This window comes from Capricornis sumatraensis, chromosome 16 (assembly GCF_032405125.1).
Source record: "Capricornis sumatraensis isolate serow.1 chromosome 16, serow.2, whole genome shotgun sequence".
Lineage (NCBI taxonomy): Eukaryota > Metazoa > Chordata > Mammalia > Artiodactyla > Bovidae > Capricornis > Capricornis sumatraensis.
This window is the reverse complement of record NC_091084.1, coordinates 39,737,619-39,798,566: the sequence shown is the minus strand read 5'-3', so window position 1 is coordinate 39,798,566 and position 60,948 is coordinate 39,737,619. Positions and strand designations below refer to the sequence as shown.

General features: G+C 41.5%; 1 protein-coding gene and 1 pseudogene across 2 annotated transcripts; both read right to left on the bottom strand.

Annotated features, from left to right (window-relative positions):
* Positions 1–329: 329 nt before the first annotated feature.
* On the bottom strand, positions 330–28,256 carry CYP2R1 (cytochrome P450 family 2 subfamily R member 1). Of its 2 annotated transcripts, XM_068988964.1 has the most exons (5): positions 28,032–28,256; positions 19,613–19,754; positions 5,548–6,180; positions 3,661–3,990; positions 330–1,389 (listed from the first exon to the last, which is right to left on the bottom strand). In XM_068988964.1, exons 1-5 carry the CDS (start codon positions 28,254–28,256, stop codon positions 1,214–1,216), a joined length of 1,506 nt encoding a protein of 501 aa, XP_068845065.1. In that variant the 3' UTR covers positions 330–1,213. The 2 variants fall into 2 exon arrangements, with proteins under 2 accessions (XP_068845065.1, XP_068845066.1); XM_068988965.1 differs by lacking the exon at positions 5,548–6,180.
* A 6,484-nt stretch (positions 28,257–34,740) lies between these two features.
* On the bottom strand, positions 34,741–36,409 carry LOC138092101 (calcitonin receptor-stimulating peptide 2-like; annotated as a pseudogene).
* Positions 36,410–60,948: the final 24,539 nt, after the last annotated feature.

Below are 60,948 nucleotides of genomic sequence, written 5' to 3'. Positions count from 1 at the left end.
TTTTTGGCCATGTATCACGTGGGATCTTGGTTCCCTGACCAGGGATCGAACCTGTGTTCCTTGCATTGGAACCACAGAGTCTTAACCAATGGACTGACAGGGAAGTCCCAAGACATAGTTTTAATGGGTGGACACATAGCTTAGTTAGGACCTATGGGACACAAAGAACAGTTTTAAGGGAACATCTGAAAAGCTCTCTTACTCTCCCAAAAACAATCCAAGCTCAGTATCTTGAAAGGACATGGGCAAAGAACATGTACTTCCATAAGCCAGCCTTAAGATAAAGCTAGTATCATCTAGAAAGCAAACTTGAGGGATGTGAAGAAACAGGATCTTTATTATACCATGAAGCATCTAGGTCATGCTACCTGTCATTTTTAAATACATTTTTATATATCATTATCAATATCATATCATTCTTACATATCATAGGGACTCTTCATATGTAGGAAGAATGATACAACTCTTATGAATCTATAGTAGGAAGTAAGACTTGAAAGTATTAGGTTTTATATTAAATATACTGTATAAATATATATTCTGTCATCTATCACTGCATCTAATAAAATACCTCTGTAGTCCAAACTCACTTATTTGGGTTCTAATTTCTTTAGTCCGCTATGAAACCAGACTGGATTGTGTGGTAACACAATCTGTTAATGACAATACCTGATTAGGAAGGAGCTGGCACTGGCATTTGAAGCAAATAGATCAGAAAGGAGCAAGCTGGAGTCAAGAATGGATGACAGGTACCTGGTGCTCAATAAGAGGTTAAAATGTCAGGTCATTGATGGCCCTTCTTAGTACCTTAAGCAAGAGCTGCCATTTGTACCTCTGTTTTCCTCAGATAATTCCACCTTATAAGTCATAAGACATATAAGGAAATAGCTAATGCATATTATTGAGCTTCCCTTGTAGCTCAGTCGGTAATGAATTTGCCTGCAGTGCAGGAGACCCAGGTTCGATCCCTGGCTTGGTCCTTGCCTGGAAAATCTCATGGACAGAGCCAGGTGGGCTGAGGTCCATGGGGTCGCAAAGAGTTGGGCACGACTGAGCGACTAACACTAATGCATATTTTTATGGTAGTACTGTTTTTAAAGAAACATCTCTGTTCATTTGGCTTTATGATGCTGTGATTCCTGTCCAAACACAGGAATTAAATAAGGTTTGGGGGTGAGGCAAACAGCTTGTTCCACAAAACATCTGTGTACTTTCAGCGTCTTTCTGCACAGATGAGGTAGGGCTGGGGTTGCAATGTCATGCCTAACCTGGGCTTCAGATTTGGAACCAGTTCATGCGGAAAATGCAAATGAAACCTCTGAAGCAATGTTGTGAAAAACAGGAACATTTCCATCCGAGCCAGCTGTTCTCCAAGACAATGTCTTCTCCCTAAACAGAAAGCAGGCATAATAGTTTTTTTAAATTATTTACCAAAATTTATGTTTAATATATATCTTTTGGGAACTCTGGTATTTAAAGAATGTTAGAGGAAGTTAAGTGGGCCTTAGGAAGCATCACTATGAACAAAGCTAGTGGAGGCGATGGAATTCCAGTTGAGCTATTTCAAATCCTAAAAGATGATGCTGTGAAAGTGCTGCACTCAATATGTCAGCAAATTTGGAAAACTCTGCTCAAACTACCACACAATTGCACTCATCTCACACACTAGTAAAGTAATGCTCAAAATTCTCCAAGCCAGGCTTCAGCAATACATGAATCGTGAACTTCCAGACGTTCAAGCTGGTTTTAGAAAAGGCAGAGGAACCAGAGATCAAATTGCCAATATCCACTGCATCATCAAAAAAGCAAGAGAGTTCCAGAAAAACATCTATTTCTGCTTTCTTGACTATGCCAAAGCCTTTGACTGTGTGGATCACAATAAACTGTGGAAAATTCTGAAAGAGATGAGAATACCAGACCACCTGAGCTGCCTCTTGAGAAATCTGTATGCAGGTCAGGAAGCAACAGTTAGAACTGGACATGGAACAACAGACTGGTTCCAAATAGGAAAAGGAGTGCATCAAGGCTGTATACTGTCACCCTGCTTATTTAACTTATATGCAGAGTACATCATAAGAAATGCTCGGCTGGATGAAGCACAAGCTGCAATCAAGACTGCCGGGAGAAATATCAATAACCTCAGATATTCAGATGACACCACCTTTATGGCAGAAAGCAAAGAACTAAAGAGCTTTTTGATGAAAGTGAAAGAGGAGAGTAAAAAGTTGGCTTAAATCTTAACATTCAGAAAACTAAGATCATGGCATCTGGTCCCACCACTTCATGGTAAATAAATGGAGAAACAGTGGAAACAGTGCTGACTTTATTTTTTGGGGCTCCAAATTCACTGCAGATGGTGACTGCAGCCATGAAATTAAAAGACGCTTACTCCTTGGCAAGCAACTTCTGACCAGCCTAGACAGTATATTAAAAAGCAGAGACATCACTTTGCCAACAAATGTCCGTCTAGTCAAAGCTACGGTTTTTCCAATAGTCGTGCATAGATGTGAGAGTTGGACTACAAAGAACGCTGAGGGCCGAAGAATTGATAATTTTGAACTGTGGTATTGGAAAAGACTCTTGAGAGTCCCTTGGACTGCAAGGAGATCCAACCAGTCCATCCTAAAGGAGATTAGTCCTGAGTGTTCATTAGAAGAACTGATGTTGAAGCTGAAACTCCAATACTTTGGCCACCTGATGGGATGAGCTGACTCACTGAAAAAGACCCTGATGCTGGGGAAGATTGAAGGTGGGAGGAGAAAGAGATGACAGAGGATGAGATGGTTAGATGGCATCACTGACTCAATGGACATGAGTCTGGGTAAACTCCAGGAGTTGGTGATGGACAGAGAGGCCTGGTGTGCTGTGGTCCATGAGGTCGCAAAGAGTTGGACACGACTGAGAGACTGAACTGAACTGAGAGGAAGTTATGTTTATTAAAGGATTTTCTTAAGCCCCAAAGAATAGAAATGGGCCCTATCATTTCAGCTCCCAGGGCCCATTTTTTGCCTTCTTTTGTCAGGTCATGTACTTTTGTAAGCTCATTTGTTCCCTTCTCTGCTTCCTTTGCAATGGAGCCTGAGATATGCCATGAAAGATCTAAGGTGTGACACTTAGTTCTATTGACCCGGGAGAAGTTCATTTCATTTCAAATGACTGTATGTTACCCTTCCCCAATGAAAAGATTTCGCCAAGCCATCTTCCATGGGTCTTGTGATCTGTGTACTTTTTCACAGGAGACACAATATTTTTGGAGATAAGGTATAATAATTAAAAGTCAGGAGAGCTAGATTCCAGTTTCACTTTAAATTATGATGCCATTCCTGCCTCTGGGTCTCAGTTTCTCAAAGTGCCTGTTACTGACTTCCAGCTCTACAAATTTTTGATTACAAGTCAAAATTCACAAGCAAGAGAGTTTCAATAAAAGCCAGAGCTTCTCATCAGTTACTTTCTAGCTGCTAAATTATGCCTTGTTTATTTTGAGTAGAAACAGGTGTTAATGACATATAATTAAACCATTCTCTCCTGTAAGAGTCAATGCTGTTTTTGGAGTTGGGATATTAATTCTACAACAGAATGCTTCAGATTAAGATGTTACACATAATGAATCATCACTATACTTTGTTCTAAAGTTAAGCCCCTGTGAAAAAGCTCTCTTACCTAGGGAAAAGGGAATCAAAGCTTCCTTCTTGGCAAAATATCCACTGCTGTCCAGAAATCGCTCTGGATAGAATATTTCTGGGTCTCTCCAATACTTTTCATCAAAGTGTACGGAATAAAGATTTGTGATTACTGTTGTGCCTTTAGGAATGGAATAACCACGTACAACTGCATCCTCAGAGGTTGCATGGAAAATCCCTAATGGCACTATGTTACAGAATCTTAAAACCTCATGTAAAACTGCCTCGGTATAAGGCATTTTGCACTTGTCATCCCAAGAAGGCTTCCCAGTGGGTCCTATAATTAAATCAATCTCTTTCTGAACTTGTCCTGTAAGAGAAAAAGTGTTCCCATTATTATGCAATTCTTAAATTATATCTAAAGTAAACTCTCTTTAGGATAAAACAAAAGATAACCAGCCAACATGGTACAGGTACAATTCAGATTCAGATTTTTCATTATCTGGGAGTTCTACTTAAATACATGCCACATATCTTATACAACCAGTACCTAAGACTCCAAGTAACTGTGTTGTGAAACACACATGGGTAATAAAAATAAAAATTAAACAAATCTAGAATTAGAATAACATTATTCTCATCAAGGAAAAGAATGAAGCATTAGAAACTTCAATTAAAAAAAAATCAGGGCTGGTAATGTTCATTGCAGCACTATTTACAATAGCTAAGACATGGAAATAACCCAAATATCCATCAGCAGATAAACGGATAAAGTTGTGATATATATATACAATGGAATATTACTCAGTGAATAAAAGGAACATATTTGAATCTGTTCTAATGAGGTTGATGAACCTAGAGCCTATATACAGAGTGAGGTAAGTCTGAAATAGAAAAACAAATATTGTATATTAATGCATATATTTGGAATCTAGAAAGATGATACTGATGAATCTATGTGCAGGGCAGCAATGGGGACTCAGGGGCTTCCCTGGCACTCAGACAGTAAAGAATCTGCCTGCAAGGCAGGAGACCTGGGTTGATCCCTGGGTTGGGAAGATCCCCTGGAGAAGGGAATGGCTACCCACTCCAGTATTCTGGCCTGGTCAATTCCATGGACAGAGGAGCCTAGCGGGCTACATAAAGTCCATGGGGTCACAAAGAGTTGGGCACAACTGAGTGACTTTCACTTTCAATGGAGACTCAGACATGGAAAACAGACTTGTGGGCACGGGGTTGGGGGCAAGGAGAGGGTGGGACAAATGGAGAGTAGTATGGAAACATATAGACGACCACATGTAAATAGTCAGTGGGAATTCAAATCTGGGCTCTGTAACAACCTAGAGAGGTGGGCTGGGGTGGGAGGTGGAGGGAGGTTCAAGAGGCAGGGGACATATGTATACCTATGGTTGATTCATGTTGGTGTATGGCAGAAACCAACACAATATTGTAAAACAATCATCCTTCAACTAAAAATAAATAATAATTTTTAAAAAGCCAGGGTTGGGACTTTCCTGGTAGGTCAGCTATAAAGACTACATGCTTCCACTGCAGAGGGCATGGGTTCAATCCTTGGTTGGGGAACAAAGATTCTGCATGCTGCATGGTGTAACCAAAACCAAACCAAACCAAACAAACAAAAAATCCCAAAAAACTAGGGTTCAGGTTCCTGCTTAGAACTAGAAGGAAGTGGGCAAATCAATCACTTAGCCTTTTCCCTCATTTATAATACAGGTATTGTAAGACTTATATCTGAGGTTTTTATATGAATTAACAGTTTTAAAAACCTTATAGCTATTCAGTACTTCTCTTTTTGGATAGCATAGCAGGAGTTCCTAACTAAAATGCTTTGTATACAGCCAAAGACTGTAAAACATGTGTGAGCCCTAAATGTAAGCACAGATCTTAAGATCATGAGAATCCTCACCTTGAATGTTAGGATAAAGGGCCATGAAAAGAACTGCCCACCGTAGCACATTAGTTGTAGTTTCAGTTCCAGCAATGATGAGTTCACCCACAGAGAAAATCAGGTTTTCTTTGGAGAAAGTAGATGATGGGTCATTTTTACTTCTTTCCATCTCATCTAAATAAGCATCAACAAAATGCTGAGGTAACTGCGGTTTTCTGTTGATGGAAGCTTTTTCAATAAGCCTAGAGAGAAAGTCATAGACCACAGCTGCATTTCTAAACAATTGTTGATGTTTTCCAAAAGGTAAGATGCCAATCCATGGAAAGGCATTATAGAGGAAGACTGTGGCGCTGGCAGCTAGTTCCACATTTTCACTAAATAACTCAATCATGTGCTGAAAATCAGTGTCTTCATAAGTGAATCGTTCTCCAAAAATGACCAGATTGGTTATGTTTGAAACAGCATTTGTTACTAATTGTTTTAAGTCAAAAGGGCTACCATTGTATGTTTCAACAGCATCAATGAAAAATTTGGTTTCTTCTAAGATTTTAGATTCAAAAGATTTCTGGCCATATCCAAAACAGCGAAAGCTATTTACAGCTAATTTTCTGTGATCAATCCATCCTTGGCCATATCTGGAATTCAGTAAGCCTAAAAAAAAAATTAAAGGGATGGTTAGTAATTTTTCTCCCAATTATCTTTTTATAAAACTATTAAAAATTTTTATTAGTCCTACATCCCTGTATCTAACAGTTAAAAATGCTATGGTGGCAGAGTGGGGTTGGGGAAGAGATGGTTATTCATTCTTCTTCAAATTTTCTATAAAACTAAAACTAGACCCAGCAGTCAAGCCCTATTGTTTACTCCTCAGTACCCATGGAATACTATAAACAGATAAACTTATCTATACTTCCCTGAGGACAGGCACAAAAGACCTATAATCTCCATCAAAAGAAACTGAACTATGTTGTTTAATTCAACCTGGGTGAAGTAAGCACAGATCACTTTATTATTCAACTTCTACTACAAGCCTATTTTATAAAAGACAAACGACTGTGTGTTCTATCGGCAATTTTTTATTCTGGAATAAACACATACTTGAAAAATCATCCTTCTAGAATTAGAAATTTTCTGCTTTAAGAGACTGCTGCTGCTGCTGCTGTTGCTGAGTTGCTTCAGTCATGTCCGACTCCGTGCGACCCCATAGACGGCAGCCCACCAGGCTTCCCCGTCCCTGGGATTCTCCAGGCAAGAACACTGGAGTGGGTTGCCATTTCCTTCTCCAATGGATTCAAGTGAAAAGCGAAAGTGAAGTCACTTAGTCGTGTCCAACTCTTAGCAACCCCATGGACTGCAGCCCACCAGGCTCCTCCGTCCATGGGATTTTCCAGGCAAGAGTACTGGAGTGGGGTGCCATTGCCTTCTCTGCTTTAAGAGGCTAGATTTTAGAATACAAATTACTCCCATGAAAGGTATATGTAACCTGATAATATAACTGGCAGAGGGAAGGATGGCCTGAATGAGGTAGTGGAAATACTCAACCCAAAAAGAGGTGCTAAGAACTGAATGTGCTGCCAATTCCCAGTGTGATGGTATCAGGCGGTGGGGCCTTTGGGAAGTAATTAGGTCATGAGCCCTCATGAATGAGTTTGTTGTTGTTGTTTATTCGCTAAGTCATGTCAGACTCTTTTTGACCCCATGGACTATAGCCTGCCAGGCTTCACTGCCCATGGGATTTTCCCAGCAAGAATATGGGAGTGGGTAATTTCCTTCTCCAGGGGATCTTTCTGACTGAGGGATCGAACTGGTGTCTCCTGCACTGGCAGGTGGATTCTTTACCACTGTGCCTCCAGGGAAGCCCAATTAGGTCATGAGCCCTCATGAATGAGCTCAGTGCTCTTATAAGGGATGTGGGTGGAGATAATGGCCCTTGTTTTTTTGAGGATACAGGGAGAAGATAGCAGTCTACAGTCCATAGGAAGCAGGCTCTTTCTAGACACTGTTCTGCTAGCACCTTGATCTTGAACTCCCTAGCCTCCAGATCTGTGACAATAAATGTTTATTGTTTAAGCCACTCATCCTCTATATTTTTGTTATAGCAGCCCAAACTAAGAAGACAAACATGAAACTCAAACTTCTAATGTTGATATTACTTGCCTTAAAATTTCAGAGTCTCCACAGAACACTCTGCTATTCTGATATGTGTACTATGAAATATTTTCCCTTTAAAACAACTATCAAGAGAAAAAATATCCTCGGCACATATATTTATGTAACATGTAGTCCACTTGGAATTTCATTTATAATTGGTACATAGGTCTACCTATCACAAAAAATGTCATGTTCTCTAGTCTACCTGAGGTGCCTATGTAATTCACATTTCAACAACTTTTGTGCAACAGCTGTTGCACAAAATTTGGAACTTAGACAGAGGATGAGATGGCTGGATGACATCACCGACTCGATGGACATGAGTTTGAGTAAACTCCGGGAGTTGGTGATGGACAGGGAGGCCTGGTGTGCTGCAATTCATGGGGTCGCAAAGAGTAGGACACAACTGAGCGACTGAATTGAACTGAACTGATGATAAAGTTAACCATACATAAGAGGGTCTTAAAGGCTGTGCAACAATCTTATATTCCATACTCTCTTTTCTTCCCCATACTCCCAGATGACTATTCCCTCAACATGAATGTATTTCTGGAGCTAAAGTGCCAGGGATATGTCAGTAAAAAAAGAGGCAAAGATGGCTCTTTCTCATTGACCTTACATATTACTGAGGAGAGTCAAACAAATTCTTTTAGCAAGGTAAGAGACCTAAGAGTGGTCAGGAAAACACTCAGTGAGAAGGTGACATAAGTAAAGGCATAGAGGATGGAAGTGAGTCAGGCAGATATCCAAGGCAAGATCACTGCAGGTAGAGAACTAGAGTACAGGCACTGAGGGGACAGCAAAGCCAAGGGAAACGTATGCATATTAACCTGATTATAAGCCTACACTGGCCAATCTGTATGCCTAGGCATGGGCCAAACCCACCAAAAAGGGGCCACTTTTTCCTATTCACAGTGGGTTTATGGTGGCTCTGATTTCCCAGTTCCAAGTATATACAGTTCAGTGTATATGTATCTTAATATCACACATCTAGGGAATTCCCTGGTGGTTCAGTAGTTAGAACTCCACACTTTCACTGCTGTTTGTCTGTGTTCAATCCCTTCTTAGGAACTAAGATCCCACAAGCTGCACATGGTGGCCACAACAACAAAAAAATCCACATCTAATTTTCTGTCTTTTCTCTCATTATTTCCTTGAAAATCTTAAGCTGAATACTATTTCTTCATGATACAAATAGTCTAAACTATAAATTTATAGTTTCAAAAAACAGTTCAGTCCAGTTCAGTCGCTCAGTCCTGTCTGACTCTTTGCGACTCCATGGACTACCGCACGCCAGGCCTCCCTGTCCTTCACCAACTCCCAGAGCTTACTCAAACTGATGTCCATCAAGTCAGTGATGCCATCCAACCATCTCATCCTCTGTTGGCCCCTTCTCCTCCTGCCTTCAATCTTTCCCAGCATCAGGGTCTTTTCAAATGAGTCAGTTCTTCCCATCAGATGGCCAAAGTATTGGAGTTTCAGCTTCAGCATCAGTCCCTCCAATAAAGAATCTGGACTGATTTCCTTTAGGATTAACTGGTTAGATCTCCTTGCAGTCCAAGGGACTCTCAAGAGACTTCTCCAACACCACAGTTCAAAAGCATCAATTGTTCAGTGCTCAGCTTTCTTTACGGTCCAACTGTCACATCCATAAATGACTACTGGAAAAACCATAGCTTTGACTAGATGGACCTTTGTTGGCAAAGTAATGTCTCTGCTTTTGAATATGCTGTCTAGATTGGTCATAGTTTTTCTTCCAAGGAGCAAGCATCTTTTAATTTCATGGCTACAGTCACCATCTACACTGATCTTGGAGCCCAAAAGTATAAAGTCTCTCACTGTTTCCCCATCTATTTGCCATGAAGTCATGGGATTGGATGCCATGAACTTAGTTTTCTGAATGTTGAGTTCACTGTCCTCTTTCACTTTCATTAAGAGGCTCTTTAGCTCTTCGCTTTCTGCCATAAGGATCGTGTCATCCGCATATCTGATTTGATTGGGTTCAGTCGCTCAGTCGTGTCTGACTCTTTGCGATCCCATAAATTGCAGCACGGCAGGCCTCCCTGTCCATCACCAACTCCCGGAGTTCACTCAGACTCACGTCCATCGAGTCCGCAATGCCATCCAGCCATCTCATCCTCGGTCGTCCCCTTAGCCTCCTGCCCCCAATCCCTCCCAGCATCATAGTCTTTTCCAATGAGTCAACTCTTCACATGAGGTGGCCAAAGTACTGGAGCTTCAATCTAGCATCATTCCCTCCAAAGAAATCCCAGGGCTGATCTCCTTCAGAATGGACTGGTTGGATCTCCCTGCAGTCCAAGGGACTCTCAAGAGTCTTCTCTAACACCACACTTCAAAAGCATCAATTTTTCGGCGCTCAGCCTTCTTCACAGTCCAACTCTCACATCCATACATGACCACAGGAAAAATCATAGCCTTGACTAGACAGACCTTAGCAGCAAAGTAATGTCTCTGCTTTTGAATATACTATCTAGGTTGGTCATAACTTTTTTTCCAAGGAGTAAGCGTCTTTTAATTTCATGGCTGCAGTCACCATCTGCTGTGATTTTGGAGCCCAAAAACATAAAGTCTGACACTGTTTCCACTGTTTCCCCATCTATTTCCTATGAAGTGATGGGACCGGATGCCATGATCTTCGTTTTCTGAATGTTGAGCTTTAAGCCAACTTTTTCGCTCTCCTCTTTCACTTTCATCAAGAGGCTGTTTAGCTCCTCTTCACTTTCTGCCATAAGGGTGGTGTCATCTGCATATCTGAGGTGATTGATATTTCTCCCGGCAATCTTGATTCCAGCTTGTGTTTCTTCCAGTCCAGCATTTCTCATGATGTACTCTGCATAGAAGTTAAATAAGCAGGGTGACAATATACAGCCTTGATGTACTCCTTCTCCTATTTGAAACCAGTCTGTTGTTCCATGTCCAGTTCTAACTGTTGCTTCCTGACCTGCATACAGATTTCTCAAGAGGCAGCTCAGGTGGTCTGGTATTCCCATCTCTTTCAGAATTTTCCACAGTTTATTGTGATCCACACAGTCAAAGGCTTTGGCATAGTCAAGAAAGCAGAAATAGATGTTTTTCTGGAACTCTCTTGCTTTTTTGATGATGCAGTGGATATTGGCAATTTGATCTCTGGTTCCTCTGCCTTTTCTAAAACCAGCTTGAACATCACGGAGTTCACAGTTCACGTATTGCTGAAGCCTGGCTTGGAGAATTTTGAGCATTACTTTACTAGCATGTGAGATGAGTGCAATTGTGCGGTAGTTTGAGCATTCTTTGGCATTGCCTTTCTTTGGGACTGGAATGAAAACTGACCTTTTCCAGTCCTGTGGCCACTGTGAGTTTTCCAAATTTGCTGGCATATTGAGTGCAGCACTTTCACAGCATCATCTTTCAGGATTTGAAACAGCTCAACAGGAATTCTATCACCTCCACTAGCTTTCTTCGTAGTGATGCTTTCTAAGGCCCACTTGACTTCACATTCCAAGATGTCTGGCTCTAGATTAGTGATCACATCATCATGATTATCTGGGTCATGAAGATCTTTTTTGTACAGTTCTTACGTGTATTCTTGCCACCTCTTCTTAATATCTTCTGCTTCTGTTAGGTCCATACCATTTCTATCCTTTATTGAGCCCATCTTTGCATGAAATGTTCCCTTGGTATCTCTAATTTTCTTAAAGAGATCTCTAGTCTTTCCCATTCTGTTCTTTTCCTCTATTTCTTTGCATTGATCACTGAAGAAAGCTTTCTTATCTCTTGCTATTCTTTGGAACTCTGCATTCAGATGCTTATATCTTTCCTTTTCTCCTTTGCTTTTCGCCTCTCTTCTTTTCACAGTTACTTGTAAGGCCTCCCCAGACAGCCATTTTGCTTTTTGCATTTCTTTTCCATGGGGATGGTCTTGATCCCTGTCTCCTGCACAATGTCACGAACCTCATTCCATAGTTCATCAGGCACTCTATCGATCAGATCTAGGCCCTTAAATCTATTTCTCACTTTCACTGTATAATCATAAGGGATTTGATTTAGGTCATACCTGAATGGTCTAGTGGTTTGCCCTACTTTTCTCAATTTGAGTCTGAATTTGGTAATAAGGAGTTCATGATCTCAGCCACAGTCAGCTCCTGGTCTTGTTTTTGTTGACTGTATAGAGCTTCTCCATCTTTGGCTGCATAGAATATAATCAATCTGATTTCGGTGTTGACCATCTGGTGATGTCCATGTGTAGAGTCTTCTCTTGTGTTGTTGGAAGAGGGTGTTTGCTATGAGCAGTGCATTTTCTTGGCAAAACTCTATTAGTCTTTGCCCTGCTTCATTCTGCATTCCAAGGCCAAATCTGCCTGTTACACCAGGTGTTTCTTGACTTTCTACTTTTGCATTCCAGTCCCCTATAATGAAAAGGACATCTTTTTTGGGTGTTAGTTCTAAAAGGTCTTGTAGGTCTTGATAAAACCATTCAACTTCAGTTTCTTCAGTGTTACTGGTTGGGGCATAGACTTGGATAACTGTGATATTGAATGGTTTGCCTTGGAGATGAACAGAGATCATTCTGTCATTTTTGAGATTGCATCCAAGTACTGCATTTCGGACTCTTTTGTTGACCACGATGGCTACTCCATTTCTTCTGAGGGATTCCTGACCGCAGTAGTAGATATAATGGTCATCTGAGTTAAATTCACCCATTCCAGTCCATTTTAGTTCACTGATTCCTAGAATGTTGACGTTCACCCTTGCCATCTCGTTTGACCACTTCTGATTTGCCTTGATTCATGGACCTGACATTCCAGGTTCCTATGCAATATTGCTCTTTACAGCATCAGATCTTGCTTCTATCACCAGTCACATCCACAACTGGGTATTGTTTTTGCTTTGGCTCCATCCCTTCATTCTTTCTGGAGTTATTTCTCCACTGATCTCCAGTAGCATATTGGGCACCTAATGACCTGGGGAGTTCCTCTTTTGGTATCCTATCATTTTGCCTTTTCATACTGTTCATGGGGTTCTCAAGGCAAGAATACTGAAGTGGCTTGCCATCCCCCTCTCCAGCGGACCACATTCTGTCAGACCTCTCCACCATGACCCACCCATCTTGGGTTGCCCTGCAGGCATGGCTTGGTTTCATTGAGTTAGACAAGGCTGTGGTCCTCGTGTGATTAGATTGACTAGTTTTTTGTGAGTATGTTTCAGTGTGTCTGCCCTCTGATGCCCTCTTGCAACACCTACCATCTTACTTTGGTTTCTAGCCGCTGCTCCTTACTTGCACGAGGGGTATCTCCTTACCGCCGCCGTTCCTGACCTTCAACGTGGGATAGCTCCTCTAGGCCCTCCTGTGCCTGCTCAGCCACCGCTCCTCGGGTTGCTCCTCCCAGAGGCTACTGATATTTCTCCTGGCAATCTAGATTCCAGCTTGTGCTTCATCCAGCTCAGCATTACATGTGATGTAAAGGTTAAAGCGTCTGCCTGCAATGCAGGAGACCTGGGTTCAATCCCTGGGTCGGGAAGATCCCCTGGAGAAGGAAACGGCAACCCACTCCAGTATTCTTGCCTGGAGAATCCCATGGACGGAGGAGCCTGGTGGGCTTCAGTCCATGGAGTCGCAAAGAGTCGAACATGACTGGACGACTTCACACACACACACTCTGCATATAAGTTAAATAAGCAGGGTGACAATATACAGTCTGTTGTTCCATGTCCAGTTCTAACTGTTGCTTCTTGACCTGCATACAGATTACTCAGGAAGCAGGTCAGGTGGTCTGGTATTCCCATCTCTTTCAGAATTTTCCACAGTTTATTGTGATCCACACAGTCAAAGGCTTTGGCATAGTCAAGAAAGCAGAAATAGATGTTTTTCTGGAAATCTCTTGCTTTTTCGATGATCCAATGGATGTTGGCAATTTGACCCCTGGTTACTCTGCCTTTTCTAAATCCAGCTTGAACATCTGGAAGTTCATGGTTCATGTATTGCTGAAACCTGGCATGGAGAATTTTGAGCATTACTTTGCTAGCATGTCAGATGACTATAATTGTGTGGTAGTTTGAACATTCTTTGGCATTGCCTTTCTTTGGGAATGGAAATTCTTTGGGATTACACCCTTTCCAGTGGCGTAAGATAGCAGAGTAGAAGGACGTGTGTTCATCTTCTCCTGTGAGAACTCCAAAACTACAACTCACTGATGAACAACCATCAACTGGAGAATGTTGGATCCCACCAAAAAAAGATACCCTATGTCCAAGGGCAAAGGAGAAGCCCCAGCAAGAGGGTAGGAGGGGTGAAATCGTGTTTAGAATCAAACCCCTTACCCACCAGAAACACTCAGAGGGCTCAAACACACCTTGTGCACACCAGGACTCAGAGATCCCACAGAGACTGAGACTGAGCCAGAGCTGTGTATGAGTGTCTCCTGCGAAGGTATGGGCCAGCAGTGGCCTGCCACAGGGGCAGGAGCTCTGGGTGCAGTAGACCTGGGTATGGATGGCATAAGCCCTCTTGGAGGAGGTCGCCATTAATCCCACCATAGAGCCTCCAGAACTTACACAAGACTGTGGAAACAGACTCTTAGAGGGCACAAACAGAAATTTGTGTGCACGAGGACCCAGGAGAAAGGAGCAGTGGCCCCACAAGAGACTGGCCCAGACTTGGCTGGGCGTGTCCAGGAGTCTCTGGTGGAGGTGTGGGTCCACCATGGCCTGCTTCAGGTCAGGGGCACTGAATGTAGCAGTGCATGGGACCTTTTGAAGGAGGTTGCCATTATCTTCATTACCTCCACCATAGTTTGGCCTCAGGGAGGAAACACAGCTCCTCCCATCAATAGAAAATTGGATTAAAGATTTACTGAGCATGGTCTCACACATCAAAACAAGACCCAGACTCCCCCTCAGTCAGTCTCTCCCATCAGGAAGCTTCCATAAGCCTCTTATCCTTATCCATGAGAGCGCAGATAGAATGAAAACCACAATCACAGAAAATTAACCAAACTTATCACATGGACCCCAGCCTTGTCTAACTCAATGAAACTATGAGCCATGCCATGTAGGGCCACCCAAGATGGGTGGGTCATGGTGGAGAGTACTGACAAACCGAGGTCCATTGGAAAATGGAATGGCAAACCACTTCAGCATTCTTGCCTTGAGAACCCCATGAATAGCATGAAAAGGCAAAAGGATAGGACACTGAAAGACAAACTCCCCAGGTCTGCTGCTGCTGCTGCTGCTAAGTCATTTCAGTCGTGTCCGACCCTGTGCGACCTCATGGACTACAGCACACCAGGACTCCCTGTCCATCACCAACTCCCAGAGTTTATCCAAACTCATGTCCGTTGAGTCAGTGATACCATCCAACCATCTCATCCTCTGTCATCCCCTTCTCCTCCTGCCTTCAATCTTTCCCAGCATCAGGGTTTTTTCAAATGAGTCAGCTCTTCCCATTAGGTGGCCAAAGTATTGGAGTTTTAGTTTCAGCATCAGTCCTTCCAATGAACACTAAGGACTCATCTCCTTTAGGAAGGACTGGCTGGATATCCTTACAGTCTAAGGAACTCTCAAGAGTCTTCACCATCACCACAGTTCAAAAACATCAATTCTTTGGAGCTCAGCTTCCTTTATAGTCCACCTCTCACATCCATACATGACTACTGGAAAAACAACAGCCTTGACTAGATGGACCTTTGTTGGCAAAGTAATATCTCCGCTTTTTATATGCTGACTAGATTGGTCACAACTTTCCTGCCAAGAAGTAAGCGTCTTTTAATTTCATGGCTGTAATCACCATTCTGCAATGGTTTTGGAGCCCAAAACAATAAAGTCTGCTACCGTTTCCCCATCTATTTGCCTTGAAGTGATGGGACTGGATGCCATGATCTTAGTTTCTGAATGTTGAGCTTTAAGCCAACTTTTTCACTCTCCTCTTTCACTTTCATCAAGAGGCTTTTTAGTTCCTCTTCACTTTCTGCCATAAGGGTGGTGTCACCTGCATATCTGAAGTTATTGGTATTTCTCCTGGCAATCTTGATTCCATCTTGTGCTTCCTCCAGCCCAGCATTTCACATGATGTACTCTGCATATAAGTTAAATAAGCAGGGTGACGATATACAGCCTTGACATACTCGTTTTCCTATTTGGAACCAGTCTCTTGTTCCATGTCCTGTTCTGTTGCTTCCTGACCTGCATACAGATTTCTCAAGAGGCAGGTTAGGTGGTCTGGTATTTCCTTTTCTCTCAGAATTTTCCACAGTTTATTGTGATCCACACAATCAAAGGCTTTGGCATAGTCAATAAAGCAGAAATAGATGTTTTTCTGGAACTCTCTTGCTTTTTCAATCATCCAGTAGATATTGGCAATTTGATCTCTGGTTCCTCTGCCTTTTCTAAAACGAGCTTGAACATCTGGAAGCTCAGGGTTCAAGTATTGTTAAAGTCTGGCTTGGAGAATTTTGAACATTACTTTACTAGCATGTGAGATGAGTGCAATTATGCAGTAGTTTGAGCATTCTTTGGCTTTGCCTTTCTTTGGGATTGGAATGAAAACTGACCTTTTCCAGTCCTGTGGCCACTGCTGAGTTTTCCAAATTTGCTGGCATATTGAGTGCAGCACTTTCACAGCATCATCTTTTAGGATTTGAAACAGCTCAACTGGAATTCCATCACCTCCACTAGTTTGTAGTGATGCTTCCTAAGGCCCACTTGACTTCTCATTCCAGGATGTCTGGCTCTAGGTGAGTGATGACACCATTGTGGTTATCTGGGTCATGAATATCTTTTTTGTATAGTTCTTCTGTGTATTCTTGCCACCTCTTCTTAATATCTTCTGCTTCTGTTAGGGCCATACCATTTCTGTGCTTTATTGTGCCCATCTTTGCATGAAACGTTCCCTTGGTATCTCTAATTTTCTTGAAGAGATCTCTAGTCTTTCCCATTCTATTGTTTTCCTGTTTTTTCCCACCGATCACTGAAGAAGGCTTTCTTATCTCCCCTTGCTAATCTTTGAAACTCTGCATTCAAATAGGTATATCTTTCCTTTTCTCCTTTGCTTTTCACTTCTCTTCTTTGCACAGCTATTTGTATGGCCTCCTCAGACAACCATTTTGCCTTTTTGCATATCTTTTTCTTGGAGATGATCTTTATCCCTGTCTCCTGTTCTATGTCATGAACCTATGTCCAGAGTTCATCAGGCACTCTATCAGAATTAATCCCTTGAATCTATTTCTCACTTCCACTGTATAAGCATGAGGAATTTGATTTAGGTCATACTTGAATGCGCTAGTGGAGAAATAACTCCAAAAAGAATGAAGAGATGGAGCCAAAGCAAAACAACACCCATTTATGGATGTGACTGGTGATGGAAGTAAATCCAATGCTGTAAAGAGCAATATTGCACAGGAACCTGGAATGTCAGGTCCATGAATCAAGGCAAACTGAAAGTGGTCAAACAGGAGATGGAAAGAGTTAACATTGACATTTTACGAATCAGTGAACTCAAATAGACTGCAATGGGTGAATTCAACTCAGATGACCATTATATCTACTAATGTGGGCAAGAATCCCTTAGAACAATGGAGTAGCCATCATAGTCATCAAAAGAGTCCGAAATGCAGTACTTGGATGCAATCTCAAAAATGACAGAATGATTTCTGTTCATTTCCAAGGCAAACCATTCAATATCACAGGAATCCAAGTCTATGCCCCGACCAGTAATGCTGAAGAAGCTGAAGTTGAACAGTTCTATGAAGACCTACAAGACCTAGAACTAACACCCAAAAAAAAGATGTCCTTTTCATTATAGGGGACTGGAATGCAAAAGTAGGAAGTCAAGAAACACCCGGAGTAACAGGCAAATTTGGCTTTGGAGTACAAAACGAAGCAGGTCAAAGGCTAACAGAGTTTTGCCAAGAGAATGCACCGGTCGTAGCAAACACCGTTTCGACAACACAGGAAAAGACTCTACACATGGACATCAGCAGATGATCAATACCGAAATTAGACTGATAATATTCTTTGCAGCCAAAGATGGAGAAGCTCTATATAGTCAGCAAAAAACAAGACCAGGAGCTGACTATGGCTCAGATCGTGAACTCCTTACTGCCAAATTCAGACTTAAATTGAAGAAAGTAGGGAAAACCACTAGGCCATTCAGGTATGACCTAAATCAAATCCCTTATGATTATACAGTGGAATTGAGAAATAGATTTAAGGGATAAGATCTGATAGACAGATTGCCTGCAGAACTATGGACGGAGGTTTGTGATGTTGTACAGGAGGCAGGGATCAAGACCATTTCCAAGAAAAAGAAATGCAAAAAAGCAAAATGGTTGTCTGAGGAGGCCATACAAATAGCTGTGCAAAGAAGAGAAGCTAAAGACAAAACAGAAAAGGAAAGATATTCCCATTTGAATGCAGTTTCAAAGAATAGCAAGGAGAGATAAGAAAGCCTTCCTTAGTGATCAATGGAAAGAAACAGAGGAAAACAACAGAATGGGAAAGACTAGAGATCTCTTCAAGAAAATTAGAGATACCAAGGGAACGTTTCATGCAAAGATGGGCACAATAAAGCACAGAAATGGTATGGCCCTAACAGAAGCAGAAGATATTAAGAAGAGGTGGCAAGAATACACAGAAGAACTATACAAAAAAGATATTCATGACCCAGATAACCACAATGGTGTGATCACTCACCTAGAGCCAGACATCTTGGAATGCAAAGGCAAGTGGACCTTAGGAAGCATCACTACAAACTAGTGGAGGTGATGGAATTCCAGTTGAGCTGTTTCAAATCCTAAAAGATGATGTTGTGAAAGTGCTACACCCAGTATGCCAGCAAATTTGGAAAACTCAGCAGTGGCCACACAACTGGAAAAGGTCAGCTTTTATTCCAATCCAATTCCAATGGAATATTTTTCATTCCAATGAAAGGCAATGCCAGAAAACATATTTTATCCTAAATATTACTCTGATCATATCATTCATTTTCATAATTTCCTAAAAGGTCTTCTATTATACTTGTGGTATAATTTCTTCTTTGGTCTAATTATTACTTAGAAGAGTATATAAGAATCTGGAGATTTCCTTTTAATTATACTATTGCTTTCAAGCTTCATCATACCCTGGCCTGATAATTCAGCCTTTTAAATTGGTGTTTTCTTTGCACCAGTTGATTGGCTTTGCAATTTAATAAATAGTTACTTTTTATATTTTTCACTTTAAATCTATGTATATTTTAGTCTATGTAACCAAGCTATTGCATTTTTCTTGGAAATGAAGTGTGAAGCTATCATTAAATTGGAAAAATTTGAAGTTCATAAAAACTCATACTATTAAGTATGAAAACAGATGTACAGACATCAACATTCTATGTTAGTCTTCTGTTGCTTTCTTCTCATCCATTCTGTTAACTTTCAGCCTTTCTCTCTTGTTGAATATGTAATCATCTGACACTGATCAAAACTAAACCATAGAGAATACGAGTCCTTCACACATACCGTACAGTTCTTCATTTACATATCATATTAATTAGTAGTTAAGAAAGGCTGTTTCAGGGTTTATAAACTTTGAAGTAAAATGATCATAAAATGTCACCAAACACTCAAGACTAGCTTAAAACATACTTCTGATTCCAGTATGTGTGCACACATATGTATACTTGTTTCACAAAACCTGCCTGTGCTAATTCTTTAAAACATCATTTACAGTATTTATTAGAACTAGATTACAACAGAAGAATTAGCGTGTAAAATGTGAGTGTAATACAGCATGAAAGTCCTCAAATGTTAGGTTCTAAAACTTTACGTGAATGTTGTTGTTCAGTCGCTAACTTTGTTGTTGTAAGTAAGTTGTTCAGTCATTACTATGTAATAAATTTACATAAAATAAGAACTGCAATTTACAGTTTAGTAAATCACTAGATAGGTGAAAACAAACATACCTCCCATTTTTGTCATCTTCATGAATAAAGGAAGACATGGTCTGTCTGCAAAAATTTCACTTTGATGAACAAGGCATTCCTTTACTACATCATAGCCATTTAGAACCACAGCTGATATACCTCCAAGATCCAAACTGAAGATCTTTGAGAAGAAAAGAAACATTTAAATGGAAAAATATATTGAGAAATATAACCAGAGAAATCTACATGCACTAAGTCCAGCTCTCTCAGTATTTGTTATTTCTTGAAAATACTGGCATTTATTACCCAGCTGACTGTTTAGAGTGTCTTCTCTCTAGGCATACCAAGCACAATGATTTCATTATGCATTCAATGACTCAAGACATAACCTTGTAAATGGTGTAATGAAAACAGTACCAGATTCAGGAGGTTTGGGTTATACTTTAAGCTTTGCCATTAAACACTAGATAGAACCCTTAATCTTTTGGGAATTCGGGGCTGCTATAGAAAATCAAGAAATACTTGAGTTATATGCTCTTTTAAAATTCATTCCAACTCAAAACATTCAATGATATCTCAGAATCTCTGTTTATTTCCAAGAAAAATTGAGGAGGTGACTCCATCTATATATCATTTATTATTCTAGGTTTAGGTAGGGGAGGGGATTGTCAAAGGCCCAAGAGACTTGAAACTGAAGACAACTTTTGTTGGGCCCCGGGATATGTAATCCCAAAATATGCCTCAATGGCACATTAATTATTTTGAATTAAAAGTTACTGAAGAAATGGCCAACACAAAAAGGATACTCTAGGGAGTTCCCTTGTGGCCTACTGGTTAGGACTTGGAACTGTCACTGCTGTGGCCTAAGTGTGATCCCTGGCAAGGAACTGAGATCCTGCAAGCCAAAATAAAAATAAATAAAAATGAGGGACACCTCTCTCTTTTTATCTCCCTGAAAGTAGGAAATAAATCTCTCATGAGAAAGGCACACTCTTTGCATATGGAGGTTGTTGTGTTGGTGTTAGTCGCTCAGTCATGTCCCAGCTCTTTACGGCCTCACGGACTGTAGCCCACCAGGCTCCTTTGTCCATGGAATTCTCCAGGCAAGAATACTGGAGTGGGTTGCCATTTTCTTCTCCAGGGATCTTCCCAACCCAGGGACTGAACCTGGGTCTCCTGCATTGCAGGCAGATTCTTTACCACCTGAGCCACCAGGGAAGCCCTAGGACTCCTTATTGCCAATTACCAAAGACAGGGAATTTGGGGCTGAGAAGCCTTTTCTAAACAAATCTTGTAATTTCTTTGATTTACTGCCTAATCACAAGACCTGTTTAGATTCTTCACTAATTGGGCACCCAAAACCAAAGTTTCTCTTGTCCTGTCAATTCTTTGCAAATTTATTGGTTCTTTATCTAAAAAATATAAAATCTGCCTGCTTTGGTCATTTCCTCCATCCCATTTCTATGAGACCTCCATGCGCACGAATTCTAATGTGTTTCTTTCTCTCCTGTTACTCTGTCTTGTGTCAGTTCTATTATTAGTCCAGCCATAAGAACTCAAGAGGGGCAGAGGGGAAAATTTCCCCTTCCTCAGAAAACTTACTGAAACTCATTGGTTTATTTATTTAGGCCCCTGAATGCCATGAAGTTAACAGAGGGCCCTAAGGGTATCGGACCTTGGAGTATAGGCATTTGCCCCTTTGGTACAGGTGGCTGCCTCTGAGCTAAAAGATGGAATATCCATCCTGTTCCTTGTTGTAGTTTCTCACGTGCTTCACTACAGGTTCACTTAAAAGGTCATACCTCCCGTACTCTATTCTAATTAGCCCCACATAGGGGCCTAATCCAGTGAAGGAACAGTGCTACCTTATCAGTGAGATGCAATGACTGCTTAACCTCATCCTCTCAGGCACTGGCTGAGAACTTAAAAAAAAAAAAATAATTGGCTGTGCAGGGTCTTCTTCGCTGTGTACAGGGCTCTCTGCGGCAGCATCCAGGCTTTCTCCTGTTGCAGTAGTTATCCTGCAGTATCTTAGTTCCCCAACCAGGGATTAAACCCATGTTCCCTGCATTGGAAGGCGGATTCTCAATCACTGGACCACCATGGAAGTCCCTGGCTGAGGGTTTTCGAGTGCCAAAAATACCAAGTCAAGCCTCATCTCTGTGCAAACAGGCAGAATGGATTTTGGCCACGATTCACACAATTTTGGGGGGGTGGGATGGAGGAAACCAGAAGTCTTAGCAGAGAACTGAAGTTCAACAGAAGTATTTACAGAAGAAAAAGTGATAAAGACCTCCAAGTAGCAACAGAATCAACAAACTGAGCAACAAGAATTTTTGGCACAAGGATGTACCCTGCTAATGGAGTAGAAGGCACACCCAGAACTTTGGGGAAGGGTCGTGGACTGCCTGCCATAAGCAATGGTATGTCAAAAGTGGCAATGCGAGAGTTTCAGTACAAAGGAAGTGATTATCAGCTGAGCAAAGGAGGGGCTCTTTTCAGTTTCCAAAGCAGTAATGGGACGGTCTTAAAGTCTTTTCCCAGAAGCATAATTTTAAGTAAATACAAAGAAAAAACTCTTCCTTCTGTGTGTCTCCTCAACTCTCAGCACTCAATACTTATGACACCAGATGTGTGATTTTCCATATATCAAGCAATTCTGGGACACCAGGTAGATATCCTACAACTATATTCAGGTCCCAAACTGCCCATGATGTTTTTTGTTTTGGATTTTTTTTCTTTTGGCCACACTATACAGCATGCTGGATCATAGTTCCCTGATTACAGATTGAATCTGCACCCCCTGCAGAGGAAATACAGATTCTTAACCCCTGGACAGCCAGGGAAGTCCTGAGCTGGCCATGTTGACTCCATTTTTCATCCAAGCCCCACATCACTTCTCAGCTGTCATGATGTTTCAACTTAACGATACAGACAAAATATGACAGTTTCTTACCAGCTTCATCACTAATCTTTCGTTTAGTGTAATCTGCAACACTCTAATATTTCATTTCTCCCCTGTGCGATCTCGATTGCCTCTTGTCTCTTTACAGGTGACTCTCAACATGGCATATTTCTGCTTCAAGGCCTTAGTACTTGTTCCCTTGGCCTGGAATGCTCTTCCCCTAGATATTCCCATAGCCTGCTACTTCACTTCCTTGAAGTATTTGCTCAGATGCCTTTTTTTGCAGTGAGCCCTGCTCTGATCCATTAAAATTTCACCCCTAGTATTCTCCATCTTCCTTACCCTAATTTAGTTATTTTATACTTTATACTCTAACATGTTATATACTTACTGTGTTTACATTGTTCCTATCCTGATCACTGCCTCCCTTCCACCACTATAATGTAAACCACACAAGGGCAGGGATTTCCACTTGTTTTGTTCATTGCTAAATCTCCACAATTAGGATAGTACATAGCATATGCTAACAACTGATAAATATATGTTGGATTAAAGAAAAGCAGTGGAGAAACACATTTAAGCATATTTTACAACACTATAGACTAAGTGCTAATAACAGGAATGTAAAAAGTCCTTTGATAAAAACTGATAATTGCATATACTTTTCAACATTTGCTTGGGCTGTATTCTCATTTGGAAGGCCCCTCTGACTGCCATACTGTCCAAACCACCAAGTCTTTAGGGACCAACCACCATGAAGCCTTTCTTGGTGCATTCTCTTTTTCCCTTGAACCACCACAGCACATGCTTAAAAGCTCCCATGGCACTTTTTAATACTACCAAAGGTGGCGCTAATGGAAAAGAACCTGCCTACCAATGCAGGAGACACAGGTTCAATCCCTAGGTCAGGAAGATCCCCTGGAGTAGAAATGGCAACCCCCTCCAGTATTTTTCCCTGGTAAATGCCATGGACAGAGGAGTCTGGTGGGTTACAATGGGTTACAGACAAAAAGTCAGACACGACTGAAGCAACATAGCACTAGCACAAAAAACCAGAAGCATTATATGAAAGCTTATCTTCTGCTTGCTGGCTAAGTTATAAACTCTTTTGATTCAGTGATTTCATCCCTTTCATCTTTCAACACTCCATAAAATCTCATTCAATGCCTTGCATAAATCTCAATAAATGCTTACTGTATAAATAAATTATAGGTTGTCAACTCCACTTGCCTCAAAGTAATTATTTTATTATCCTTATGTGCATTACCTGAAAATAATCTGTTAAAACCCCTCATACTAGCTTTCCTAGCTAGGGAATGCTTCTGAAAATCTGGGTTAAGATTAGTCACTGCAGAAGCTTACACATTCAGGGTGGATCTCTAAGGTAATGTTAAGTCTCAGTGTGGTACACTTCTATATAAGAATGTCTTTAAAATGACTGTATAAGACTTGAGGACTGGTTGTCTCCCTTTCAAGAATTATGAAGAATTGAATTCACAGACTTCATAAAAGTAGGTGTCACTTCAAGTGATTGTCACTTCTCATAAGCAATTTTAAAGTCCATGACTTTCTCTGAGCACACATCTCCAGATCATCATGAAACACAGTAGAAAAATAAGATTCTATTTATAAGTAAGATATATAAACAACTTTCCACAACCTTCTAGAAGTATAGGAGATAACAGTTTCCTTCCGCTTCCAAGAAAAGTATAGTATGTTAAAAACTCAAACCAACTCTGAGACTTTGTCATAATTGGAAAATACCTCTAAAACAATGAGAGACCTGTAGGAGTGTTTCACAACTAAGATAAAGAGCAATTAGATTAAAGGGTTAATACTTTAAGTGGTTTTCAACTTAAGTCTAAAATAGACTTATTCAAACAATGTCTACTCTTCAATGCATACATCCTTTCAATTTCTGCATTTTCTTTTCCCTCCACTCTTGCATATAATAACACAGGTCAGTCCTATTTGATTTTACCACCTTCAATAGAAAGACCACTTTGTAAAGATCCAAAGTGAAAATGAAAGTTGCTCAGTTGTGTCCGACTCTTTGCAACCTTCAGGCCAGAATACTGCAGTGGGTAGCCTTTCCCTTCTCCAGGAGATCTTCCCAACCCAGGGATCGAACCCAGGTCTCCCACGTTGCAGGCAGATTCTTTACCTAGTGAGCCACGAGGGAAGCCCAAGAACACTGGAGTGGATCCCTATCCCTTCTCCAAGGGATCTTCCCGACCCAGGAATCGAACCAAGGACTCCTGCACTGCAGGCAGATTCTTTACCAACTAAGCTATCAGGGAAGCCTGTAAAGATCCATGGCTGCCTTAAATAGTTGTACCAGCAATAAAACTGGTAATTCATGCCACAAATCCATTAAACCAAAGCTACCCATCCCAAGATGACAATCTTCCAACACATTCATATATTCTATTGTTTATCATCAGGATAGGGGGTCCCCAAAAAGAAAGAACCAGGAATGGCTTTCTTAAGAGAAGTCGTTTTCTCCCTAAGCCATCTGGGGATCTAAGCTTGGGCACAATACTTGCCCTTGTACAGGTCTCAGTAATTAATCTTAAGGGAATAAAAGAACAAATGATTTATCACACAAAACAAGTAACAATAGCAAAGATAATGCATCAGCTGTAAAGAATCCCAGTTCTCATTAAATGGTAAACATTAGCCTGAAGCGTTCAACCACCAGATCAACTAGAACCTTAGAAATGTTGACCTTTTTTGAACTCTGGGACTTCAATCAACTGTCTTGACCTGTCAAATTCTGTCCCCATTCTATGCTGAATTTTCTTGCTCAAGCCCTTTCATGAATGTGCACACATTGCCCAAGCCTTCATGAACATGCATATACCCTAGCATAAAACATCCCCAATTTTCTTGTCTAGAGAAGCTGCCTTGGGAAAGATCTGTTGTGTTCTTTTTACTTGCAAGTAATAAATCCTTCCTTCTACTGATCTTTGGGTTGGTTGTATCTTTTGGTTCCACACCCTCAAAAAAGCAAAGGGTGATTTGCAGGTGGCTCTGATGGTGCTGGAGAAGGCTCTTGAGAGTCCCTTGGAGAGCAAGGAGATCAAACCAGTCAATCGTAAATGAAATCAACCCTGAATATTCATTGGAAGGACTGATGTTGAAGCTGAAGCTCCAAAATACTTTGGCTACCTGATGCAAACAGCTGACTTACTGGAAAAGCCCGTGATGCTGGGAAAGATGGAAGGCAGAAGGAGAAGAGGGTGACAGATGATGAGATAGCTGAATGGCATCACCAACTCAATGGGAGATGGTGAGGAACAGGGAGGCATAGTGTGCTGCAGTTCATGGTGTCGCAGAATTGGACATGACTTAGTCACTGAACAACCACCACAGTGGTACAGAATCTGCCTGCCAGTGTAGGAGACACAAAAGACGTGGGTTCAATCCCTGGGTTGGGAAGATCCTCTGGAGTAAGAAATGGCAACCTGTTCCAGGATTCTTGGCTAGCAAATTCCATGGACAAAGGAGCCTAGCAGGCTACATTCCTGGGAGATTTAGATTACCCTCTCCCCCAAACAAATGTTTATAAAAATTGAGTTCCTTTCACTTCAAGCATTTACATCCGAAAAACAACTTCCTATTCTGAATGACAGCATTTCACATAACTGGTCTAAAAACACTTTCTACTATGTAGGTATAATAAATTCTTCTGTAATTAATAATCAAGAACATTTGAGTAGCACTTAGCTGTGTTCAGTTATTATTATTGCCATGATGCATATCAGGAAAAATTAAGATTTAGACAAAAAAGGTCAAGTTTTAACTGACAAAAGAGGACTCAACCTCTCGTCTTGTGCTTTCACATCTTCTGATTTCTCTGTAATATTGACGATGTTTCATCCCAACACACCAGAAATCAAATATATTTGATGAAAACCATGCAAATACACTCACGAACTGGAGGAAAGAAAACAAAATCTAAGAATTATAAATATTTACTTTAAGTCCAGCCTTCCTATAGTGATATGGACCATTAGTGAACTGCAGAAACTTAGAGTAATTCTTGTAAAAACTGGTTTAAATATGAATGTAATCCCAAACTTGAATGCCACAACTGCCCAACAGTCCTGTTTTTTCACTACACACACAATTTGTGGTTGTTCATTAATTTTTCTCTCTCACTGGACTGTAACTACTTAAAATCAGGCTGGGACTGCTGTCAACCCCAAATTGGCACTTGCCATCTACCTCTACATCAAGTGCTGTTGCACCTGCTGACCTTCAATATGCCCTGGAGGCAGTCATGATGGACACCAGGAAGGAGGCACTCCATTCCAAAAAACTGGCAGAACAGGTCTTCAGATAGGCTGCTATTTTCAGGAGCTGATTTTATGAACCCAATTCTACCATCTCTTCATTTCTAGAAAAGCACTCAATTCATTCATGGTGACATCTGCTCCTCACAGCTACTAAAACCTGCAAAAATATGTGCCCAGATTACATGAACAACCCCTTCACCAAAGTCACATAAATACTGGCCTTATCCCGTTGCCTCTGGAACAGCTTCTCAGAGCTATCTGAGGTGCTGTCTCCCAGGCTGCAGTCTTCATTTTGCCCCCTAATAAAACTAACTCCCAACTCTCACATCAGGCATTTTTTTAAGTTGACACTGCCTTCTTCACCTCTTCATCACAGAACCTGGCAGAGTCTGGCTAGTAGTTTCCTATAAAGGAAAGGATTTAAAACAAATCAACTGAGCTGGGTCAAGGCGTTTTCTGGAAACTTCTGCCTCCTTCATGTTAGGACACTCTTCCCAAGGCAAGCTAGGACTCTGGCCTTTCTCTTGCTTTTCGCAGCTGTGTGGCAACCTACAAGTCACTCAGCGGGTCTGCGCCAAAGTTTCCTTGCCCTGGAGAGGTCACATTGCAAGGGAGGCTCGTGTTTGTTGTAGGGGCGCTCCTATCTCCAGGTAGACAGCACAGCAGTGGGACACGGCACTGATCTTCACTCATTAATTCATTCGCTCTTTCACAGTCCTTCACCAGCGCTCTCTCTCCTCCTCAGAGCAGACGCCTAGATCAGCCATTCTCAAATGCAAATACCCAACGATCTCCTATTAACCATTAACTCAACCCTAGAAATCCCCAGAAGCCGTAAGGGGACGCTAACCTACGCGCGCCGCGTGAGGTTCCACGAACCCGAGAAGCCGGGCGCGGGGAACGAACGTTGAAGGAAGCGCCTGTGACGCCCGACGGGGCGTCCGGCGCGGGTCCAGGGTCCCACTGCACATGCGCAGGAGCGGCACCTTCGCCCTCTGGGGCGGGAGAATCCCGCCCAGATTCCGCGGGCGTCGGGTGGGCGGGGCTCACGGATGGGCAGGGCTCTCCTTTCCCCCGCCCCCGGCAGTGGCGCCGCCTGAGGACTTTGTCCCTTGGCACAGGAAGCGGGCTTGCTCCCACGCTGCGGGCACACGGAGCAGGGTCCCGACAACTGGCACCCACGAGCATCCCCGGACCCCCACCCCAACCCCCTACCCCGGGGAAGAAGCCGCGGGCCCTCCGTCGGCTGTACCTCGCCGTACACCTGGCTCTGCTTTTTCATGTAGACATGGGGGAGCTCGGCCGAGGCGGCCAGTGAGTAGATGTTGCCGATAAATGGTAGCCCCGACGGTCCCGGGGGGAAGCCCGACGGCCGTCTCTGCTTCAGCAGCTGGCGGACCCCCAGGGCGAAGAGAAGCAGGAAGAAGACCCCGCCGAGGGCCGCCGCGAACGTCTCGGCGCTGTGAGGCTGCCACATGGCCTGGGGCGGGGGCTGCAAACCCGGGCCGCCCTAGGACCCGGGGAGAGCTCCAACCTCAGCGCATACTATTGGTCAATTACCCCAAGGTCCCGCCCCATTTCTATGGCTATTGGCTGGCTGAGCGTAGGGCCCTCGGGCCTGTTACTGCTGGGTTTGTTCTGGTCTCGGAGGGTGTGCGGCCCTTTTGATTTATGCGCGGCTCTAGGCGAGTCCCAGCTGGTTGGGCGCTTGGGCCTGGAAGACGAGACAGCACCGCCTCCCTCACTGGAGCAGGCGGATCCAACGTCCCTGGCAGCCAGCCCTTTCTGTGGCTATCCTTTTAAGAACCAGGTCTGCTTGTATCTGACCAGACAACTGGAGATTATCAACAGTTTTATTTAGCAGAAGCTGATACTCTTAAGAATTTCCATTAAATAATTGACCTATCAATATAAAAAGAAAATAATCTCACGATTTGGCCTTTTTTTATTTATCCTTTTGTCCTTACGTTATAAGGTGGTTTTACATGTGATTCCCTTATGAATTGTAATTACATGATATTTAGGCAACCTGAGTGAATTACATATATTTTCACAGCTTTCTGGTCATCCCCAACTGGTTACTTCTTGGCCATCACAGAAGGCTGTCTGGTCTGCTGTTGTCCAGGGATAGTGCTTACTGTTCCAACTTTTTGCTTCCAGGTAAAATTAAAATTAAGCAGCTGATTAACTACTTGGAAAATTCTGTTTGCTATTTCTGCTTCTATTCCTGTTTTGTATTGGGAGTTCCTTGCAACACAGGACCTACTGGCCATGGGACAGTTGTAACAGCTGCCCTTTGTGACTGAGCAGTAGCAGGAATGTTATGGTCCTTGTTAGCTTAAGGCTTATTCATACTGCAGATATTAAGTGTCTACTATGTAGTAGTATGCAAAGCAATGGAAATAATATGTGTAAAGAAAACCACTACCCTCCTAGAACTTACATTCTTGTGAGAGGGAAGAGTACTAAACACATTAGTAAAGTAATTGTAGATAATAATAAGCACACAACATGAAAATGTGTTATAAAAAGTGCCTGGGCATGGCAAAACCCTTTATCAGGTGAGAGACGTCAAGTAGTCTCTTTTAGAAGATGACATTTGAACTTAGATCAAATGATAAGATGTGTTAGTTTCCTACTGCTGCTGTAACAAATTACTAGAGTACCTTAAAACCACAGATTTATTGTCTTACAGGTTTTTGTCCTCAGAAGTCCAAAGTGGGTCTTAGAGGCCAAAAGCTAGGTGTTTGTATGCCTGCATTCCTTCTAGAGGCGCTATGGAAGAATTAGTTTCCTTGCCTTTTTCAAATTTTAGGGGATACGCGCATTTCTTAAGGCATGTTCCCTTTCCTTCATCTTCAAAGGCAGCACATTGGATCTCAATGACCCTTCTGCCCCCTTCTCTGCCTGCCTCTTCTACTTAGTACCTGATTAATCCAGGATAATCACCGCTTCTCAAGGGACAGATGTTTATCAACCCAGGGATGGAACCTGGGTCTCCCACACTGCAGGCAGACTCTACCTTCTAAGCCACCAGGGAAGCCCTTATCAACCTTAATTCCATTTTGTTGCTCCATGACGTGAAACCTAACATACTCAGGTTCTGGGAATTAGGATGTGGATATATTGGAGGTGAGGGGTAGGGATGGAGGGGCACTCAGAGGAAGAGATACGGGGAAAATACTCCAAAGAAGGAATGCCAAGAGCAAAGGCCTCCATCTGCTAAGCAAGCCTTGGCCTCTGAGAGTGTTTCTAGTCTCTCAGTTTCTATATCTCTGATGCAAGGACACTGAAAGGGAAGCTAGGTAGTTCGTTAGCCTTAAGTTTTCCTTTTTAACTGTTTTGAGCTCACTATCTGGTAAATGGACATCTCCAGTGTCCTGTATGTTTCACAGGATCTCCAGCCACGGAATATCTACCTACTGCCTATTACAAATGCCTAATATATTACCTTTAGGGATTCCTTAAAATTCTTATTAATCAATAACTTTCTAGTAAAATGGAAAAAGTAATATGTTAGGTGATCATTCTAAACTTAGTCCTCAGTGTCTAACCAAAGGTCTGTGGAAATGGCCCAGGGAGGATATTGGCATTGCAGGTGGAGCACAGTGATGCAGAGGCACCAGGAATGGAGTCATATCATCTACTGGATGTCTGAGGTCAGCCCTGCCTGCTTTCCCCGACATTATCCCTCTTGCGTTGTCTGGCTGGCCACAGCTGTTAGGCAGTATGGTGCTTGGTTCAAGAGTGGCTCCCTTACATCATTTATTTTCAAAAAGGATTAATTTTCACTCCCCAAATATTCTTCCATTCACGTAAAGTAAGGAGCATTTCTCGTTTGGCATTTTCCCCCTGCCTACGTTAGCAGAGGAGAGCTGAAGCCTTGACGGCAGCCTGACTCACTAACAGCACTGATGAGATGCCTCATCCCCACCCCCACTGCCCCTTGGGGACATTGTGTGGGAGGTCGTCACGACTCACTTAAAGTCTCTCAGAACACAGATCCTTCCTGTCATCATTTACTGTGTTCTCTCAGCACTCAGCGAAGAGAAAGCCCTCTCTTTGTCCCCCCTCCCTGCATTTGCTCCTAGAGTGAGAGAAAACAACCAATATTATGTTTGCCTCTGGACTTTATCAGGACAGGGATGTTTGGTAGAACAGGAAATGAAGTATTTCACTGTTTCACGGCAGAGATCCCTTCTTCAGTATGCAGGGCTGAATGGCTGCCTGAAGAATGTGAAAACCCTGCTATTTCTATGTGCAGACAGGTAATGGTTTTAAAGAGTGTCTGTGCTCCAGCGGAAGCCTCTTTCTTGAGCTTGGAAACCTCCCTTCAGGACACATTCTGAAGGTTCCCTGTCAGTTCTTGGATGGCTGCTCCCATAGTCTGAGCCCTGGGTGCCCTCCCAACAGCCCTTCCCCCAGCCTACAGTGATGCAATCAGCACAAGGAGCCTTGTTGGCACGTTTCATTATGTACACTCACAGTTGTGTTTCATCAGAATGGAAGGGAGGAAGAGTTCAAAAGCCTAGTCGTATTGCCTAGCCATATTGAAGCCTAAGGCAAAAAGAAAAAAAATCAATATTGATGTTGGCTCATTAAAAACTTGGTATCTTGTTCATCATGAATTTTTCCTGCATTTTCATTTTAAGGTGTTACATTAAAATATCACCTTGATTACTAAGCTTTTTGGTGCCCCCTTAATTTGCTCCCAAGGTGAATACCTCACATACCTCACGAGAGTCTCAGCACTAGAAGGGTACCTAAGTGATGATTTTGTTAACAAAGTGTTATGTAGGATGGGTTTGTGCACTCAGATTTCGCTGATGCTCCTAGGAGTCAGGCAGTGAGGTAAAGCTGGTAAAGTATGACGCCTCTGCATGGGATTTGAGGAAGCTTATGAAAGCCTCCTTTAAACCACTAAAAAAAGTTCCCGCTGTGCCTGAAGTTCAGTCTTTACTATTTAATTTGTATGAGTTAAACATCCCCCCCAAACAGCTTAAATTGGAAAATGCAGACCCCAATGGCAGGAGAGTAAAGTGTTAAAACAACAAAGTTCCTAAAAGTGTGCTTATATGTGAATGTGTTTATTTTAGCTTCTTTTTTTTTTTAGAGTCAGGACAGAATGGGAGATGAGAGGACACTGATCTGTTGGAGTTGTCAACATGGTCATGTTGATGGTGGTGGGTGTGAGGATTTAAGAAACTGATAAGGAAAAAAGTAGTTTTCAGTGAGAAACTTCTTTCCTTTCACAATTTTTCCAAAGGCTGTAGAGAGGTCACACTTCATTCAGGAGTCATTTATGCCACTTCCTAGGGATGCTCAGCCAACCACCCTCTGCCACTGCCTCTCCTACAGCACCCTACTGGACCATTTTCTAATCTGGACGACTTCTCTTCCTTCCTTTATATTTAAAGAGATTAGAAGTCTAAAGTGGATGGACAAACATTTAGTGACCATCTTGCTGAAGACCCTCTTCTAAACATGGTATCTGAGACTCAGTGGAAATGTAATTCTGTGTCCAAGGTCATGCAAGGCAGCACCAACCAGTGAAACCGGAAATCTGGGCTCTAGACTTCATTCATCACAGAATTATTGAACACCTCCTAGACTAAATGCTGGAGATGTAATGGTGAGCAAAACTAGCCATGGTCCTCACTTTCATGGTATTTACAGTCTATTGGGGAATGTGTACATAAATCAAATAATCACAAATAGATGTATCATTACAAATAGTTAAGTTTTCTGATGTAAAGAAATAGTATTATTAGCCTGTATAACACAGGAAATGTAATCAGTGGAGGTCAGAATTTGCTGTCTGGGGCACAGGAATAGCTCATAGCCAGGGACTTGTCTTCCCCACAGTCATGTTGACTGCAAAGTTTACTGAAATTCTTCTCAAGCAACTGGGCTTCTATGGAACTTTGAGTGCCAAGTAGGAAGAGTAAGGAAACATGTGGGGCCCTAAATGGGAAACCTTAAAAAAGATGGGTTAGCTTTGTGTCGGAAACTAAGCGGAAGAGATAGGGGCGTGGTCTATGTTACAGTTTTTGATTGGCTTTCTTGATTTCCATGCACGTGGACAGCGCGTGATCACTATAGACTCCTGTTACAATGAAGGTGCATGACGATTTGACCTTTAACGTGATTGCTGCAACTATGGCATATTATGATTTGACCTTTAACGTGATTGGTGCAACTATAGCACATGACGATTTGACCTTTAACATGATTGGTGCAACTATGGAAAGTCCCTCGCAAAACCCCCTTGCTTGCCTATATAAACCAAGAGTTGGTGGCAATAAAGCGGAACTGCTTAGACGGAACCCCTGTCGTGTCTGATTGTCTCTTGCTCGCCAAGGGGCTGGGTTGGTGGACAGCAGGCTCACCTCTCCCCGGGACCCCTTGGCTTTGCTGAGGGAAGTTCCGCTGCCTCTCTCTTTCTGCAGAGCGCCCCCCGCAGAAACAGAACACTACAAGTCCATTCTTTAAATCTGTGAACCTCGCTCAGAGTCACTTCAGTCCTAATTTGAAGCCTTTTTACTCTTGCTTGGCGAAAGGTCTTGATAAATATTCTTAGACTGTGCTTCTAAAAAGAGTTAACTTTGAAGAAGCAAAATAAACAGTAGGTTAAACTGAACGTGCTTATTAAAGAAGATTGGGCTTCCCAGGTGCCTCAGTGGTGCAGGTTCGATCCCTGGGTTGGGAGGATCCCCTGGGTTAGGAAATGGCAACCCACTGCAGTATTCTTACCTGGAGAATTCCATGGACAGAGGAGCCTGGCAGGCTACAGTCCATGGGATTGCAAGGAGTCAAACACAACTGAGCATACACACACACATTAAAGAATATTAAAGTTATCTTAAGGACATTCTAACTTTAGAGCACAGGGAAAACAGTGTATTTTGGCTGTTTGTTTTAAACTAAGAGTTTGGTTGCCGTTTAATAAACATTGTCAGATATGTTATCACTAAAAGATCTCACAATCAAAATACTTCTAAGGACAAAATATGTCTGTGAAGACTAAGTTAGTTTGAATTCATAATGGATGTAATATCTCTTGGCAAAGTTGGCTGACAGGGCCCTAATTTTCTGCCAGATAAGCCGATGAGACATGAATCATATTTACTGAACATAGAATCAAATATTAAAAAGATGCACACTAGATAATGGCAAATGAGTTTATTTTGCATTTAGCTTCAGTTTACTTCAAGGAAAAGAACATTTTCAACATCAACAAGCATGCATACATGCGGGTCTTCCATGCTATTTTTTCTGCAAGTTTTTTTCATTGCAAATTACAAGAAGTAGAGTTCAGCTGCTAACAGGTAGCTAGCATTGTTGCCTTCAAGTTAAATGGGGAAACAGGCTTATAGAGGGTTTGGCCCATGGGGACATGGTAGAGGACACAGTATTTGAACCCAAGTCTATCTCTGAATCCAGACGACATTGTAGGAAATATTCTCAAAGGGTCGGGTCTTTGCCTTTCAAACTCAAAAACTAGAATAATCACAATTATAACTGCAAGGAGCAGTTTTTGTTTGTATGCTTGCTTTTTCTGCACCATGGTGTGGCATGTTGCAGTGTGGGATCTTAAGCATGTGGGATCTTAGTTCCCCAACCAGGGCCCGAACCTTTTCCCCCGGTCGTGGAAGTGTGCAGTCTTAACTACTGGATCACCGGGGAGGTCTGGAACAGTGTTTTAAATGAATAGGATCTATGTTTCCCGGCAGATGATCTCAGTATCACCGGGAGACACTGGAAAACAAATGAACGCAAGTTAGAAGGATTTCAGATATTGATGCTTTCTGTTCTGTATCTAGACACTGGGCTCAGCAACTCTGCTGTGGATATTTTTAAGATACAGGCCAAGAGAGGGTTAGAATGTGGCATGCATGTCTGTAAAACCCAGCCACCAGCTGTGCCATTTGAAGTACTGGCTGGTCATCTTCTTCCTGGAGTTATTTCCCTAGTTGGTTCTGAAGATCCCTGTGGTGCCGGCCAAAGGCTTTGGAGCCACGTTGGTGGACATGATGTTCCTCTTAATCTTGCTCCCAGATTTGCCCAGGAAGCCTGCCATCTTATGGGTCATGCCGGTGGCGATGTCACTGGTTCTCTCCTGGGCAATGATGCTGATTTGTAGGATGGAGAAAAATGAAAAGATCTGTCAGTGAGAGGTTGAGGGCAGGTGCTGCCCCATGGGACCATCAGTGGAAAATTACTACTCTGAGAGGCACCAGTGAACCTTAAATGTTTCTGCTAAATACGATCATCACAGTAGAAAATCCCAGAGCATTAGGGAAAATACTACATCATTCCCTGTAGACATTTCCAGGGGTATCATAAAACAAAGGGGGCTTGGGTTGCTGGTCTTGGAACATAGATCTGTAACAGCCAGTCTTTTCTGTGTAAATTAAAAATCACCCAAGGCTTATGAGATGAGAGAGACACTTATGGTACTATCCCAATCTCAGTTTTGTTTTTTTTTCTAACATATGAGATCAACATGTGGCCAACTCGTGAGTTCCCCAGCCAGGGATCAAACTGGCACCCCCTGCATCAGAAGCACAGACCACCAAGGAAATCCCCCAATCTCGTGCTTAACCATATGTCTTCCTGGTATGCCAATGCAGAAGGTAAGCCATGTTCTGAGAGGGGTACACAGACTTACCCGAAGTCCTCAGTCTCATATTCCAGCTCACTAGCCTTCATCTGCACGTAATATTTCACCATTGTGGCCAGTAGGAAGTACGATTCCTCCTCAGTGAGTGTAGCTGGTTCAAAGCCATTTTTCCAGACTGACCTGGGGAGGAGAAACAAGAGCAACAGGTGCTCTAAGTCCCTGAAAATCCTCATTCTAGGATAAGCAATGAAGTTTCTTGGATTCTGGGACTTCCCCTGCAGATGTGACTAAAGCAGCTCTCAATGGACAGGGTGTAGGGCATTGTTCATCCAAAATTGCTGCTTCACCAGGATTTAGGATCTGATGTGACCTAGAGAAGTGGCTTGGTCCAAGTGGATCATATAAACTTGTGAAAGATGATGGTTAGATTTTCAGGAGTTTTATGAGCTTAGTATAAAATATAGCCATTATTAATTATTTAAATCTGAAAATGGTTTCACTTTAATGTAATTTGAATGAAGGTGAGGAATTAGATAAAATATAAATCAGATTTTATATATCAGATTTAATAACATTTATTGGCAAAGCAATTAGTAAATTAGGATGCAATTCATTGTGCAAATTATGGTTAAACTAGTAACTAGGTTTCCTAAAGATAAAAATGTCTGGTAAAAATCAACAAAAGAATGCTATGAGGTTCACAGTGTATGAAATTTGCAAGGAATATCATGTATCATATGTCTATCTATAAACTGTATGCTATACATCTTCATCTCATAAAAAATTTATGATAAACTTATCTACATGTTTACATTCATACATTACCACCCCCTCATAAGAGCACAGCACAACTGAGAACATAGAATTGTATAATTCCAGGGGCTGTGGGAAGTGACAGGGCTTCTGGTAGGGCTGTCTTACCTGAATGGTGCTGCCTGGAGCATGCCTGCCTGGTGGATGATCAGGATGCTGAGGACCAGGAAGAGGGGGAACTTCGAGAAACCCATTATACCTCTCTGCAAGGAAAGAATGTCACCACCTGTAGCAGGTCTAAATTCCATGAGCCCACAGACCTGGGCTCTGCTCCTGCCTGTGCCTCTTAACTCCCAGTTGTCCTGGTTTCAGTTTGGTCATTTCACTGCCTTTCACCATCATATGCTCAATAGCTAAGTGAACCACTAGATGATCCAGTAAGCCTGTAGAATGCTTGGTTTAGCAAAGAAAGCTGGCAGGAAATTGGGTGAAAAAATGTTGGTCTATAGGTCCCTACCAGCACCTTACACACTCAGGACAGACTGGGAGTACCTGTGACCACCAGTTTCCCGCTTGTATAACCCAGAGCTGTCCTGATGGTGTGGGACTGGAAGGAAGTTCCCAAGGACAAATTTCTGCTGTTGGAATCCCCAAGAAACTAAAGGACCAAATTCCTATGCTCAGCTGTTCACATTGATAAATATGACCAGTAAGAATCAACCTGGAAGTCTCAAATTAGGAAAAAAAATTCCCAGAACCCACAAATGAGGGCTTCTGTTTAACAGCTATCTGTCCCTGTTTCCCACCTGCCTGCACTGTCCTGGATTTGAAACCCATTTCCCTTGGTCCACGAGACATGAGATGTGACCCATGACAGCACTGGCTTCATAAAGATATTCAGGATATCATCAGGATCAGCCTTCAGTGCCCTGGGGAGCTTCAGCATCCCAGACTGACCTAAGTACATGAGCCGCGAGAGAGAGGCTGGAGCCAGCCTGGGCATGAGGAGAGTGAAGAAGGGAGTCTGCAAACTGAGACCATTCAGGGTTACCTGTGGAAGGAGCCTTGCAGAGTAACGCAGTGTGTCGAAGAGACCTGGACAGGAGTGGACAGAGGTGTTGAGACAAGAAGAGATCCGCTAAGAAAAAAGTACTGGAGAGAGAGAGGGAAGCAAGGGGAGAAAGAGAAACAGAATCCCAGCTAAGCAGGAATCTCCGGGCTTACCTGACAGCCGGTACCAGGTGGCTGGGAGCAGAGGAAGGATCAGCAGCAGTAGCTTTGGTGGCAGGCGATGGCACTCTGGCAGAAGTGGCAGAGACACTTGAATGCCTCTGAATCCTCCCAGCGCAAGCAGCTGCTTTTATTTCCGCTGCTCTGGGTCTAGGGGGGTTCCAGGAGCTCCGGGCAACCAATGAGGGGAAGGATGTGAGCCCCAGAAGAATTATGTCACCACTTGCGTCCAGAACATGGAGCATCCAGAAGTACCACCCCACTTGTATTTGCATTGAGGTCATTGATGGCGGGGGTGGGAAGGGGACACAGAGGGGGGTTGGTGAAGACAAATGAAAAACACAGGAAAAGTAAGTTGGAATTTGAGGACAATTTGACGTCACGTTAATTTTACCTGTTCGGTTTCAAGGGTTTTGAGCAGGCACGCGTCCCACTCCATTCCTAGTCCTGTAGAGTAGAATCCAGCATTACAGGGAATCCTGAATCCCCTTGATCTGACCATAGAGCCCTGTCCAAGAGCGCTTCAGGGTTATGCGCAGCAGAGTTGAAGATTCTGTGCCCAAGCAGGGAGTTGGATTCAGGCAGCAGGAAGCGCGCATGGGAGAGCAAGGCGTGTGGAGATAAAGCCGTGGAAGTCCAGGAACTTTGACAGATTTCAGCTCTGTTCCGGCTGTAACTTTGCCAGGTAGTAAGATCGCAGGCTAGAAACTAGTAAAGTCTCAACATACTTATCTCTGAAATGGGAATCATATTCCAGTCTTGAAGGGATGCTATCATTACTAACCATGTACCTGTTCTCCACCCAGTTAGGGATCTAGAAGAGCTTACCAGGGAAGTTCATAGAAGATTCCGTGGGATCACGATACGCTTTCCCAGTCAACACCCTCCGCAGCTACCTGGAGTCATGCTGGGTGGTCCTTCATTGGGTAAGGAGGGGCTGGATGCCCCGCTGAGCCTGAGCAGGGAAGTGCAAGGCTTAGACGCCTCCCAGCTTCCAAGCGGACCTCTAGCCCCACGCCGCCTCCTCCACCATTCATCACCTAATGCTTTCACTCTCCTTCCCCAACCATTTACCCAGCTTCCCGCTGCGGTTTACCAATATGTTCCAGTGACCTGTGATGGTAGCCCTGCACCCTCATCTACTGCAATTCAGTCCTCTGCTAGGAAGCCCGCCAAGCTTGATGGTGCTGAAGAGTCCTGCGGGAGTGTAATCCCGTGCTGGCTTCTGTCTACGCTTACACACTCACCAACTCAGTACTGACTCCAAACATGTGCGCGCTCCCTAACCACAGGCACTCACAAAATGACACTGGTGCACCGGGGCATCCAGGTGATGTTCAGAGTCCGGCAGCAAGCGCGCAGCACACAGGAGCAGAATTATGTCCTGCGTCCATGACTCTCTGGAATAAACATGCTCTGTAAAACCCGATTGCCCAGCACCTCGACCCTCCTACATCCTGGCCAACAGGTATCTGGATCTGTCTGTTGCAGCGACTGCTCTAAGCCTTCCAGGAAGGTCCGAGGTCCTAACTTGTCCTCAGCAGGTAGAACGCAGAGAAAGAAGCTTCTCCCTGTGCACAGGATCGCTGGGTCTGAGTGCACAGCACACAATCCACACAGCCTGTAGAGACCCTCCAGCGCGGCAAGAACTGCAGCGGCATTGCGGAGCGGGGGAGTTGGGGGTGGGGCACAGATACCAGGAGAAATGACTCTAGCTGAAACGAGACATGAGTGACCGAATGACAGGTTCACACCCAGACCTCAGTGTCAAGAAACCTTAGTGTTCCATTCGACACGCCTGCCTCGCGGCACATCTCTTCCCCTTGCAGGTTCGTGGTCTCACGGCTCAGGACATGAACCTCGAATATGCTTTTATCCCAATTTTCTGCTTAAGCCCAGGAGTGGCATCAATTCAAGGGAATAAAATCTTGGGGCGGGGAAACTGGGTATCTGATATCGGCTCTCTTCAGACTGGGCGGCAAGGGACGCGGAGATCGGAGTAACTAGTGGGAAGTGCGCAAGTGCAATGAGGTACAGAGCCGGGAAAGGCAAAATGTACAAACGAAGGGTTCGGGAGGGCGGACCGCATCCTGAAGTCTAGAAGAAGAAATCAGGGGATGAGACAATTTTGGGGTTTAGGGGCTCAAGACCAAATTGGAGACCGCGGCAATGCAGATACTATGTGGCATGTAAGTGGGCTCTGCCAGTTACAGGTAAGAGTGGATTCACTGGAAAAGATCCTGATGCTGGGAAAGATTGAAGGTGGGAGGAGAAGACGATGTAGAGGATGAGATGGTTGGATGTCATCACCAATTCAATGGACATGAGTTTGAGCAAGCTCTGGCTGATAGTGAAGGACTTGGAGGCTTGGCATGCTGCAGTCCATGGGGTCACAAAGAGTTGGACGTGACTGAGGTGACTGAAAAACAGACCAAGGATTAAACTGGGATCTTGGCAATGACAGTGTGGAATCCCAACTAGTGGACTTCTAGGGAATTCACTGCTGAAGTGTTTTTGATTACTGATTTAATCTGTGCTAATTATAGGTATTTTGGATTTTTTTCCTTTTTTTTTGCTTGTTTGTTTTTCCATGTGGTGTGGCTTGTGTGTGTGTGTGTGTGTGTGTGTGCATAGTTGCCCAGTTGTGTCTGACTCTCTGTGGTCCCATGGACTATATAGCCTGTCAAGCTACTCTGCCCATGGAAAATTTCAAGCAAGAATACTGGAGTGGGTTGTTATTCCCTGCATATAAGTTAAATAAGCAGGTGACAATATACAGCCTTGATGTACTCTTTTCCCAGTTTGGAACCAGTCTGTCATTCCATGTCCAGTTCTAACTGTTGCTTACTTAACTTATATGCAGAATATATTATGCGAAGTGCTGGGCTGGGTGAAGCACGGGCTGGATGAAGCACAAGCTGTAATTAAGATTGTCAGGAGAAATACCAATAACCTCAGATATGCAGGTAACACCAACCTTATGGCAGAAAGCGAAGGACTAAAGAGCCTCTTGATGAAAGTGAAAGAGGAGAGTGAAAAAGTTGGCTTAAAACTCAACATTCAGAAAACTAAGATCATGGCATCTGGTCCCATCACTTCATGGCAAGTTGATGGGGAAACAATGGAAACAGTGAGAGACTTTATATTTTTGGGCTCCAAAATCACTACAGATGGTAATTGCAACCATGAGATTAAAAGACCCTTGCTCCTTGGAAGAAAAGCTGTGACCAACCAAGACAGCATAGTAAACAGCGGAGACATTACTTGGCCAACAAAGGTCTGTCTAGTCAAAGCTATGGTTTTTCCAGTAGCCACGTATGGATGTGAGAGTTGGTCTATAAAGAAAGCTGAGCACCGAAGAACTGATGCTTTTGAACTGTGGTGTTGGAGAAGACTCTTGAGAGTCCATTGGATGGCAAGGAGATCAAACCAGTTAATCCTAAAGGAAATCAGTCCTGAATATTCATTGGAAGGACTGATGCTGAAGCTGAAACTCCAATATTTTGGCCATCTGATGTGAAGAACTGACTCCTTTGAAAAGACCCTGATGCTGGCAAAGATTGAAGGTGGAAGGAAAAGGGGATAACAGAGGATGAGATGGTTGGGTGGCATCACCAACTCAATGGACATGAGTTTGAGTAAGCTCTGGGAGTTGGTGATAGACAGGGAAGGCTGGTGTGCTGCAGTCCATGGGGTCACAAAGAGTCAGACATGACTGAGCGACTGAACTGAACTGTTATTTCCTACTCCAGGGGATCTTCCTGACCCAGGGATTGAAGCTGCCTCTCTTGTGTCTCCTGCATTGGCAGGCAGATTCTTTACCATGAGTGCCACCTGTGGCTCAGACATAAAGAATTGGCCTGGCATGCTGGAGACCCAGGATTGATCCCTGGGTCATGAAGATCCCCTGGAGAAAGGAATGGCAACTCATTCCAGTATTCTTGCCTGGAAAATTCCATGGACAGAGGAGCCTGGCAGGCTGTGGTGCATGTGGTCTCACAGTCAGACATGACTGAGCAACTAACACTTACACTTAACTTTTCAGCACCACCTGGGAAGCCCGTGGCATGACTTGCAGGGTCTTAATTCCCCACTCATGCCCTTCACAGCAAAAGTAGTCTTTGCTTTGTGGAGTCTGAACCACTGGACTGCTAGAGAGTTCCCTTGGGTTTTCTATTTCTTCTTGATTTAATTTTGGTAGGTTTTATGTTGCTAGGAATTTGTCCATTTCACCTAGGTTATCCAATTTTTTGGCATGTGGTTTTTCACAATACTATTATTTTTTTAAATTTGTATCGAATTGGTAGTAATGTCCCCCTATCATTTCTGATTAAGTAATATGAGTCTTCTCTTTTTTAATTAGTCTACTAGGTTAAACACTGTCAACTTTGTTAATGTTTTTGAAGAACCAGTTATGGATTCTTTGATTTTTCTCTACTGTTTTTTCTCCTTCTATTTCATTTACCCTGCTCTCTGGTGGCTCTGATAAAGAATCTGCCTGCAAAGTGGGAGACCCTGGGTTGGGAAGATTCCCTGGAGAAAGAAATGGCAACTGACTCTAGTATTCTTGCCTGGGGAATCCCATGGCCAGAGGAGCTTGGTGTTCTACAGCCCATGGAGTCACAGAGTTGGACTCAACTAAGTGAATAACCCTTGCCCTTACAATCTTTATTACTTCCTTTTTTCTGATGTCTTTGCATTAATTTATACTCTGATTTTTAGTTTCTTAGGTTGTTAAGTTAGAATGTTGATTTGAGATCTTTCTTGTTTTTTAATTAAGCATTTGAGGCTATAATTTCCTCTTTTAGTATGTTGTATTCTTCATTTTCATTCATCTATAAATATTTGCTAGCTTCTCTTATGATATCTTCTTTCATATCAAAGCATGATTTCACTTTCAAAAATTTGTGAACTTTTTTTTTTTTTTACATGATGGAATATACAAAAAGGAACAGTTTTTTGCTGGCTGCAGTCTTGATGATGTTGAAGACTTACTGTGGAACCTAATCCTCATGTTTCAAGTCATACTTTTCCACACACATGAGCTCAATATTGTCTCCAAACACATGCCTACTCCTAAACCACAGGCACTAGCAAAATTACACTGGCACACAGAGGGATCCATGTGGTATTCACTATCAGTTGCACCCTGAGCATGCGTATACCTGGATGATTATGACCCACATCAATGAAGCCTGCACTCACTCTCAAGAATAAGCATGCTGTATAATACCCAGTTATGTGGCATCTCCACCCTCCTATCTGCCCAACATGTTTCTGGATCTCTCTGTTTGAACTACTCTAAGCCCTCCTGGAAGGTCTGAGGTCCTGACTTGCTGTCTTTGGTAGGTGGAGTACAGAAAAAAGATGCCTCTCATTATCTTCAAATTAAAAAGGTTACACCTAGGGACTTCCTTAGTGGTTCCAGAGTTTAAAAATCCACCTTGTAATGCAGGGGAGGCAGGTTTGATCCCTGATCAAGGGAACTAAGATCCCATATGCTGTGCAACTATGCTATGCCTGAATGTTGCAACTAGAGAGTCAATGCACTTTAAGAAAAGATTCTGTATGATGCAACCAAGATTTAGCACAGCCAAATAAATGAATATTTAAAAAAATAAGAATAAAAAAAAGGTGACTCCTAAAGGCTTATGCCTTTTATTCTTTAAATTGAAGTACCGTTGATTTACAATACTATATTAGTTTCAGGCATACAGCATAGTGATTCAGTTTTTTTTTTTCCTGATTATATTCCATTATATGTTATTACAGGATATAATTACAGGGTATAATTTCTTGTACTATACAGAAAATCCTGTTTCTTTTCTATTTTATATAGTTTTTATCTGTTACTCCTAATTTGTCCCTCCCTAATTCCCTCTCCTTTTCAGTTACCATAAACTTGTTTTCTATGTACGTTTGCTTGTTTTGTATACAGATTCATTTGTATTATATTTTAGATTTCACATATAAGTGATATCATGTAATGTTTGTCTTTCTCTGACTCTTTTCACTATGCGTGATATTCTTTACAGTCAATTGCCAATGGCAGAATTTCATCCTCTTCTTTTGCTGAGTGATAATCCATTGTATGTATGTGCCACCTCTTCTTAAGTCAGTCATCTGATGGGCACTGGTTGTTTTCATGTCTTGGCTGCTGTAAATAGTGCTGCTCTGAACATGGGGATGCATGTGTCTTTTAAGATTTTTAGCTTGTTTCTGATGGCTTTTCTTTTTTTTTTTTTAATTGAAGTATAGTTGATTTACAAAGTTTTACTAATTTCAGGTGTACAGCAAAGTGATTTAGTTATATATACATATTCTTTCAGATTCTTTTCATTATAGATTATTATAAGATATTGAATATAGTTCTCCATGCCATACAGTAAGTCATTGTTGCTTATCTGTTTTATATATAATAGTATGTATATGTAATTCCCAATGCACAACTTACCCTTCCTCTCCTTCCCCCTTTAGTAAACATAAGTTTGTTTTCTCTGTGAATCTATCTCAGTTTTGTAAATAAGTTTATTTGTATCTTTTTTTAGATCTCACATGTAAGTGATTTCATATGATATTTGTCTTTATCTATGTCTGACTTAGTTCATTGCTGCAAGTGGTATTATTTCATTCTTTGTATAGCTAAGTAATTTTCCACTATATACACATTTTTTAAAGGAACTTATTTTACCCATGTATAGCTGATTTACAATGCTGCATTAATTTCTACTGTACAGCACAGTTCTTCAGTTATATACATATATACATTCTTTGTCATATTTTCTATTTTTTTAAATCACTGGACATTGAATATACTTTCTAGTGCTATACAGTAGAACCTTGTTGTTTATCCATTCTATATATAAGAGTATCTGCTAATCCCAAACTCCCAACCCATCCCTCCCCCTTGACAACCACACATCTATTCTCTATGTCTGTGAGTCTGTTTCTGTTTCATAGATAAGTTCATTTGTGTCATATTTTAGATTCCACATATAAGTGATATCATATGGCATTTGTCTTTTTCTTTCTGACTTCATTTATTGTGATGATTTCTAGGTCCATCCATGTTGCTGCAAATGGCATTAATTCATTCTTTTTTATGGGTCAGTAATATTCCACTGTATATATGTACCACATCTTTATCCATTCATCTGCTGAGGAATATTTAGGTTGTTTTCATGACATTATAAACAGTGCTGCTATTGAACATTGGGGTGTATGCATGTTTCTGAATTATAGTTTTCTCCAGATTATGCCCAGGAGTGCATATGGTATCTCTGGATCATTTGGTATCTCTATTTTAATTTTTTAAGAAACCTACATACTTCTCTCCACACTGGTTGCACCAGTTTATATTCTCATCAACAGTGTAGGAGGGTTCCCTGTTCTCCACACCCTTTCCACCAATTATTATTTGTTGACTTTGATAATAGCCATTCTGACTAGTGTGAAGTGATTCTTATCACATATCCTTTCTTATGCCTATTGGCCATCTGTATGTCTTCTTTAGAAAAATGTATATTCAGCTCCTTCGCCCATGTTTTGATTGGGCCATTTGCTTTTTTGATATTGAGCTGTATGTGCTATTTGTATATCTTTGATATTGACACCCTGTCAGTTACATTGTTATAAATATTTTCCCCTGCTTCCATAGGCTGTCTTTTTGTTTCGTTGATAGTCTCCTTTGCTGTGCAAGAGCTTTTGCATTTGATTAGGTCCTATTTGTTTATTTTTGCTTTCATTTCTTTTGCCTTGGGACATAGATCTAAGAAAATATTGCTACAATTCATGTCAAAGAATGTTCTCCTGAAGTTCTCCTCTAGGTTATTCCTTTCATTCTATATAATTTGTATATGATATAGAGTCACCACCAGCAACAACAGCAAAACCCCAACAATAACATCTTCAGAGTAGTAGCAACAACAACACAAATTCATTCTTTTCAGTCTGGGGGAAACTGAGAACTGTCCAATTAACCAGAGAATTTTAATTGAACATTGATTGTATAGGGTTCCACTTACAAGGAATTTAGAAATCACAATAACAAATAAAAAGTTAAATAGAATAAAAATATCAACAATTCTTCTAGGAGCCCTAAAAGAAATAAGTACTGTATGGGCAAGTTTCTGCCCTCAAGACTCAGGAGACAAACAGGTGAATACAGGGAGTAATGGCTTTCCAGAGCAGACACTCACAAGGCCAAACTCACCTGAAACCAGCCCCAGACAGAGCAGGAAAACCTGAACTGTAACTGACAAATTGCAGGAGGCTCAGTGTGGGCAATTTCTGAAACTTAAAAACTCACCTTCCTAAACTGGCACTATCTGCAGTTCAACCCCAGTAGCTCAACTAGGTTCTCACAGTAAATACTGGAGAAAAATTCCTCTGTGCTTTCAACCTGGGAAGGAGAAAAGGACCCTTTTGAAATGAACCAGAGCATTCTGTTTTTACTTAATAAGGTCTGCCCTTGTTAAGCTAATCAGAGCCTAACTTTGCTGAGGCATTATCAGAGCCTAAGTGACCTGGGGGAAGGGAAATTCCCAATTAACTTTGTTCCTAAGCTTTCAGGTGGGAGTAGGGAAACCACCAACTCCAGGATTCTCTAGCCTCCTCTCTCACCTGTGTGGGGAAGTCAAAACATCCGTGAAGCTCATAGTCTGGAGGAATAGTCTCACTAAACGGCTGAGACCTAATTATAGGGCTATGGAAATCTTTCCATGCCCCCACACCTCACTACCACATAATGGTCTATTTCTGGTATTTCCTTTGACCTGGTACATCATGTCCAGCCATCCAAAAATTAAAAAGGTGATAAAACAACATGAATAGGTATCAAGTATCAGATCAATATATTTTTCCTATACTAAGTTAATCCAACAGATAACCATTTGTTCAAAATAAAAATAGCAATGGTATATTCAATAATGTATAGTTATATATGTTATGTCTATATGCTTAGGTATGATGTATGTCTGTAAAATGTTGCTAAATATGAAGAGGGAGAATTTTCAAAATAGGAGGAAGAGGAGGAGTGATATTTAGCACTTGTACTGTTGATAGAAAAATATGTAACAGTGCCCTCTGACAGGGGAGAGAGAGCTTGCCACCTGGACTGGCAGCACCAGATCTTTCTCTTCTTAATAAAAATGGGTCTACAATTCTTAGTGCTTGCCTGGATGCCACGCTTTCTGCAAGTTGTCAGCAGAAGTTTTGTAATGTGACTGCTTGGTGAGTTCACCTAGAGCCTAAAGCTTATATCTAATTGAACCTGAAAAAGAAAGAGGAAATGAATAAGACCAATCTCCTAAGAATGATTATGGTCTCCTAGGATTCCAGTACTCTTGCCTGGAAAACCCATGGATGGAGGAGCCTGGTAGGCTGCAGTTTATGGGGTTGCTAAGAGTCAGACACTGAGCGACTTCACTTTCACTTTTTACTTTCATGCATTGGAGAAGGAAATGGCAACCCAGTCCAGCGTTCTTGCCTGGAGAATCCCAGGGACGGGGGAGCCTGGTGGGCTGCCGTCTATGGAGTCACACAGAGTCAGACACAACTGAAGTGACTTAGCAGCAGTAGCAGCAGCAGGGAAGTAAGACTCACACAATGAAATAATAAAAGAACAATAAAAGATAGGGAATTAGTGTGTGCATGCTAAATTGCTTCAGTAGTGTCCGACTCTTTGTGACCCTATGGACTGTAACCCCAACAGGCTCCTCTGTCTATGAGATACTTGAGGCAAGAATACTGGAGTGGGTTGCCATGCCTTCCTCCAGGGTATATTCCTGACTCAGGGATCGAATGTCTCTTTTGTCTCCTGCATTGGCAGGTGGGTTCTTTACCACTGAGCCACTTGGGAAGCCCAGGGAATTAGTACTCACTCCGTATTGCTGCTATAGCAAATTATCACTACTCTAGTGACATAACTCAATACAAGTTTATTAACTTACACGTCCATGGTTAGAAGTCTCAGGTCCAACGTGGTGCTCAATTTGCAAAATTCTTGGCAGGCTTGGGTCCTTCCTGGAGGTTCTAGAGGAGAATCCATTTCCTTTCCACTTCCTGTTTCTAGTGGCCAGCACGTTCCTTGGCTCAAGGCCCCCTTCCTCCATTTTCAATATTGGCCAGTTGAGTCCTCCTATCACTTCACCCCAGCCTCCTCTTCTGCTTCCTTCTTCTGCTTGGAAGGAGTCTTGTGATTTTATTGGACTCACCTGGATAAATCCAGTATAATCTCCCCATCTCAAAGTCCTTAGTTTAATTACATCTTCAAAGTCTCTTTTGCCATGTAAAGAACTGCAAGGAGATCCAACCCATCCATCCTAAAGGAAATCAGTCCTGAATATTCATTGGAAGGACTGATGCTGAAGCTGAATCTCTAATACTTTGGCCACCTGATGCAAAGAACCCTAACCCTAACCCTTTTCAAAGGGCCACCTTTGAAAAGATCATGATGCTGGGAAAGATTGAAGGCGTGAGGAAAAGGGGATGAGAATATGAGGTGTTTGGGTGGCATCACTTACTTGATAGACATGAGTTTGAGTAAGCTCCAGGAGTTGGTGATGGACAGGGAAGCCTGGAGTGCTGCAGTCCACGGGGTCACAAAGAGTCAGACATGACTGAGTGACGGAACTGAACTGAAGACACCAAAGTCTTACTTTTCCCAATCCCAGGTGACCCCTTATAGGCAATCATGGTTCTCTGACAGTGTTCAAAAAGGAGTCATCAATGTTAGGACCTTTGTAATACACTGGGAAGATTCCTATTTCTATTCCTCTTCTCCATGGAGCATTGTTCTCAGCCTGGGAGAGGAGAGATATTCTGTATCTGGTAAGTCTGAGCTAAGAGAATTTTAATCATCTAAGAAGAACCCATCCAGAGTAACTCCTTGACATGACCAGTCAAGTCTATCCGTCTCTCAGAGTGACCAGCCTGGTCCTCCTCAACCACACACATTTCTTTCCCTGGAAGCTGAACTCACCCTAAAAACAACCTTTTGACTTCCAAAGGAATCTCTCCTGGTGCTTACAGCAAGAAGGAGCCTGCAGGGTTTGAAGGAGGCAGCCTGTGGAGGTTGGAAAAAGGAGCCTCCAGGGCAAGTCTGGACAGTGAAGCCTGGCGTGCTGCAGTCTATGGGGTAGCAAAGAGTTGGGCACAGCTGAGGAACTGAACAACAGGGTTAGAACTCCCTCAACCCCAGAAGTCCACACCCTTGGAAATGCAAATATATTATTTTACAATGCAAATTCAGTTCAGTTCAGTCGCTCAGTCATGTCCGACTCTTTGTGACCCCATGGGCTGCAGTACACCAGGCCTCCCTGTCCATCACCAACCCCTGGAGCTTACTCAAACTTCTGTCCATTGAGTCGGTGGTGCCATCCAACCATCTCATCCTCTGTCATCCCCTTCTCCTCCTGCCTTCAATCTTTCCCAGTATCAGGGTCTTTTCAAAGGAGTCAGTTCTTTACATCAGGTGGCCAAAGTATTGGAGTTTTAGCTTCAGCATCAGTCCTTCCAATGAACACCCAGGACTGATTTCCTTTAGGATGGACTGGTTGGATCTCCTTGCAGTCCAAGGGACTCTCAAGAGTCTTCTCCAACACCACAGTTCAAAAGCATCAATTCTTCAGCGCTCAGCTTTCTTCACAGTCCAACTCTCACATCCATACATGACCACTGGAAAAACCATAGCCTTGACTAGACAGACCTTTGTTGGCCAAGTAATGTCTCCACTGTTTACTATGCTGTCTCGGTTGGTCATAGCTTTTCTTAACAAGGAGCAAGGGTCTTTTAGTTTCATGGATGCAGTCACCATCTGCAGTGATTTTGGAGCCTGAAAATATAAAGTCTCTCACTGTTTTCATTGTTTCCCCATCTATTTGCCATGAAGTGATGGGACCGGATGCCGTGATCTTAGTTTTCTGAATGTTGAGTTTTAAGGCAACTTTTTTACTCTCCTCTTTCACCTTCATCAAGAGGCTCTTTAGTTCTTCTTTGCTTTCTGCCATAAGAGTAGTGTCATCTGTGTATCTGAGGTTACTGGTATTTCTCCTGACAATCTTGATTCCAGCTTGTGCTTCATTCAGCCCGGCATTTCACATGATGTACTCTGTATATAAGTTAAATAAGCAGGGTGACAAAATACAGCCTTGATGTACTCCTTTCCCAATTTGGAATCAGTCTGTTCTTCCATTTCCAGTCTAACTGTTGCTTCTTGACCTGCATACAGATTGCTCAGAAGGCAGGTAAGGTGGTCTGGTATTCCCATCTCTTGAAGAATTTTATAGAGGTTGTTGTGATCCACAGTCAAAGGCTTTGGCATAGTCAATAAAGCAGAAATACATGTTTTTCTGGAACTCTCTTGCTTTTTCCATGATGCAATGGATGTTGGCAACTTGATCTCTTGTTCCTCTGCCTTTTCTAAATCCAGCTTGAACATCTGGAAGTTCACTGTTCATGAATTGCTGAAGCCTGGCTTGGAGAATTTTGAGCATTACTTTGCTAGCATGTGAGATGACTGCAATTGTGTGGTAGTTTGAGGATCCTTTGGCTTTGCCTTTCTTTGGGATTGGAATGAAAACTGACCTTTTCCAGTCCTATGGCCACTGCTGAGTTTTCCAAATTTGTTGGCATATTGAGTGCAGCACTTTCACAGCATCTTTCAGGATTTGAAATAGCTCAACTGTTTGAAAAATCTCCACTAGCTTTGTTCATAGTGATGCTTCCTAAGGCCCACTTGACTTTGCATTCCAGGGTGTCTGGCTCTAGGTGAGTGATCACGCCATCGTGGTTATCTGAATCATGAAGATAATAAGTTGGGTGTCTTAGCCAACTGGATTTAAGTTGTCTCCACCACTTACTTTTTGTCCTCCAGCACACAGTTATCTCCCTCAGTCAGTTTCTTAGCAGGTAAAATGGGAATAATAGTAACTATCTGGGAGTAGTAAAAGTATTTATGTTGAAGACCAGACATATTTCTTGGCAAGTAATAAAGAAAGAACGAAGTCATTCAGTCGTGTCTGACTCTTTGCAACCCCATGGATTGTAGCCTACCATTCTCCTACATCCATGGAATTTTCCAGGCAAGTGTACTGGAGTGGGTTTCCATTTCCTTCTCCAAAGGATTTTCCTGACCCAGGGATCGAATCCAGGTCTCCCACAATGTGGGCAGACACTTTACCATCTGAGCCACCTGGGAAGCCCCAACTTGGCAAGAAGCAGATACTTAAGAATAGTGGCTATTATTATTATAATAAACAAGGCTTATCCCTTCAAGCGCCAAATTGTATCAGGTTAATAGAGTAAATTAAATGAAATCATTACATACTCCTCTGCTTTCTTAAGAAAGAGGCAATCTGTGCTTTTAGTTCTCAAAATAAAACTAATAGTCAAGGCCCCAAAGAATAAATCTGCCTTTCCTATCCTCTCAGATACCTGCCTAGTCATGTTGCAGTATCATTGCCCAGCAGGTTAATGATAATTTATATTAAACACCTGGCACACTGCCTGGCATGGAGTATGCACTTGAGTCGGGGTTATTATTGTTATTGAAACAAAAGCTTATCTCTACCCCATCAAGTGGGCTTCCCAGGTGTTGCTAGAGAAAAGAACCTACCTGCCAATGCAGGAGACTTATAAGAGACATGGGTTCAATCCCTGGGGCAGGAAGATCCCCTAGAGGAGGACATGGAAACCCACTCCAGTATTCTTCCTTAGAGAATCCCATGGACAGAGGAGCCTGGTGGGCTATAGTCCATAGGGTTGCACAGAATGGGACCTGACTGAAGAGACTTAGCACACAAACATGCATGCCATCAAGTTTCAAATTACATCAACTTGTATGGAAAATTAGAAAAAATATATTTAATTCTCCTCTTCATTCTTTTTTATTTTATTTTTTAAAATTAATTTATTTTAATTGGAGCCTAATTACTTTACAATATTGTAGTGCTTTTTGCCATACATTGACAGGAATCAGCCATGGGTGTACATATGTCCCCATTCCTGAACCCCCCTCCCACCTCCCTTCCCATCCCATCCCTCAGGGTCATCCCAGTGCACTGGCCCTGAGTGCCCTGTCTCATGCATCGAGCCTGGACTGGGGATCTGTTTCACATATGATAATATACATGTTTCAATACTATTCTCTCAAATCATCCCACTCTCACCTTCTCCCATCAAGCCCTAAAGTCTGTTCTTTACCTCTGTGTCTCTTTTGCTGTCTCGCATATAGGGCCATCGTTACCATCTTTCTAAATTCCATACATATGCATTAATATACTGTATTGCTGTTTTTCTTTCTGACTTACTTCACTCTGTATAATAGGCTCCAGTTTCATCCACCTCATTAGAACTGATTCAAATGCATTCTTTTTAATAACTGAGTAATATTACATTCTGTATATGTACCACAACTTTCCTATCCATTCATCTGCTGATGGACATCTAGGTTGCTTCCATGTCCTAGCTATTGTAACAGTTCTGCGATGACCATTGGGGTACACGTGTCTCTTTCAATTCTGGTTTCCTTGATGTGTATGCCCAGCAGTGGGATTGTTGACTCATGTGGGAGTTCTACTTCCAGTTTTTAAAGCAATCTCCACATTGTTCTCCATAGTGGCTGTACTAGTTTGCATTCCCACCAACAGTGCAAGAGGCTTCCTTTTTCTCTGCACCCTCTCCAGCATTTCTTGTTTGTAGACTTTGTGATAGCAGCCATTCTGACTGGTGTGAGATGGTACCTCATTGTGGTTTTAATTTGCATTTCTCTGATAATGAGTGATGTTGAGCATCTTTTCATGTGTTTGTTAGCCATCTATATGTCTTCTTTGGAAAAATGTCTGTTTAGTACTTTGGCCCATTTTTTCATTGGGTTGTTTATTTTTCTGGAATTGAGTTGCAGGAGCTGCTTGTATATTTTTGAGATTAATTCTTTGTCATTTGCTTAGTTTGCTATTATTGTCTACCATTCTGAAGGCTGTCTTTTTACTTTACTTATAGTTTCCTTCATTGTTCAAAAGCTTTTGAGTTTAATTAGGTCCCATTTGTTTATTTTTGCTTTTATTTCCTTTACTCTGGGAGGTGGCTAATAGAGGATCCTGTTGTGATTTATGTTAGAGAGTGTTTTCCCTATGTTTTCCTCTAGGAGTTTTATAGTTTCTGGTCTTACATTTAGGTCTTTAATCCATTTTGAGTTTATTTTTGGGTATGGTGTTAGAAAGTGTTCTAGTTTCATTCTTTTCCCAGCACCACTTGTTAAAGAGATTGTCTTTTGTCCATTGTATATTCTTGCCTCCTTTGTCAAAGATAAGGTGTCCATAGGTGTGTGGATTTATCTCTGGGCTTTCTATTTTGTTCCATTGATCTATATTTCTGTCTTTGTGCCAGTACCATACTGTCTTGATGACTGTAGCATTGTCGTATAGTCTGAAGTCAGGTAGGTTGATTCCGCCAGTTCCATTCTTCTTTCTCAAGATTGCTTTGGCTATTCGAGGTTTTTTGTATTTCCATACAAACTGTGAAATTATTTGTTCTAGTTCTCTGAAAAATACCTTTGGTAGCTTGATAAGGATTGCATTGAATCTAAAGATTGCTTTGGATAGTATACTCATTTTCATTATATTGATTCTTCTGATCCATGAACATGGCATATTTCTCCATCTATTTGTGTCATCTTTGATTTCTTTCATCAGTGTTTTATAGTTTTCTATATATAGGTCTTTTGTTTCTTTAGGTAGATTTATTCCTAAGTATTTTATTCTTTTTGTCGCAGTGGTGAATGGAATTGTTTCCTTAGTTTCTCTTTCTGTTTTCTCATTGTTAGTGTATAGGAATGCAAGGGATTTCTGTGTGTTAATTTTATATCTTGCAACTTTACTATATTAATTGATTAGCTCTAGTAATTTTTTGGTTGTGTCTTTAGGGTTTTCTATGTAGAGAATCATGTCACCTGCAAACAGTGCTCCTCTTCATTCTTAAAAGAATATAATGAATATAGTTTTTAGTACTTTCTTGATTTCATTGACACCATAAGAACATAACTTAACATGCTGGACAGTAATACTGTCCACTCTCAGCATCTATAAGACATGCAGAACCAGAGCTTCCCTGGTGGTCCAGTGGCTAAGACCCTGTCTCTACAACGTAGGGGGCCTGAGTTTCATCCCTGGTCAGGGAACATATCCTACACTCCTCAACAAAAGATTCCACATGTTGCAATTAAGACCCAGGGCAGCTAAATAAATAAATATTAAAAAAAAAAAAAGCAAAGAAGAAGACATATAAGGCCAACAGCCTTGTACTAGTTGATATAACATTATCTTTCTTTTTGCAGTTTAAAATTAATATAATACTATTAGTTCCAAATAGGAAAATGAGTATGTCAAGGCTGTATATTGTTACTCTGCTTATTTAACTCATATGCAGAGTACATCATGAGAAATGCTGGGCTGGAGGAAGCACAAGCTGGAATCAAGATTGCTGGGAGAAATGTCAGTAACCTCAGATATGCAGATGATACCACCCTTATGGCAGAAAGTGAAGAAGAACTAAAGAGCCTCTTGATGAAAGTGAAAGAGGAGAGTGAAAAAGTTGGCTTTAAGCTCAACATTCAGAAAACTAAGATCATGGCATCTGGTCCCATCACTTCATTGCAAATAGATGGAGAAACAGTGGAAACAGTGGCTGACTTTGTTTTTTGGGGCTCCAAAATCACTGCAGATTGTGACTGCAGCCGTGAAATCAAAAGGCACTTGCTCCTTGGAAGAAAACCTATGACCAACTTAGACAGCATATTAAAAAGCAGATATATTACTCTGCCAACAAAGGTCCATCTTTTTTAAAGCGGTCATGTATGGATGTGAGAGTTGGACTATAAAGAAAGTTGAGTGCCGAAGAATTGATGCTTTTGAACTGTGGTGTTGGAGAAGACTCTTGAGAGTCCCTTGGACTGCAAGGAGATCCAACCAGTCCATCCTAAAGGAAATCAGTCCTGGGTGTTCATTGGAAGGACTGATGTTGAAGCTGAAACTCCAATATTTTGGCCACCTGATGCAAAGAGTTGACTCATTTGAAAAGACCTGATGTTAGGAAAGACTGAAGGCAGGAGGAGAAGGGGACAATAGAGGATGAGATGGTTGGATGGCATCACTGAGTCAATGGACATGAGTTTGGGTGAACTCCGGGAGTTGGTGATGGACAGGGAGGCCTGGGATGCTGTGAGTCAGACATGACTGAGTGACTGAACTGAACTGAACTGATAGGTATTTTATTTCATTTCTGTTCATCAGGTTGTCGACTATCACATCTTACTGGTTTCACCGTAACTGTCTTTTGCAACAGTCTGCCCACTCTCGTTTTCATTTGGTGTGTGGTAAAATATACAACAAAAGAAAAACAAAACAGCAAAAACCATGCTTAGTAGAATGGTGTGGGATCAACAGGCCCACCTGCAAACACTGAGTGCAAATCTGTAAATTTATTGTATATATTTACTTTATAAAAAGTACATTTTATATATTTATACATGTTATATATCTCTTATATATTTATCAAGAATTATGAAAAGCTTCTTTTTGGACATTTACTGCATTAATCTGTACTGGTGAACAGAAACAACCGTTGTCTGATTTGTGTGTAAGTACAGAGTCAATAGATACCAAGTGAACATTTATGAGTAATGATCAGCAATTTCATGGTCTTTTACAACAACAGCTTTAACTAACGTGCTCAGGGGGAAAACAGAGATTAGCCACACAAATTAGATCTGGGTGTGAATGAAGAGCCTACAGACATTGAATAAGAATTCAGTAATGGTCAGGATGGCAGTAATGAAATGTTATGATGCCTATTTCAGGTTATCCTGAGGCTATTTTCTTGGTTTCTTCTTCTTAGCTTTGCCTGGTTTAAGGAAAGTCTTCAGTCTAAGGATACCTGATGAGCGGGCATTTTGTAGTTTCTTCAAGAGTGAAGTCGTAGTGAAGGAAGATGAAGTCTGTGATGTGGCAAGGGCTTGGTAATCCAGGCTGCAACTTTGGGAGGAATGTCTCCCTGGATAATAGTGTTCTGAGGACATGAGTAGAAATCGTGTTTCATTTTTGGCAAATAAGTAATTAGTTTTTTTAGCTGTTGTTTTTGATCAGCTTTCAAATATCCAGATCAAAGTCGCCCATTGGCATAAAATGCCTGGAGGATCTTAAAGGCCCATTGGGAACCTATCAGCCCAGGACAAGTTGTCTTCAACCAGTAGTTAAACAGGCTTAAGCAATCAATGCCTAACTTCTCCTTAGCACCAATAATTGCCATTACAGCAAACTTCCAGTTAAAACAAAAATGTGAAAAATGAGTTCCCTGAGGAGCCCAGGGGCAAAGCAAAGAGCATGGGATAGAGAAGGGTTGGTTTCTCCTTTTCCCAGTTTGCCTTGTGGTCAGTCTGTGATGAGTTGTTCCTTTTATTGTTGTCTCAGGAATTTTCAATGGCCAAAATACTACAATAAGAAATCTTTTCTGCTCTCTCTCCAGGAAGATGGAGAACCAGCTCCTGTGGTGATGAGGTAGAATAAGTGGGACATTGTTGAGAAAGTGAATTCCTCCTTCTGCTTGATATGATTATAACCCATATAATTATCTGTTTCATAGCAGACTGTCAGCCCCATTAAAGCAAGAATGATATCTGCCTTGTTCACTCTTGTATGTAGTTCTTAGAGTATAGTATATGTTCCAAACCTTATTGAATAAGTGAATTTCTAGTAAATTTGAAGAATATAGGAAGACCAATATGAAAATTCTCAACACAGTTTTTGGGAACCCTGCTTAGTGCACTATAGATTTGGGGAAGACATGAGCTAAAAGCCTTGTAGATATTTCTAGGAGGTTCTGAAAAATGCCAAAGAGTAACAGATCTGTTTTGGGAGAAATCATCCTTTTGGTAAGTCATTGTAATATCCATCCAGTTTTCAAAGTTTTAGCACACATTGAAAGAAGGAAAGCTGATCTAGGAGGCAGTGATTTCTGCACTAAAAAGGAAATATCAACCAAATATCTCTTGCCCTGTTCAGTGGTAATTCATGTTGACATTTAAAAGAAATACAAATATTAAAATATCAAGTACCTCATAAGCATATGCTCTAGGAGTCTTATTCCATTTTTTAATTCTAATGAAAACATGGAAATAGAACTTCTGATTCAGCTAAAAGGTTATTACAATAACTTGTTATGATAATTGCAAAAGAATATCAGAATCTTGGCTTCTACTAAAGAACAGACATCACCTAGTAGGTATTCCACCCACAAAAAAAGAAAGCCAAGGGAAAAAAATCTGATGAGAAAAGGGATATCAAAACATTTTTCAAATGCTAAACATTTGAGTTTTAAAAAAAATCTCCTAAATTTTGCCCTAAAATTGCTAAAATTTCCAAGAAGTCTAAAGAATTATTATATTAGTGTCATCTGGGTATTGTTAAAGACATATATTTCTATTCAGAGGTCCCACTCTGTCTAATGAATCTGAATCTCCAGGAATCTGAATAGTCTCTACACTCCCCAGGTGATTCTGATGCATAGCCAGTTTGGGAAACTAACTCTGAAATGTCAGCATCTTCACAAGATATCTTTCTTTTCCTTCATCTACTAGTCAAGGTCAGCTTCCTGCAAGAAGCTTTTGTGATTTTTTAATTTTAAATTTAAATTTATTTATTTTAATTGGAGGCTAATTAATTTGCAATATTGTATTGTTTCTGCCACACATTAACATGAATCCGCCATGGGCATACATGTGTTCCCCATCCTGAACCCCTCCCCACCTCCCTCCCTGTACCCACCTTCTGGGTCATCTCAGTGCACCAGCACCAAGCATCCTGTATCAAACATGGCAATTCATTTCATATATTATATTTATACATGTTTCAGTGCCATTTCCCCAAATCGCCCCACCCTCTCCCTCTCCCACAGAGTCCAAAAGTCTGTTCTATACATCTGTGTCTCTTTTGCTGTCTCACATACAGGGTTATCATTACCATCTTTCTAAATTCCATGTATATGCGTTAGTATACTGTATTGGTGTTTTTCTTTCTGGCTTACTTCACTCTGTATAATAGGCTCCAGTTTTATCCACCTCATTAGAACTTATTCAAATGTATTCTTTTTAATGGCTGAGTAATACTCCATTGTGTATATGTACCACAGCTTTCTTATCCATGCATCTGCTGATGGACATCTGGGTTGTTTCCATGTCTTGGCTATTATAAACAGTGCTGCGATGAACATTGGGGTACATGTGTCTCTTTCAATTCTGGTTTCCTCGGTGTGTATGCCCAGCAGTGGGATTGCTGGGTCATAAGGCAGTTTTATTTCCAGTTTTTTAAGGAGTCTTCACATTGTTCTCCATAGTGGCTGTGCTAGTTTGCATTCCCACCAACAGTGTAAGAGGGTTCCCTTTTCTTCACACCCTCTCCAGCATTTATTGCTTGTAGACTTTGTGATAGCAGCCATTCTGACTGGCATGAAATAGTACCTCATTGTGGTTTTAATTTGCATTTCTCTGATAATGAGTGATCTTTTCATGTGTTTGTTAACCATCTGTATGTCTTCTTTGGAGAAATGTCTGTTGAGTTCTTTGGCCCATTTTTTGATTGGGTGGTTTGTTTTTCTGGGATTGAGCTGCAGGAGTTGCTTGTATATTTTTGAGATTCGTTCTTTGTCAGTTGCTTCATTTGCTATTATTTTCTCCCATTCTGAAGGCTGTCTTTTCACCTTGTTTATAGTTTCCTTTGTTGTGCAGAAGCTTTTAGTTTTAATTAGGTCCCATTTGTTTATTTTTGCTTTTATTTCCAATATTCTGGGAGGTGGGTCATAGAGGATCCTGCTGTGATTTATGTTGGAGAGTGTTTTGCCTATGTTCTCCTCTAAGAGTTTTATAGTTTCTGGTCTTACATTTAGATCTTTAATCCATTTTGAGTTTATTTTTGGGTATGGCGTTAGAAAGTGATCTAGTTTCATTCTTTTACAAGTGGTTGACCAGTTTTCCCAGCACCACTTGTTAAAGAGATTGTCTTTTGTCCATTGATTATTCTTGCCTCCTTTGTCAAAGATAAGGTGTCCCTAGGTGTGTGGATTTATCTCTGGGCTTTCTATTTTGTTCCATTGATCTATATTTCTGTCTTTGTGCCAGTACCATACTGTCTTGATGACTGTGGCTTTGTAGTAGAGCCTGAAGTCAGGCAGGTTGATTCCTCCAGTTCCATTCTTCTTTCTCAAGATTGCTTTGGCTATTCGAGGTTTTTTGTATTTCCATACAAATTGTGAAATTATTTGTTCTAGCTCTGTGAAAAATACCGTTGGTAGCTTGATAGGGATTGCATTGAATCTATAGATTGCTTTGGGTAATATACTCTTTTTCACTATATTGATTCTTCTGATCCATGAACATTTCTCCATTTATTATTTCCATCTATTCCATCCATTTATTTCTCCATCTATTAGTGTCCTCTTTGATTTCTTTCACCAGTGTTTTATAGTTTTCTATATATAGGTCTTTAGTTTCTTTAGGTAGGTATATTCCTAAGTATTTTATTCTTTTCATTGCAATGGTGAATGGAATTGTTTCCTTAGTTTCTCTTTCTATCTTCTCATTATTAGTGTATAGGAATGCAAGGGATTTCTGTGTGTTGATTTTATATCCTGCAACTTTACTATATTCATTGACTAGCTCTAGTAATTTTCTGGTGGAGTATTTAGGGTTTTCTATGTAAAGGATCATGTCATCTGCAAACAGTGAGAGTTTTACTTCTTCTTTTCCAATTTGGATTCCTTTTATTTCTTTTTCTGTTCTGATTGCTGTGGCCAAAACTTCCAAAACTATGTGAAATAAGAGTGGTGAAAGTGGGCACCCTTGTCTTGTTCCTGACTTTAGGGGAAATGCTTTCAATTTTTCACCATTGAGGATAATGTTTGCTGTCGGTTTATCATATATAGCTTTTATTATGTCGAGGTATGTTCCTTCTATTCCTGCTTTCTGAAGAGTTTTTATCATAAATGGATGTTGAATTTTGTCAAAGGCCTTCTCTGCATCTACTGAGATAATCATATGGCTTTTATTTTTCAATTTGTTAATGTGGTGTATTACATTGATTGATTTGCAGATATTGAAGAATCCTTGCATCCCTGGGATAAAGCCCACTTGGTCATGGTTTATGATCTTTTTAATGTGTTGTTGGATTCTGATTGCTAGAATTTTGTTAAGGATTTTTGCATCTCTGTTCATCAGTGATATTGGCCTGTAGTTTTCTTTTTTTGTGGCATCTTTGTCAGGTTTTGGTATTCGGGTGAGTTTGGAAGTTTACCTTCCTCTGCAATTTTCTGGAAGAGTTTGAGTAGGATAGGTGTTAGCTCTTCTCTAAATTATTGGTAGAATTCAGCTGTGAAGCCGTCTGGACCTGGGCTTTTGTTTGCTGTAAGATTTCTGATTACACTTTCAATTTCCGTGCTTGTGATGGGTCTGTTAAGATTTTCTATTTCTTCCTGGTTCAGTTTTGGAAAGTTATACTTTTCTAAGAATTTGTCCATTTCTTCCATGTTGTTCATTTTATTGACATATAATTGCTGATAGTAGTCTCTTATGATCCTTTGTATTTCTGTGTTGTCTGTTGTGATCTCTCCATTTTCATTTCTAATTTTATTGACTTGATTTTTCTCCCTTTGTTTCTTGATGAGTCTGGCTAATGGTTTGTCAATTTTATTTATCCTTTCAAAGAACCCGCTTTTGGCTTTGTTGATTTTTGCTATGGTCTCTTTTGTTTCTTTTGCATTTATTTCTGCCCTAATTTTTAAGATTTCTTTCCTTCTACTAACCCTGGGGTTCTCCATTTCTTCCTTTTCTAGTTGCTTTAGGTGTAGAGTTAGGTTATTTATTTGACTTTTTTCTTGTTTCTTGAAGTATGCCTGTATTGCTATGAACTTTCCTCTTAGCACTGATTTTACTGTGTCCCACAGGTTTTGGGTTGTTGTGTTTTCATTTTCATTCATTTCTATACATATTTTGATTTCTTTTTTGATTTCTTCTGTGATTTGTTGGTTATTCAGCAGCTTGTTGTTCAGCCTCCATATGTTGGATTTTTAAACAGTTTTTCTCCTGTAATTGAGATCTAATCACTGCATTGTGGTCAGAAAAGATGCTTGGGATGATTTCAAATTTTTTGAATTTACCAAGGCTAGATTTATGGCCCAGGATGTGATCTATCCTGGAGAAGGTTCCGTGTGCGCTTGAGAGAACGGTGAAATTCAGTTTGTGGGTGAAATGTCCTATAGATATCAATTAGGTCTAACTGGTCTATTATATCATTTAAAGTTTGTGTTTCTTTGTCAATTTTCTGTTTAGTTGATCTATCCATAGGTGTGAGTTGGGTATTAAAGTCTCCCACTATTATTGTGTTATTGTTAATTTCCCCTTTCATCCTTGTTAGCATTTGTCTTACATATTGTGGTGCTCCTATGTTGGGTGCATATATATTTATAATTGTTATATCTTCTTCTTGGATTGATCCTTTGATCATTATGTACTGTCCTTCTT

Excerpts from the sequence above, each read along its gene's own strand:
- CYP2R1 (XM_068988964.1), bottom strand. The coding sequence starts at position 28,256 with ATGTGGCAGCCTCACAGCGCCGAGACGTTCGCGGCGGCCCTCGGCGGG. Across the intron at positions 19,755-28,031 it reads AGAGCCAGGTGTACGGCGAG|ATCTTCAGTTTGGATCTTGG; the intron begins GTACAGCCGACG and ends TTCTTCTCAAAG. Across the intron at positions 3,991-5,547 it reads CCTTTATCCTAACATTCAAG|GACAAGTTCAGAAAGAGATT; the intron begins GTGAGGATTCTC and ends TTTCTCTTACAG.